Raw genomic sequence first — 72,089 nt, 5'->3', positions numbered from 1 at the left:
TTTAGGTGGACGTGGACCTAATGAGCTAGACATTGTCTATCATCTATACCATAAACGCTAAGCCTCCTAAGGTTCAATTGTGAAGGCTATCTCGACTGTAACATGAGGAATAATGGGGCAGATGTATTAAGCCTTAACAAGAGATAAATGCAAGTGTGATAAGGAGAGATAAACATCCAGCCAATCACCTGCTAACGGCCATGTTACAGGCTGTGTTTTAAAAAAGTCAGTAAGGAGCTGATTGGCTGGTCGATTATCTCTCCTTATCACCCTTGCATTTTTTATTGTTAATACATCTTCCCCAATGAACCTATAGTCCATAGTACTCACCATAGATGTTCAGCTGAATCTGTTGTGTGTAACTCTGGGTAAATTCGGCATTTTGAGCAGTCAGGGTGTACGTCCTCTGATCAGTGTATGTGATATCATCCAGTCTCAGGCTTCCATTCCTATACAGCTCACATCTTCCCACATACTGACCATAACACCGAGGATCTCCATTAGGAACCAGGTTAGCTACTAGGACATTGCCTCCAGCAGCACTGACAGTATTCCATATTATTGTATATGGTTGGAATGGTATAATCACATGAAAGATAACCGATCCCCCAAGCTCTCCATCCACCACCTGAGCAGCGGCAGCACCTGCAGGAGATAATGCAGCACATCAGCATCACTGCACTTACACAAATAAATCAAATGACTGTGTCCATATGATTGTCACAAGCTCACAGAACATATTCATTTGCTGATGTTTGTTTAGTTCCCAATAAAACACTGACAGAACCATGTCACATATACTGTAAGACAATTATAGGTTAACACAGGAGATCTACATGAATGTTACCTGTGATTACTCTCCCCAGCAGCAGCAGCATACAGGGGAGGATACACGTATAGAGACCCATTGGCGATGCCTCCTGTCTGGGTCTGGTGCTGCTGTCTCTGCCTCTGTGCCCCAAACTGGAACCTTTCACCAGGTCTGGATCTCTTCTTCTGAAGGGAATTCTTAGAGATATTAATTAAAAAGCAGATTACAGGGATAATGCAGTGTAATATTATACACAGCTTCCTGGTAGCTCTGCCAATAACTCACATCTTATGTACATAACACTATCCAATGTGTACTGAGGAAGTAGGACACTATCAGAGCATACCTCCCAACTTTGTAGCTGCAGAAATAAGGACACTCGCGGGTCCGGCCGCGGGTGGGACAGCGGGACAGGACCCGGTAATCGGATCTGTCCCGCTGAAATCGTGAGTGTTGGGAGGTATGTCAGAGGCAAATGACCAAACAACCATGGCCAGTGCTACAGAACAACCTATGTCTGTGATTCGCTGTGAAAGATGCAGAATTGCTTCCTATCCCTTCCGGATCTCCTGTTTATTCATAAAGTCACACTTTATATCTTTACTGCCATAAAAGCAGCTCATCAAATCAGATGAATATACTCCCAGGTTATCACCCCCATGTTCTTACCTCTTGTCTTGGTCAAACGTCCACCATTGGCCATGAATGAGAAAGGTTTGTATCCTTCACTACACCCCATACACCTTTCTTTCCTCCACCTGCACCTCTCACTTCCTCTCCTTTCCCTATCACCCTTGCACCTCTCACTTCCTGTGCTCTACACCTCAAACACCTCTCCTTCCCCCTATCACCCTGCACCTCTCACTTCCTCTGCTCTACATCTCAAACACCTCTCCTTCCCCCTATCACCCTGCACCTCTCACTTCATGTGCTCTACACCTCATACACCTCTCCTTTCCCCTATCACCCCTGCACCTCTCACTTCCTCTGCTCTACACCTCAAACACCTCTCCTTCCCCCTATCACCCTGCACCTCTCACTTCCTCTGCTCTACACCTCTCCTTCCCCCTATCACTCTGCACCTCTCACTTCCTCTGCTCTACACCTCATACACCTCTCCTTCCCCCTATCACCCCTGCAACTCTCACTTCCTCTGCTCTACACCTCATACTCCTCTCCTTACCCCTATCACCCTGAACATCTCACTTCCTGTGCTCTACACCTCTCCTTAACCCTATCACCCCTGCACCTCTCTCTTCCTCTGCTCTACACCTCATACACCTCTCCTTCCCCCGATCACCCCTGCACCTCTCTCTTCCTCTGCTGTACACCTCATACACCTCTCCTTACCCCTATCATCCTTAACATCTCACTTCCTGTGCTCTACACCTTATACACCTCTCTTTCCCCCTATCACTCCTGCACTTCTCACTTCCTGTGCTCTACACGTCTCCTTCCCCCTATCACCCCTGCACCTCTCTCTTCCTCTGCTGTACACCTCATAAACCTCTCCTTCCCCCTATCACCCTGAACATATTACTTCCTGTGCTCTACACCTCATACACCCCTCCTTACCCCTATCACCCCTGCACCTCTCTCTTCCTCTGCTGTACACCTCATACACCTCTCCTTACCCCTATCATCCTTAACATCTCACTTCCTGTGCTCTACACCTCATACACCTCTCTTTCCCCCTATCACCCCTGCACCTCTCACTTCCTGTGCGCTACACCTCTCCTTCCCCCTATCACCCCTGCACCTCTCACTTCCTCTACTCTACACCTCTTCATCCCCCTATCACCCTGCACCTCTCCCTTCCTCTGCTCTATACCTCATACACCTCTTCTTCCCCCTATCACCCTACACCTCTCCCTTCCTCTGCGCTACACCCCATCCACCTCTCCTTCCCCATATCACACCTGTACCCCTCACGTGCTCTACACCTCATAAACCTTTCCTTTCCCCTTGGGCAAATTATATGAACAAGCCACCTAGCCATTGTCAAGGCTTCTCTGTGTATTCGGTGTCCCTATAGCTATATCTATTCGCTAGGTGCAGTAATCAAGATCTCTGTAGTTTATTACCATGTACTGTAGTCTTTACATCTGGGCCCTGATGTAATTTTGTGTGCTGGGGGAAACCAGGTGTTTTTCCCTTACTCAGTATCAACCCCCCCCCCCCTTTCATACACCTGAGTGATATCACTAAACTAACTGAGTGTCTGCCAGTCTATATATATGACTATGGGGATTGGCGCAACTGGTGACCTGGCACTGATAACAAACATAAAGCCCCAGGAGTGACTGCGCTTGAGACTGGAGACTCACCTGCTGCTGCCCTGCTGCTGGTGTGCTCTTGCCCCGGCAGTGCAGGGCATGGTTGCTGCTTGGGGTACCAGCTGCCAGCGGTGAAGGTGCAAGATGGCTTCTGCCCAGGGTCCTAGCTGCCGGCGGTGAAGGTGCGGGATGGCTACTGCCCAAGGTCCCAGCTGCCACTGGTGAAGGAGTGGAATGGGGTTGCTGCCTGGTATTCTGGCTGCCGGAGGTGAAGGTGCAGGCGCGGCTGCTAATGGTGCCGATGCCTGTGTGCACCATTGGAGGACACTGAACATTACCATACTGCTCAAACTGGCACTTCAACCACTGGTGTCAGTTACAGTTGAAAAAAAAAAACTTCAAGAGGGTGCGGGGGATGGGATTGAGCCACCGGGCTAAGGTTCCTCTGTAAATAAAGTAATCGGTTGTAGTTTTTAGAAACAAAGGGACACAATTTATGCTGTTGGAGGTATAAACAATGTATCCCTTTGTTTCTAAAAACAAAAATGCTCTTTACACTTCCCAGTTGGAGTCCACGAGAATATTAACCCCTTCCCGACATTTGACGTACATTTACGTCATGGTCGGGATGTACTTCCCGACGCATGGCATAAATGTACGTCATGACTTTAAAGTGTCACCGCGTCTATAGACGCGGTGACAGAGGGACGATGGCTGCTGTCCCTGACAGCAGACATCTTCCCTCGTGGCCCAGGGGGGGCAGCGATGCCCCCCCCATCGGCGATCGCTGCGATTGGCTGTTCAAATGTGAACAGCCAATTGCAGCGTTTTCTGTGTTCTGTGTATAATTTTGTCTCTGCTGCCCCCTAGTGTCCAAAAAAATTAAAAGGAGGTTGAAATAATGATGGTAAAATAAAGTAGACATATGGTCTTTGTTAGTTATTAACTATTTTGAGTGGTATGATTATTTGTCTCACAAGCAGAAAATTTAACATTTTGCAAATTGCAAAATTTTCAATTTTTTTACGACATTTTGGTATTTTACACAAAAAAAACAGACTGTATCGACCAAAATTTACCACTAACTTAAAGTACAATGTGTCACGAGAAAACAATCTCAAAATCACTGGGATAAGTAAAAGCAATAAAAAGTTATCCCCACATAAAGTGATACATGTCAGATTTGAAAAAAAGGGCTCTGTCAGGAAGGCAAAAACAGGCTGCGGCGGTAAGGGGTTAAAGAATGAAAAAGTCCAAACAAGTGGAAAAAAATCTCTGATATATTTAGCCACATCTGTCATTCATCCCCTGTGTAGGTAACGATCCCGCCCAGCGGGATACACAAACCCCCCCCCCCCCCTTGGGGATGTGTAGAACGTTTTCATGTGTATAACGTTTCACCCCCTTAACATCACCTTACCCCGCCCAGCCAGGGCTACAGTACAAGCCCACCATCCACCATTATTCCACAGCCACCATCCACCATTACTCCTGCACCTCCCCTCTGCCATCACCCCCCCTGCGATCCCCCTCCCGCGATTCGCGGGACCCCCGCGACCCCCCCTCCCGCGATTCGCGGGACCCCCGCGACCCCCCCTCCCGCGATTTGCGGGACCCCCGCGACCCCCCCTCCCGCAATTCGCGGGACCCCCGTGACCCCCCTACCGCGATTGGCGAGATCCCCGCGACCTCCCCCCTCTGCCGATTCGTGGGACACCCGCGACCCCCCCCCTCCCTCGATTTGCAGACCCCCGCCCCCTCCCGCAATTCACAAAACCCCCCGTAGCGCCCCCCTCCCGCGATTTGCGGACCCCCTCGGCACCACCTGCACCCCCCGCGATTCACACCCCCCCTCCCGCAATTTGCAGACCCCCTCCTGCGATTCACGGACCCCTCCTCCCGCGATTCACGCCCCCCCCCCTCACGCAATTCACGGCACCCCTGCACCCCCCTCCTGCGATTCGCAGCCCCCCACAACCCCCCTCCCGCGATTCGCAGGACCCTGTGACCCCTCCCGCGATTTGTGGATCCCCGCGCCCCCCTTCCCGGGATTTGCGGACCACAGCCCCCTCTTGCGATTCACGGCACCCCCCTTCCTGCAATTTGTGACCCCCCCTCCCGCAATTAGCGCCCCCCTCCCGTGATTCCACACCCCCCCGCGCGATTTGCAGACCCCCGCCCCCTTCCGCGATTCACAGAACCCCCCGCAGAGCCCCATCCCGCGATTTGCGGACTCCCTCGGCACCTCCTGCGCCCCCCCTCCCACGATTCGTGGACCTCCACGTCATTCACACACCCCCCGCCCGTGCCCCCTCATGCAATTCGCAGACCCCCTCCTTGATTCGCGGACCCCCCCTCCCGCAATTCACGCCTCCCCTCACACAATTCACAGCACCCCCCCTCCTGTGATTCACAGCCGCCCACGACCCCCCCTCCTGCGATTTATGCCCCCTCCCACGATTTACGGACCCCCATGCCACCCCCCCTGTGCCCCCCCCTCCCTTGATTCACGGCACTCCCCGCTCCCCTCCTGCCATTTACGGACCTCCACAACCCCCCCTCCCACAATTCACTGACCCCGACAACCCCCCTCCCGCAATTCAAGCCCCCCCCGCGCCCCCTCCTACGATTTGCGGACCCCCTCCCGCTAATCGCAGATCCCCGTACACCCCCCCTCCCGCAATTTGCATACCCCCCTGACCCCCTTCCGGCAATTCCACCCCCCAGCGGACCAACTCAAGTTGCAATATAGGCATCTTACATACAATTCTAACCATATTTCTCACAATACAAACGTTCACAAATTAAGGGGGCGCAGCCCCTTAAGCCGGTGTGAAGAGCGCCCGTAGGGCGCGATGAATCACCTAGTATATATATATATATATATATATATATATATGGAAAAATTTGTATGTATGAGCAGCGCTATGATACAATAAAGTCCACAATTGGTCCAGCAAAGTAGAATAACCTTATAACAAGGTATCTTTCAAAGTCACCAAAGTCTGTTGTTAAAAGACTGCAGCTCCCTTTAGGCACAGAGACAGCATCCAGGGTCAGGATGAAATGGACATCTAAAATACACAGAAGAGAGAAAAGGGGCGCTCTATGGTGCATGTAAACGATATTTATTTTGAGGAAAGCACTCAAATATCAGATAAAAGCTAGTGCTCGTACCAAGATAAAAACGGCTGTGGGCTGGTTACCACAAGATACAATCATAAATACCCGGGGCACACCGCTCCTGGAGTGAAGTCCGCTTGCACAGGGATGAGGAGAACCGAGGGCGCTGGTTTGCACCGCCGGGAAACCAGACCAGGGCTTGGGGATACACGCCAGTCGGGGCAGCCGGGATCAGCAAGACGCGGGTATCACAGGCCACGCCCTAACGCGTTTCGTCAGAGACTTCGTCAGAGGGCGTGGCTCTGTGAATACCCGAGTAGAATATAACAGCGTTCTCCTCCAATGAGGAGGCCGCGTGTCATATGACAAATCCAGGGCAGTGTGCCTCAGGCTTACACTGATTAATGCTAAAATTACATACAAATATAATCCAAAGGATACTATCCTGATACAATTCAATACAGTGCTACTATTCATTATGTAGCTAAAAAATAAAACCATACCTATGTACTAAATACGCAATAAAACAATCGGAGGCACACAATTATAAATTTTCAGAAATATGCAGCTTAGACCATGATTACATCGGAAAGAATTTTCGCCAGTGTCAAATGCATCAAAGCAACACTCATAGTGAATTCAGTATCATTTCAGTATCACTTATATGCGGATGATACTCAAATCTATCTATCAACCCCAGAGTTGTCACCAGTGGTTTTGGGCCGAGTCTCTGAATGTCTCTCTGCCATCTCACTTTGGATGTCTTCTCGCCAACTCAAACTCAATATTTCCAAAACTGAATTACTTATATTCCCGCCAACTAAGAACAGTTACCATCCTGATATCTCCATCACTGTTGACAACTCGACAATCTACCCTACCCAACAAGCTCGTTGCTTAGGGGTCACCCTCGACTCTGACCTGTCCTTTGTTCCCCACATTCAATCTGTCTCCAAATCATGTTACATGCATCTAAAAAACATATCCAAAATACGACCGTATCTCACACAAGACACTACTAAATCTCTTATCCATGCACTCATTATATCCCGCATTGATTATTGCAATAGTCTCCTAACTGGACTTCCCAAGAACAGACTCTCACCACTGCAATCCATTTTAAATGCTGCTGCTAGGCTGATCTTCCTTGCAAGACGCTCATCGTCTGCTGATCCGCTCTGCCAGTCCCTCCATTGGTTGCCTGTATATTACCGTATTCAATATAAAACACTTCTACTTGCATATAAAGCTATTAACCATACTGCACCAGCATATATCTCTGCACTTATCACACAATATCTCCCATCTCGACCACTCCGCTCTGCACAAGATTTGCGTCTCTCATCTGAGCGGATCACTAGCTCCCATTCACTATTACAGGACTTTCATCGGGCTGCTCCCATCCTATGGAATGCCCTTCCATGCACAATTAGACTCTCCGCTAGCCTCCAAACTTTCAAGCGTTCCCTGAAAACTCACCTCTTCAGGCAAGCCTATCATATTTAAGTTCTACATGCATAACCCTCTGAGGCACTTATGTATTATATAGCTTCCCTTCTGGACTTGTAACTTGTTGGGACTGCTATGCTATTACTGGTGCCTGTCCTTGTGTTTCCCTCCTATATCCCTATAGATTGTAAGCTTGCAGCAGGGCCCTCCTACCTCCATGTCTGTCTGTTGTTACCCAGTTTGTTTTATCACTGTTTACTATTGTAAAGCGCAACGGAATCTGCTGCGCTATATAAGAAACTGCAAATAAATAAATAAATAAATAATAAATTCATAAAATATATATAAAAGTATAAATACAAATCCATTAAAAAACATACATAAAAAATGTACAAAACATGTAAGAAACATATTTGACATATAAAGCAGAAATTGAGAACCAAGCAAAATGAGCAAAATGAGACAGATGTATACATAATCATTGGTTAATGAACGGTGTCACCTCATAACCTTCGTTCATTCCATGTGGTACCAATGTATTTAGGGTAAGTATCCAGTACGTCTCACGTCGTATAAGTAATTTATCCCTGTCTCCCCCACGTACTGGTGGTGGTATATGCTCAATGGCTCTAATCAGAACTCCACTGGGGTCTTTATTATGAAATTCATTAAAGTGTCTCGGAACACTATGATTAATAACCCCGTTCTTGATATTGCGTAAATGCTCCAAAGCCCTGATCTTAAAGGGTCTTTTTGTCTTACCTACGTAATGCATATCACAAGTACAAGAAAGTACATACACAACGTAGGTGGAGTTACAATTCAAGAAATGATTAGTTTTAATTTTGAGTAACTTAGGATTAAGTAAGTCAGAGCCACGTGGGATATGTTTGCAAACCTTGCAGTGACTGCATGGAAAGCAGCCCTTTAATTCCATAAAGGTAGCAGATGGTGGTTTTACCTTTATGTCCTGTAATTGACTTTTGGATATAAGGTTCTTGAGAGTCTTGGCTTTTTTAAAAACAACATGCGGATTGGTGGGGAGCCAATCCTTCATTATCGGATCCAATTGTAGGATATGCCAGTTTTTCTCAAGTATCTGCTTAATCTCTCGGTCACTGTCATTATATTGGGTAACAAAAAGACAATCCCCACTGAATTTCTTATTAGCCACAGAGTCAGGTTGTTTATATTCCAAGAGATTGGAGCGATCTAGTGCTCTAGCTCTAGCCCTAATCACAACATTATCAGGGTACCCTCTTTCATTAAACCTCTGAGTATATACAGTGGCTTGGGAGTCAAAAAGGGAAACATCGGAACAATTACGTCTTAAACGGACAAATTGTGAAAATGGTATGTTCTGTTTCCAATTCTTCAAATGACAGCTTTCAAACTGCAAGTAACTATTGCAATCAACAGGTTTAAAAAATGTTGAAGTTTCAATACACTTTTTCTCGGGGTAATTCTCCACACTCAAAAAAAGGTCAAGGAACTCAATATGCTTTTCATTAAAATTTGACGTAAACTTTAAATTATAAGAGTTACTATTTATATCCGACACAAAGGTATTAAATGATGATACATCACCCCTCCACACCATGATGATATCGTCGATATATCTTTTAAACATGACGATGTTACTCATAACATCGGGGGTGAGGGTGCTACTTTCCCAATCCCCAATGTAAAGGTTAGCCAGACTTGGGGCACAGATCGTCCCCATCGCCGTGCCCCAAGTCTGGAGGTACCAGGTACCCAAGAATTCAAAATAATTGTGCTTGAGCACAAACATCAAAACATCGCAAATAAAAATAATTTTTGATTCTGAAAGTGTACTATTGGCTCTCAGTACCTTCTCTACAACCTCCACACCCTCTTTGTGTGGGATGGCTGTATAAAGCGATGAGACATCAATAGTGCCAAAGCACAAACCATCGTCCCATTCCACATATATATATATATACACACACACACACACACACTATATACTCACACACACACACAAACAGTCACACATACATGCATCATACCTCCCAACTGTCCTGCTTTTTGCACGAATGTCACATTTTTTGGGGGGACGTTCCGGCTTCCCAGTCTGGGGCCAGCAGTGTCCTGCAGTGTGGGGGGCAGTTGGGAGTCCCCCCTGTCACCCGTGAATAGACGCTGGGGGGCTTGGGACACAGCCAGAAGCTCATGCCCCCACAGTGGCAAAAACAGGGGCGTGACTTTGCAGGAATAGGCCATGCTCCCTTGCCGCTAGGCCACGTCCCAAAAATGTAGTCTTGCGAAGTGTCCCTCTTAATGGCAGTCAAATGTTAGGAGGAATGTATACAGTCACCATACCTCCCAACTGTCCCGCTTTCTGCGGGAACCGCCCAGTATTTGGGGATGTTCCCGCATCCCGCCCGGGGCCACCAGTGTCCCGCAGTGGGGGGCAATGCAGAGGGGTGCAAAATGGGTGTGTGGCCTGATGATGCCTTCTTTCCATAAGCCATGTCCCAATTAACGATACAGATAGATTTTGGGAGGTATGATTCATGCATACATACATACATACACTTAAACCATACCTCCCAACATGACCCTCTCCAGGAGGGACACAATGCTCTGCTTCTGGACTTTTCTCTAATGTATGATTATCATCACCTGTGTTGAACATGTTAATTGATAAGAAAGGCGCGCGCTTCAACAAAGGTGATGGCAATCATACATTACCAGGGAAGTCCAGAAACAGCATTGTGTCCCTCCTGGAGAGGATCATGTTGGGAGGTATGCTTAAACAAATACATACACATACAGTCACACATACATACACGTATACACATACAGTCACACATACATGCAGTCATACACATACAGTGATGAAAGTAACCAGAAAGATCCATAACAGTTCTGTAAGGATTATCAGTAAGAACAATATTGGCGTATATCATGTGACATCAGCAAAACTGAAATACTGAAAATAAGCCCATGGCAACTGGAGTTGGCTGCAAACTTGGTCACATTTTATTTAATTAACTTTCTTATAAAATAAACTAATTTGTATTGCATTGAATAATTGAAACACTTTACACAATAAGCAAACAGTGATAATTCCCCGACACTGTCCAATCCTGTAGATTTTGGATATCTTTGTGAGAAGTCTCTTTGTTTCTCAGCCGGTGAGGGAAAAGAAAATCAAAGGATTAATCTTCACTGTTCACCTTTCATGCTCTTTTTTGGAAGTAGAACAGTGAAGATTAAACATGCTGGAGGGTTCTGTATTTAGGGCCTTATTCAGATTATTCAGATCTGATTGCAGTACAAAATTGTTCTCAAAATGGGCAAAATCATGTGTACTGCAGGTGGGGCAGATCTAACATGTACAGATGGAGCATGTTTCATCTTTGGCCGGCGCTTGCCAGACCCCTTGCGCTGGCGAGCGCCGGCGAGAGAGACTGGGACGCGCGTGCGTCTCACATGCACGTGCGTCCCAGTCTCTCGACGGTGGCGATGCGGGTCCCTGCCCGTCTCCGCTTCAGGGAGATGGGCAGGGTTAGGGGGGGCCGGCGGGGCGGCGAGGGGCACCGGGGGGAGGCGACAGGGGAGGTGGCGGGGACCCGGGACAAGGTCCGTTGCCACAGGGCGTGCGACCGTCTCACGCGCCCCTCGCGGGAGCCGGCCGCTGGCGGGGCTGGCGACAGAAACGCCAGCCCTGCAAAGTTAAGGCCGGCTCCATCTGTATAGGGAGTGTTACATTTGGGTGGGGTGTGTTGAAACTGAAATCTAATTGCAGTGCAAAAATAATGCAGACAGTTTTTACCCTGCAAAGAAACAAAATAACGAACACAAATCTAACTCTCTCTACACGTTACATCTGCCCCACCTGCAGTGCACATGGTTTTGCCCATTTTCAAAACAAATTTGTACTGCGATCAGATCTGAATAAGGCCCTTAGCTTATTCTGAATATCCATTTCTGCCATAGCCCTGTACCAATGCTGATTTTCAGAGTGTGACATACTGGGGAAAATTTACTAAGATGTGTATTCTTCTTCACATGTGATGTTGCTATGGGCAACCAATCAGATCCTGGCCCTTATTCTGATCGGTGCGTACATTCCCGAATTCTTACGGAGCGGGCCGCACACAACGCTATGCGGACATCGTCCGTAGAAACGCCCATTGAGCCTCCGCATTCGGACGGACTCACTCTTTAAGAATTGGGCGTGTGTACGGACGACCTACAAACCTTGCGTGTGCGGTGGACACGTACAGATTCTGCACGGTCTTACAGCGTAAGCACGGTCTTACCGCGTTAGAACGTGCGGGAACCTGGCCGTAGGCACCGATGCGGAGTATTTACGCTAAATACAACACTATTTTTCTGAGCACACACAGCGAACACATGACCCACTTATGCAATTAGGCAACCTCATTAAAAAGGGATTGTTGTCTATTTGAATAAATTAAATTCTAATTTAAAATGAAACACATTACTACTATATTCATTACACACATTAACCCTTACAGCATAACATATTCTATATGGAATGGGATTATATGGTCGACGAGTATTAGATGTAGACGGGAGGCTGTGTGACTTTGGGGAGTCTGGATTTAGTCAGGTATAGGGGTGCTTAGGGGTGACGTCTTTATTGGGTGCAGCTAGGGAGATGGATGGATCCCAGGGGTGGAGCCCTTCATGGGTGACAGTGTAATGGGTGTTTGCAGCGCTGCACAGTGCCAGGTCATTCTGGCACTTGTAGTGCCACAGTAATAACAGAGCCCGGCAAAGCGCTATCAACTAGCGTGGAATGAGCTTCTAAATGTAGACGGGAGGCTGTGTGACTCTATGGGGAGACTTGGGGAGTCTGCATTTAGCCGGCAATAGGTGTGCCGTATTTAATGGGTGAAGCTAGGGAGATGGAGGGATCCCAGGGGTGGAGAGCTTCATGGGTGACGGTGTAATGGGGGTGTGCAGCGCTAAGCAGTGCCAGGTCATTGTGGCACTTGTGGTGCCACGTCAGAATACTGCTGTACAACGTGGTTTATGTGTCAACCTATTAACGGTGAACCTTGTGTAAGGCGTCCTAAATGTGCTCAAATCATAAACAGTTGACTTTGCACTTGTTGACCTTATAGCGGGCCACCTATTGTTGATCGACCTTGTAATTTTCGACCTTGAAACGGTCGACATATTTACCGGTCAACCTAATAGCGGACGACCTAGCGATTAACGACCTCGTACTTGTCGATCAAAATGCGGTCGACCTAGATACAGGTCGACCTAATAGCGGTCTACCTTTCTGCCGTAAGACCTTGCATATTTCGATCTAACTATGATGGACCATATGCTACTGTCTATCTATACACTTTCGATAAAACCGTACAGTCTGACTAACGGCTTTGTCCAAAACACCGTCGATCTAATACTCGTCGACCATATAATCCCATTCCGTATTTGTATTATTACTATTAAGTTGTGTTAATTATTTGCAGTGTAAAAGTGTGTGAAAAGTGCAGCATATATGTGTGTGTTTAGTAATGTTCCATTTAAGCTGCAATGGTTCCAATTGAAGCAGTGACAAGCGTGTAATTAACAAGGAATGAGTAAAGGAGTGGATTGTATTGTGTTCACCTGACATTGGTTGTAGTGATTAGGCGTTCCGATTGCCTAGCGCATGGCCGAGTGGTGTCCGCAAAGCAATACTTGCTTATGGACACCGCATATTTCTTGCCTTTTTGGTCGCGTGCATTCGGTGTGCTATCCGAATGCACGCCTACCAAAATAAGTGCACTCCCCCGTGTCCGCCCATGTTTCCTCCCAGTTTAGCCCACTTTGAAAGTACGCCCCTGTGTCATTCCGAATGACGCCCATATTTCACGAGTGATTGCGGTGCACATTTCTGTGCGGCATTAGTGAGTACAAGTACGTAGACCATGCGTGGCACATGCGCATAGCGTTCCCCACGCATGCGCAGACGGCTAAAAAACGCCATCCGAAAGTATACGGAAATGTACGCACCAACCAGAATAAGGCCCCCTGTTTCCTATCTTCTAGAGCCTGCATGTCCAAACTATGGCCCTCCAGCTGTTGTGAAACTACAAGTCCCCTCATGCCCTGCCACAATTTTGCTTCTAGGGAATGCTAAAGCTATGGCAATATGGCAATGCATGCTGGGATGTGTAGTTTTTCAACAGCTGGAGGGCCACAGTTTGGACATGCCTGTTCTAGAGGGTGCTAAATAAATAAGTAGACTTTGATTGGTTGCCCAAAGCAACATCCCATGTAAAGTAGAATACGCATCTTAGTAAATTTCCCACACTGTATTTTGTAGAATTATTCATTTATTTATTTTTTTAATTGTTATTTTGAAAGATCATGAGTGCTGTGTTAATTTATCTTATGTTTCCTTTATTCACTTGCATTTTCTATTTTTATTAGATTTTGGGGGGTATTCAATCCCGGATTCCAACTGTCAGGACATCCTAAATTGTTGGAAACGGCCAATGGATTGTCAGAAAACGTCAGTGAATTCGACAATCTGTTGCTGTTTCCGACAAAACAGATCTGACTTAAAAATTTTTTTTTTAAAAAGTCGGATCTGACAGCCATCAATGCTGTTGGTAACGGCAGCATTGAATAGGCGAGTACTGATATTTCCCATGTTGGGATATATGTCGGTGCAGAGTTTACACCCCCCCCCCCCTTTGTCTTAAAAGTTAAATTTAATGAAGAATGTCCAACACAGAGTTCCCTTCATTGTCCTCCTTGTAATTAAGGAAAAAAGTAACTTATGTAACTTACTTAAAATTGATTTGCACCTACAGTAATTATTGAAAAAAAATCTATAGTAAAACAAGGAGAAGGGGAAGGATGGGTTTGAACACTGGAAGCTGCTGAGTCCAACAGATGTTAAGAAATCTATTGGAAAATAGTTTTGGAAGAGAAATCAGAGTTACTACAATGCTGCCAGTCCTTATAGACAGTCACCCATCACAGTAAGTACAACCGGGGAGAAGGACGCCAGGACAGTGTAGTGAATCTGGTGGCAGTACAGAAACAATATTAAACAATGATATATATATATATATTGACTACAGAAAATTCTATATTAAAAATATAAATTATTTATTGATACATTAGAAAACCCGTATAAGTCCCATATAGGGAACATAACAAACATACACATATTACCTACAGAGTATGGGCCATTATTTTGATTCACTCGCAGAGGCAAATTTGTTCTCAAATGGACAAAACCATGTGCACTGCAGGTGGGGCAGATGTAATGTGCAGAGAGAATTAGATTTGGGTGGGGTTTTACTTCAAAGTGAGATCTTTATTGCAGTGTAGAAATAAAGCAGCTAGTATTTTCCCTGCACAGAAACAAAATGACTCACCCAAATCTAATTCTCTCTGCACAAGTTACATCTGCCCCCCTGCAGTGCACATGGTTTTGTCCATTTGAGAAGGAATTTGCCTCTGCGAGTGAATTAGAATAAGGGCCAAGGTCCTATCCTTAAAAATTAAACCATAGATATAAACCATAGATATAAAATAGTGCAAATATCACTCTTAAATGAAGAATAACCGGGCACCTAAATTAAATACAAACTCCAGAGGGAAGAGTCTCTGCAAATCCTTGGTATTTTCAGGTCCAATGCCGGGAAAAGTTCCTTCGTAAATGTTATGAAGTGGCACAGTGGAAATATGTGGATTAGTGGTGGCCTTCTCACTGCCGCGCGTGTAGACCCGTCTGAGAGCAGGCGTCTTGTTACAGATGCTGGGTTCCAAAGTTCTTGCTGAATCAATATTCATTGTGGTGATTTAACAAGGATTTTCGGATCTGGGCGATACCAAAAACAATTCCCAGATGTTTTCATCCCAGATTCAGCGCATTATCTTCCAAACACAGAAATGTGGTAAATGAGTAGTCCTGCGTGTTAAGGCCTGAGAATACCTCCCTTTATCACACCTGTGAAATGAACAGGTCTAATGGAATTCCCTCATAAAGCATTAGAATGCTTTATAATTATATATTGTTGTTTATACAATGGATATTACATCACTGTCTGTTTTTTTAAAAGTTGTTTATAACTAATTATTTTACCAAAGTTTTCAGAGATGCCACCCATATTTAATTGGATAATTCCTCGAAAACACAACCTACAGGGGATATCGAGGGGAGCTAATAAGAGAATATTCGGTACATACTGCTGCCATTGTTATCTTGAGGGAACATTGATCTTGTTGCTGTATATGTTTCTGTCCGTGTGTATCACAGTCTGCAGATAAAACAGAAACAGTAATTACATACCAATATACTCAGATCATAAACAGTAGTGAGAGGTTATGTGACTGATGTGTAGTTTGTTATTACATTTTTAACATTATGGGCTATTAAAATACTGCTTTAGTGATAGCGGAACGATGAGCCGCTATCCTTTCTTTAAATGTTCTCTCAGTGTTTCCGATGTAACTAAGCCTGCATGGGCTTGATATTTTCTTGTGTCTATCTAATAGTAGCGTTACTATAATGATGCCATCTGTAGGCGCTGCCCGGCTGGGCGTGCACGCCGGCTGTGTGGAGCGATGACTGTAATTTAAACCGCTGCCGTTGTGAGATCTGTAGCCTGACGATAATACAGTACTTCATTGTATTGAAACGTTGCTGCTGTGTCTACATTAAAATCCTCTGAAAATTGGCTGGAGTGCTGCACGTCTGTGAAACTATGTATATATATATATATATATATATATATATATATATATATATATATATATATATATATATATAGATTTCAATGTAGGTGATGGCACTCGCGGATAATAAACCACTCAGACGAAGATAGAAGCTTAACGTTTCAATTCAGCAACGAATTTTCCTCAGAAGCATTAGACAATACAACATAGACATACTTAAATACCTTAAACCCGGAGAGTGATCAGCTGCACGTTCGTTGTTCCCGCCTACGCCTCCCGCAGCGTCATCCGGAGCGCTGTGGCGCCTTTCAGATGACATCACTGGGTGACGGCCGGTTGCTAAGCAACCAGAAACACAATCCACGGCTGACGCGTCAGGCTCCCGTGTGTACGCCCTTCTGTATAGGGCTTCCGTCAGTGTCAATATACTGATAGCCATACTCACAGTCTCAAGGATGACGTTGAAGGCGTCTGCCGGTTGCTAGGAAACCGCACGCTGAGGAAAGAAAAAATTCATATATCAAAAAAAGAGGGGCCAAGCTATAAAACATCCAATGCGATTTAGGGGATGCAGACCAAATGGCAGTGCATAGAAAATATACATAATAAATACATAATCTAAAGAGTGAAGAATGAATATTGAAAAAATATGGGACAATTAATATATTGTAACCAAGCAGACTCAATAGGGCAAAGGATGGGGGAGTTATCATGAAGAAAGGGAAAAAATATTTTTAAAAAAAAAGCAATTGAAATTTAATTGTTCGTTCAGACCATGTGGATTGACCGTGTCAAGAATATAAATCCAGCGAGCCTCTTTCTGTAGGAGGATCCTGCCACGATCCCCACCACGGATGTTGATAGGAACGCTGTCAATGATTTTATATCTGATAGTTGAAGGACCATGTTTCATCTGTCGGAAATGTCTGGCTACAGGCTGCTCGGTGTCTTTGCCTTCGATTGCCAATCGTATCGCACTCCTGTGTTGTGCCATGCGCTCCTTAAATTTACAGGTAGTCTTGCCAATGTAGGCAAGACCACAGGGGAATTTAATTAAATAGATTACGTAAGATGAATTACATGTATAGATGTTCTTAATTTTATATATCTTGCCAGTTCGTGGGTGGGTGAAGGTATCGCCAGTCTCTAGGAAATTGCACGTAGTGCATCCAAGACACCGGTAATTGCCCGTTTTTTTTGTTAAAAAATGTGTTGGCACATCCTTTTTGCTGTTAGTAGGATTAATTCTAACCACCCAATCACGAATACTGCGGTTTCTTCTGTAACAGGGTACTAATTGCGATCTGTGTAGGAGTGGTAACTCAGGGTCAGAATTGACTACTGGCCAAAGTCTCTTTGCCTTGCCCATCAATTTTCGACTTGTTGCAGAGAATTCAGTCACAAATATGGACTTATCGGCTGTGGCTTTTTTTGGTTTAACGATACGGAATTGTTCTTTAGGTATTGACATGACCCTATCAACTGCTTGTTGGATGGTGCTAGGTGTATAACCCCGTTCTAGGAATTTGGTAGTCATATTTTTAATCTGCAGAGCCTCCTCCACCGGCTCACTACAGATTCTGCGCACCCTACACAGTTGGGAGAAAGGAAGAGTTTTAATCGATCCTATACAAGAAGAGCGGGACAATGCCGCCGCATTGCGAAAACTGAAAGCAAAAAACAAAGACAAAAAGTGATCTACAATTTATCATCGTTCACACTTACACAGGATGAACAAACAGTACTTAGCCGTGGGTTGGGCTTTGTACCTACTAGCCCCTACAACCCGTTTCAAAGCAGGGTGGATCTCAGCCGTTTCAACCGACAACTGCGTCTCAAAGAATTTTATGGTAACCATGAATACAAAGAACCTGTTGACCTCAATACACCCAAACCAAAGCTAAAATCTAAAATTTTGTTCGATCCCCCATCAATTAATCCCTCCATCCGAGCTTTCACCACTTCAATGGTGGATTCTATTGAAAACGTGCCACGAAGAGAACCCAGTACATATAACAATATGTCTCCAAAAGAAAGATTAGCCTTGAAAAATTTATCTAAGAGAGATGAAATCACTATCCGCCCTGCCGACAAGGGGGGCGGAATAGTGGTTTTAAATACAAGTGACTATCTCGTAGAGGCTTTCAAGCAGTTGGATGATCCACTGGTGTACCGTAAATTAGATTCGGACCCCACACAACAATTTATTACAGAACTTGATGGCATTTTGAAAACAGCATTGGAGGGAGGTGATATCGACAGAAAAACATATTATGCATTGGTCAACAGAACACCACTAATACCTGTCATGTATCTGCTCCCGAAGATACACAAAGACATAAAAAAAAACCCCGGAAGACCCATCATCTCCGGGAGGGGGTCTATTATGTATGAGGTATCGAAGTTTTTAGACACCTTCTTGCAGCCTGTTATTCAGGTAGAGAGTTCATATCTCCGAGACACCACAATGTTCCTTAATGACCTGGCAACGGTTGAATTCGGCGACGATCTCCTTCTCTGTACAATCGATATTGTAAGCTTGTACACTAGCATACCCCACGACAGAGGGTTACAAGCAACTAAAAGACTTATTACTAACAATATCAACTACAAGGGTCCAAAAATTGACTTATTCTTGACATTGCTTGAACTAGTATTGACTAGGAACTATTTTTTATTTCAAGAGAAATTCTACATCCAAGTAAAAGGCTGTGCTATGGGTGCTTGTGTGGCACCGACATACGCGAATTCGTTCATGTACCAGATTGAGAAATCTTTATTTTTTGACAACCCAGCGTTTGTGGAGAAGTGTGTTTTCTTTAAGAGATTCATTGATGACGTCTTTGTGGTCTGGAGGGGGACCACAGAAGAATTTATAGAGACAATGCAGATCATCAATACCCAAGATGACCATATTAAGTTCACATTCCAATCCAGCTCGAGTGAAATCTCATTTCTAGACGTCAAAATTAAACTGGAGAATGGAACTGTCTCTACCACTTTGCACAACAAACCAACGGATGGTAATTCGTTACTATTAGCATCAAGTGCACACCCAGAACCTCTTAAAAAATCTCTTCCTTTCTCCCAACTGTGTAGGGTGCGCAGAATCTGTAGTGAGCCGGTGGAGGAGGCTCTGCAGATTAAAAATATGACTACCAAATTCCTAGAACGGGGTTATACACCTAGCACCATCCAACAAGCAGTTGATAGGGTCATGTCAATACCTAAAGAACAATTCCGTATCGTTAAACCGAAAAAAGCCACAGCCGATAAGTCCATATTTGTGACTGAATTCTCTGCAACAAGTCGAAAATTGATGGGCAAGGCAAAGAGACTTTGGCCAGTAGTCAATTCTGACCCTGAGTTACCACTCCTACACAGATCGCAATTAGTACCCTGTTACAGAAGAAACCGCAGTATTTGTGATTGGGTGGTTAGAATTAATCCTACTAACAGCAAAAAGGATGTGCCAACACATTTTTTAACAAAAAAAACGGGCAATTTCCTAGAGACTGGCGATACCTTCACCCACCCACGAACTGGCAAGATATATAAAATTAAGAACATCTATACATGTAATTAGTCTTACGTAATCTATTTAATTAAATGCCCCTGTGGTCTTGCCTACATTGGCAAGACTACCTGTAAATTTAAGGAGCGCATGGCACAACACAGGAGTGCGATACGATTGGCAATCGAAGGCAAAGACACCGAGCAGCCTGTAGCCAGACATTTCCGACAGATGAAACATGGTCCTTCAACTATCAGATATAAAATCATTGACAGCGTTCCTATCAACATCCGTGGTGGGGATCGTGGCAGGATCCTCCTACAGAAAGAGGCTCGCTGGATTTATATTATTGACACGGTCAATCCACATGGTCTGAACGAACAATTAAATTTCAATTGCTTTTTTTTAAAAAATATTTTTTCCCTTTCTTCATGATAACTCCCCCATCCTTTGCCCTATTGAGTCTGCTTGGTTACAATATATTAATTGTCCCATATTTTTTCAATATTCATTCTTCACTCTTTAGATTATGTATTTATTATGTATATTTTCTATGCACTGCCATTTGGTCTGCATCCCCTAAATCGCATTGGATGTTTTATAGCTTGGCCCCTCTTTTTTTGATATATGAATTTTTTCTTTCCTCAGCGTGCGGTTTCCTAGCAACCGGCAGACGCCTTCAACGTCATCTTTGAGACTGTGAGTATGGCTATCAGTATATTGACACTGACGGAAGCCCTATACAGAAGGGCGTACACACGGGAGCCTGACGCGTCAGCCGTGGATTGTGTTTCTGGTTGCTTAGCAACCGGCCGTCACCCAGTGATGTCATCTGAAAGGCGCCACAGCGCTCCGGATGACGCTGCGGGAGGCGTAGGCGGGAACAACGAACGTGCAGCTGATCACTCTCCGGGTTTAAGGTATTTAAGTATGTCTATGTTGTATTGTCTAATGTTTCTGAGGAAAATTCGTTGCTGAATTGAAACGTTAAGCTTCTATCTTGCGTCTGAGTGGTTTATTATCCGCGAGTGCCATCACCTACATTGAAATCTACACATTGCATCTGCAGAGTGGCACCCGGAGCAGCAATTTATTTAGTGAGAGTGCCGATATTACTGGACTTTATATATATATATATATATATATATATTTATTAGCATCTTGCACCTACAGTATATTATCAGCATCATCCCAGTAGATGTATTTTTTTCATACCTCATAATGCGGATTTTGATTTGCAGAATCTGTTCCCTCCGTCTGTATAAGACATAATAAACTTTTTTGGCAAGCAAAACATAAAAGTATCAATATTAATGAATCATACCGCTACAGAAACAACAATGAGAATAATAACTGAGTGAGTGGCCAGTACAGGTTAACAAATCAGTGGGAGGAGTACAGACATACTGTAGTTAGCCAATCAAAAATTTAAATACATAAATAAATCAGGTGCATCCAGAAAAGGCTGCCATTCGTCATCATAGTTATCTACATTCAGGACTCAGAGAAACGTACTGTACTTGCTGAGTGTAATTAAATTGAAATGTTCTACTTGTACTTGGCTGATGCTTATATAATCTTAATGATATTTTTTTTAGAAAAACTGTGGTAGCACAAGAAGTTGTGCAAGAAAGGATGTTACACTGTGTGAGTGCACACTATAAGACAATTTCTGTTTTCGTTCAATGTATTGAAATGATGTATTTAATAAAATTTACTTTTTAATAAACTTTTCTTTAAAAAAATTCCCCTATGTCTTGATTCCTTTTAATTTTTATGGAAACAAAAGAGGATTGATTCTTTATAGGTGAAATAAAGAGTTTAAAATCATATACATATAGACATGGTGCTCATACAAGGAAATGAGAGAGTGTAAAGGATAAAGTGTTAAAAAGATGTCAGAGCCCGTTGTCTGCTGCGTTGTATTTGATTATTTTTAAGGTGTCTGTTAGGTCTGTTGTGTTCATACACTATTGCCTAAATTGGCTTACAGACCAAATTTCCACCTTTAGGTATACTTTATACAGGGATAAGTGCTAGTTAGCAATTTTCAATTTTTTAATATTCAATTTTCAATAGTTGGCATCCAACTTAGCATTATCCTCTTTTTGAGGAGAGGTGTGTTTTGGATTCTAATTTCAGTTTTAGCTCTGCCAGAGCTTGAGATTGTGTTGCCCCTGTTGGTAATTTTTAGGGGGGGAGATTCCGTGAATTAATAATTTCTGTGTGTGGTTCTTGTTAGCATAGGTCACTCTAAGAATTCCTTTGTGTTTATTTCAAAGGTTTCTTATTAATAGTGACTTGCACTTCCCCGTCCGGGTGGGTGCTGGTGTCAGCCTTTGTTTGGGTACTTAGGTTGCAAGTTTTATATATGACAACCTATATTGTTGGATATTTTCCCTTATTTATTTTTGGGATTATTTCTCCTTTAAGCATCAATCTGCACTTTCCTGTCTGGATATATGGAGAGTTGTACTTCCTTGTTTAAATAGGCAGGGATTTGTATTTCCCTGTCTAAACAGGTGCGGACACCAATCTTCTATGTGTACACATTGGTTTATACCTTCATCATATTTTGAAAGTATGTTTATTTTCAGTGCTTCAAATAGCTTTTATTGCAAGCTTATTTCTATGTGGTTCGTATATTTGAACTTGTGCAGCTGGGTGTATTTACCCTGTTAATTTTATTTCCCCAGCAAGGGTTAATATTCCAGTGATTTTATTCCCCCAGCAAGGGTTAGGAGAAGCGCTTTCACTATTCCCTTTGTGTTCCCCAGCAAGGGTTAGTATTCCCCCTTTGGGTAAGCACTGTCGCTGATTCCCTATATATACACACAGATTCAATTTTTACTTAGTAACATACTGGTTCATATGTGCTTTCACTGGTAGAGTCTTCCAGCTTAAGTCAATATTAACACTGTTTTTCCTTCACACACACTTTAAAGTATTCTCCTAATTTACATTGTATACATTTATATCATTTTTAGTAGCTGAAGGACAGGTTCTGGTAGCTCTGTGGTTCATATATTTGAACTTGTGCAGCTGGGTATATTTGCCCTGTCAATTTTATTTCCCCAGCAAGGGTTAATATTTCAGTGATTTTTCCAGCAAAAGTTGGGAAAAGCGCTTTCCCTGTTCCCTTTGTATTCCCCAGCAAGGGTTAATGTTCCCCCTTTGGGTAAGCGCTGTCACTGATTCCCTGTATATACACACAGATTCAATTTTTACTCAGTAACACACTAATATGTGCTTTCACTGATAGAGTCTCCCAGCTTAAGTCAATATTAACACTGTTTTCCTTCACACACACTTGAAAGTATTCTCCTGATTTACATTGTATACATTTGTATCATTTTTAGCAGCTAGAGGACGGGCTCTGATAGCTCGACGCGCGTTTCACCTAATGAGGCTTTTTCAAGACCAACCGATTGTCTCACTTGGATTGTATTTATTGATTTGACTCCTCCAATCATATCGCGTGCCAGTGGTCACGTGTTTTGTTGTGAGCCAATCCTGCGTTTGTGGTTCACTCTCCTGTTAAGACGGCATCTCCGTCTGTTTTGCCCTATTTCCGGGTCACGTGGTTTGCGTCACGCGTCATCTGTATGTCACATGGTCCGGACTGACCAATCCGTGTCTTAGAATCTCGATCTCAGGTTTAGTCTCGCCCGGGACTCTGTATATCGTAGTTAGAGTTTTGATATTGATTTATTAATGTTGTTAAATCTCATTCCTGTATCGCTGTACTGCTGTATCTATGTTCTTGGGGCGGTTCTTATATCTTGGTAAGATGTTTGATACTTTTATTTCACAAATTCCTAATAGTACTGGTGGTTATGTTATTATTCTATGCTATATATTTGAGGATCCGGAATCTGTATGGAGGAATATCATTTTTCGTTTCACATTCTTTCCGTTATTATCTTGGATATTTATTTGGCGATTGACTACCTTTTCATTCTTTATGTGATGTTTTAATTATTCAGTTGGTAGTTGCCCTTTATAAATGTTTTGGTGTTTCATATTTAGCGATTGTGTTATACTTAATTCAGATTCCCCATCCATTATTCTTATGATATTTATGGGTGAGATGGGAAAAAGAGAGAGGAGGGGGGGAGGGGGGAAGGGGTTTGTGGAACAAAGTGAGAAAAAAAGTTTTTTGGTTGTGTGAAAAAACGTGAAAAACTCATAATACAGGTGGTGACATTTTTAGTGATTATTAATTTTTTATTTTGCGTGAAAAAAGAGAAGGGGTTTTACTATGTTATGTGGTTTCCCATTCATGGTGTGATAATAATCTTTTCAATTCTTAATGTGATGATATTAGGTGAAGATATTTCGTGATAAACTCAATTCTGGTGATATGTGAGCTGGTGTGGTTATTGTCCAAACTGATCATGTGTCAAATAGATCGTTGAATCATATTCGTCATCTCTCTCTTTATTTTTTCTCTCTTTTTTTCTCTATTTTTATTTTCATCCTATCCTCCTGATATTCTTGGTTTTATATTTTTATTTTTTATTTTTTATTTATCATTGGTTTTCTTGATCTTGTTTATTAAGAGTTTGGGTTATTATTATTTGTCAATTTTGGTTTGATGTATTGGGCTGTCTCATTTGTTTCAACGATTCATGGTGTATTCCTTCCAGGTCTCTTCAAGGGTATTTCTCCATCCATCCGGCAGTCCCTCAAGCATTCTCTTCAGGTAAGTCTTTCTTTGTTTTGTTTTCTAATCCTTATTTTTCTATTTTTATTTTTATTATTATTGTTCTATATCATCTTGTATTATTTTTATGTTTTTCTTTTATTTTATGTTTTTTGGATGGTTGTATTCTTTATATATTTTTGTGTATATATTATTTATGTGTATATATACGGGGGGCAGAGGGGAGACAGGAAGGTAGGGAAGTGGGGAGAGAGGAGGAGAGGGATTCTCCTTTTCTTCGTATCATTAATGTTCAACCTTCAACATTTGCTGGTTCTTCCTGTATGTTTGTATCATAGGCTATGAGATTTTTAAAGATATGCCGTGTAAGTGTTGTTTTCATTCAAGCCCGTCGGATGCAGGCTGTCCATCATGAAAATCATTCTGGTTTCTTGTTTCAGCAGTTCTCTATCGAGATCTCCCCCTCTTATTCCCAGGCGAATTTGTTTCATTCCGAATGCTTTTAAGGCTTCTGGTTTACAGTTGTGGTGTCTTAGAAAATGTTTCGCCACGGGGGTGAGTGTTTTGAAATTATCCTTGTCCTTTTGTGCGTTACGTATTGTTCCTGCATGTTCAAGTATTCGTATCTTAAGAGGTCTGATGGTTTTGCCGATATATATTTTATTGCAGGGGCATTGTAAGTGATATATGACTCCCATGGTAGTACATGTGATGTTCTCATGTATCTTCCATTCTTTCCCCCATTTATCTGTATATGTTGTTTGGGGGGTCATATACTGGCAGGCTTTGCATTTTCCGCATTTCCTAGAGCCCGGTCTTTTATCGGGAGTTGATGGTTTCGCAAGATGACTTTTTACGATACGGTCTTTAATGTTTCTAGCCCTTCTCCAACTTGTTTGTACTTGTGTTGGTAATATCCTTTTCAGGTCTTCGTCAGTCTTAAGGATTTGCCAGTGATTTTGTAGGATAGTTGTTATTTCCTTCCAGTCTTTATTGAAACTGCCTATAAATCTAACTGGTTCTTCTTTATCCTCACGTGTCTTGGGTTGGAGTAGAGATTCTCTTGATATTGCATCAACTTCCTTTTTTGATCTTTTAATCAGTCTTTGACTGTATCCACTGTCTCGGAGTCTTTTGCTCAGTTCTAATTCTCTCTTCTCGTATGTTTCTGGATCTGAGCAATTGCGTTTAGTACGTATCAGTTCTCCTTTGGGTATGGCTCTAATTGTTGCAGGTAAATGAGCACTTGTGGAATGTAGGATACTGTTTGTTGCTGTGATTTTTCTATGGATGTCTGTTGTTATTATCCCTTCTTCTTGGATGTTAATTGTAAGGTCAAGAAAATTGATGGACGTCTTGCTTGCTTCATGGGTAAGTCTCAGGTTTAAATCATTGGTGTTGAGCATGGAGATGAATTTTTCCAGGTCAATCCTACTTCCTTCCCACAGGATAAATATGTCGTCTATGTACCTCTGATACATTAAGATATTGTCTGTGTATTCTTCATGATTTTCTTGGAACAGAATTTCCCTCTCCCACCACCCCAGGTAGAGGTTGGCATAAGTAGGGGCACAGGCCGTCCCCATCGCTGTGCCCCTCACCTGGAGGTAGTGGGATTCGTTACAGGTGAAGAAGTTTTTAGTGAGGATAAATTCTAGTGCTTCCAGTAAAAAGTTGTTGAATTCCTGATTTGCTTCCATATTTAGGAAGTATTTTGTTGCAGCAATTCCTTTTTCATGATTGATGCTTGTATATAAGCTCTCGATGTCACATGTCACTAGCCAGGTGTTTTCATTCACAGTTATATTTTCAAGTTTCTTTAAAATATCCATCGTATCTCTTGTATACGAGGGAAGGGCTGTGACATGTTTTCGGAGGAATTGGTCAACATAAATACTCATTTTTTCGGTTAAGCTTCCTATCCCAGATAGTATTGGCCTCCCTGGGGGCTTCTTTTCGTTTTTGTGCACTTTTAGTAATAGGTACATGGTTGGTGTTTTTGGTTTTTCTACTTTTAGATACTGGAAGTCACTTTTGCTTATTATTTTCCTATCATAGGCTTCTTGTATCATTTTTTGGTACATTAGAGTATATTTCTGGCTCGGGTTGAATGTGAGTTTTTTGTAACATTGTTCGTCCCGTAGTTGTCTCTCCATTTCCTGTAGGTATGAGTCGAGGGGCCATAAAACGATATTCCCCCCCTTGTCCGAGGGCTTGACCACTGTATCTTCCCATTTCTCTATCTCTTTTAGGGCTTTTTTCTCTCCTTTGTTGATGTTATCTTGTTGTTTGTTTCTTTTTGAGAAGAGGCAGTCGAGATCTTTTGATACCATACTCTGGTATACTTGTACTTGAGGGCATATCTTAGGGTCTGGTTGGAAGGTTGATTTTTTCTTAATTTTACTCTTATCAAATGGTTCATTGGATGGGCTTTTGGGATTACTTTCCTCTTCTAATTCTGTTAGGATTTGAAGCATTGTTAGATCGTCTTCTTCGAAATTGTTAGAGTTTTCTTCAGCAGTTCTCCTGGTTATTTCGTTCTTACGCAATTCAGATTGATTGGCGAAGAATTTTTTGAGTAAGATCTTCCTTGTAAAAAGGTTTAGATCCTTTTCACACTCAAAGCGATCAGGATTTTGTGTGGGTGAAAATGATAAGCCTCTTTTTAGGATGGACTCTTGTTCAGGTGTTAGAATTTTGTCTGTTAGGTTTATGATTCTTAAATTATCATTCATGTTTTCTTGTGCTTCGTTTGGGGCTAGAATTGTTGCCTGAATCTCCTCCTCTCTCGAGGTTCGTCCCTCCAGTCCAATGATTCTCTCTTCCGTCTTCCTCCTTTTGCTCCTCCTTGTCTTTCTCCTGGGTCTTGTGTGTCTCTCCGACCACGGCCTAAAAAATTCCTCTGATGATATGATCTATGTTCAGAATTGTCACTTTCTGACATCTCTGTTTCAGAAGTTGTATAATTAGATGCGCTGCTTGGTCTTCTTTGGAATTGTTGTGATGTTCTGGTATTCCATTTAAAAATTTTGTTTGTAGCAAAGTCAGTCCGGTCCCTTTGGAATTTACGTCTCTTTCTTTCTATAATTTCGTTTTCATAATTTTCTATTTCTTTTTTATATTTCTCATATCTTGTTTGGAAGAGTTCAAGATTTTCAAAGTTCTTCAATTTCTCGCTCAGTCTTGCTATTTCCTGAGATTGTTGTGCCAGTATTATTTCATCATGTTTTATCAATATTTTGATCAATTCGTTTGAACATTGGATCAGTATGGCTTCCCATTCTTTTTGCAGTTCTTCAGTTGCTAGGTCATAAGCAGGGAATATTTTTGCTCTTAGGCCCCTGGGGATCAGTTTTTGCTTCAGATAATTATCGAATGTCATCCGGTTCCATGTTGTTTTGCTGTGTTTCATAAGAGCAATTTTTAAGGAGAAGAGGTCCTCTGACCAATTCGCATTGTTCCTATCCCCTGCCTCTGGGTTTTGTAGGAAAATGGAGTTCATATCCGTTCTCAATTTCTCTTTTCTGTTTTCTAGATCTTTTGCAAGACTAAAGCTCGACATAGTGAGTTGGTTGGTTTTTAATGATTTTTGTTAAGAAAATTTGTGGAGGTAATTCCTCCTTTATTCGGGAGGAGGTGCTAGACGTTAGAGAAGCTGAGTTTACAGCGAGAGTCAAGTCAACAATAAGGAAAGGACGGGTAGGGATATTGTCTGCACACTCTAAGTGGGTCGCTAATGTTATTTGGACCCGTATTGCCCGCTATTTAAATATCACTGGCGGGGGTGCCACTCAAGGTAACTGGATGTACAGAAAAACTGTGGTAGCACAAGAAGTTGTGCAAGAAAGGATGTTACACTGTGTGAGTGCACACTATAAGACAATTTCTGTTTTCGTTCAATGTATTGAAATGATGTATTTAATAAAATTTACTTTTTAATAAACTTTTCTTTAAAAAAATTCCCCTATGTCTTGATTCCTTTTAATTTTTATGGAAACAAAAGAGGATTGATTCTTTATAGGTGAAATAAAGAGTTTAAAATCATATACATATAGACATGGTGCTCATACAAGGAAATGAGAGAGTGTAAAGGATAAAGTGTTAAAAAGATGTCAGAGCCCGTTGTCTGCTGCGTTGTATTTGATTATTTTTAAGGTGTCTGTTAGGTCTGTTGTGTTCATACACTATTGCCTAAATTGGCTTACAGACCAAATTTCCACCTTTAGGTATACTTTATACAGGGATAAGTGCTAGTTAGCAATTTTCAATTTTTTAATATTCAATTTTCAATAGTTGGCATCCAACTTAGCATTATCCTCTTTTTGAGGAGAGGTGTGTTTTGGATTCTAATTTCAGTTTTAGCTCTGCCAGAGCTTGAGATTGTGTTGCCCCTGTTGGTAATTTTTAGGGGGGGAGATTCCGTGAATTAATAATTTCTGTGTGTGGTTCTTGTTAGCATAGGTCACTCTAAGAATTCCTTTGTGTTTATTTCAAAGGTTTCTTATTAATAGTGACTTGCACTTCCCCGTCCGGGTGGGTGCTGATGTCAGCCTTTGTTTGGGTACTTAGGTTGCAAATTGCTAACTAGCACTTATCCCTGTATAAAGTATACCTAAAGGTGGAAATTTGGTCTGTAAGCCAATTTAGGCAATAGTGTATGAACACAACAGACCTAACAGACACCTTAAAAATAATCAAATACAACGCAGCAGACAACGGGCTCTGACATCTTTTTAACACTTTATCCTTTACACTCTCTCATTTCCTTGTATGAGCACCATGTCTATATGTATATGATTTTAAACTCTTTATTTCACCTATAAAGAATCAATCCTCTTTTGTTTCCATAAAAATTAAAAGGAATCAAGACATAGGGGAATTTTTTTAAAGAAAAGTTTATTAAAAAGTAAATTTTATTAAATACATCATTTCAATACATTGAACGAAAACAGAAATTGTCTTATAGTGTGCACTCACACAGTGTAACATCCTTTCTTGCACAACTTCTTGTGCTACCACAGTTTTTCTGTACATCCAGTTACCTTGAGTGGCACCCCCGCCAGTGATATTTAAATAGCGGGCAATACGGGTCCAAATAACATTAGCGACCCACTTAGAGTGTGCAGACAATATCCCTACCCGTCCTTTCCTTATTGTTGACTTGACTCTCGCTGTAAACTCAGCTTCTCTAACGTCTAGCACCTCCTCCCAAATAAAGGAGGAATTACCTCCACAAATTTTCTTAACAAAAATCATTAAAAACCAACCAACTCACTATGTCGAGCTTTAGTCTTGCAAAAGATCTAGAAAACAGAAAAGAGAAATTGAGAACGGATATGAACTCCATTTTCCTACAAAACCCAGAGGCAGGGGATAGGAACAATGCGAATTGGTCAGAGGACCTCTTCTCCTTAAAAATTGCTCTTATGAAACACAGCAAAACAACATGGAACCGGATGACATTCGATAATTATCTGAAGCAAAAACTGATCCCCAGGGGCCTAAGAGCAAAAATATTCCCTGCTTATGACCTAGCAACTGAAGAACTGCAAAAAGAATGGGAAGCCATACTGATCCAATGTTCAAACGAATTGATCAAAATATTGATAAAACATGATGAAATAATACTGGCACAACAATCTCAGGAAATAGCAAGACTGAGCGAGAAATTGAAGAACTTTGAAAATCTTGAACTCTTCCAAACAAGATATGAGAAATATAAAAAAGAAATAGAAAATTATGAAAACGAAATTATAGAAAGAAAGAGACGTAAATTCCAAAGGGACCGGACTGACTTTGCTACAAACAAAATTTTTAAATGGAATACCAGAACATCACAACAATTCCAAAGAAGACCAAGCAGCGCATCTAATTATACAACTTCTGAAACAGAGATGTCAGAAAGTGACAATTCTGAACATAGATCATATCATCAGAGGAATTTTTTAGGCCGTGGTCGGAGAGACACACAAGACCCAGGAGAAAGACAAGGAGGAGCAAAAGGAGGAAGACGGAAGAGAGAATCATTGGACTGGAGGGACGAACCTCGAGAGAGGAGGAGATTCAGGCAACAATTCTAGCCCCAAACGAAGCACAAGAAAACATGAATGATAATTTAAGAATCATAAACCTAACAGACAAAATTCTAACACCTGAACAAGAGTCCATCCTAAAAAGAGGCTTATCATTTTCACCCACACAAAATCCTGATCGCTTTGAGTGTGAAAAGGATCTAAACCTTTTTACAAGGAAGATCTTACTAAAAAAATTCTTCGCCAATCAATCTGAATTGCGTAAGAACGAAATAACCAGGAGAACTGCTGAAGAAAACTCTAACAATTTCGAAGAAGACGATCTAACAATGCTTCAAATCCTAACAGAATTAGAAGAGGAAAGTAATCCCAAAAGCCCATCCAATGAACCATTTGATAAGAGTAAAATTAAGAAAAAATCAACCTTCCAACCAGACCCTAAGATATGCCCTCAAGTACAAGTATACCAGAGTATGGTATCAAAAGATCTCGACTGCCTCTTCTCAAAAAGAAACAAACAACAAGATAACATCAACAAAGGAGAGAAAAAAGCCCTAAAAGAGATAGAGAAATGGGAAGATACAGTGGTCAAGCCCTCGGACAAGGGGGGGAATATCGTTTTATGGCCCCTCGACTCATACCTACAGGAAATGGAGAGACAACTACGGGACGAACAATGTTACAAAAAACTCACATTCAACCCGAGCCAGAAATATACTCTAATGTACCAAAAAATGATACAAGAAGCCTATGATAGGAAAATAATAAGCAAAAGTGACTTCCAGTATCTAAAAGTAGAAAAACCAAAAACACCAACCATGTACCTATTACCCAAAGTGCACAAAAACGAAAAGAAGCCCCCAGGGAGGCCAATACTATCTGGGATAGGAAGCTTAACTGAAAAAATGAGTATTTATGTTGACCAATTCCTCCGAAAACATGTCACAGCCCTTCCCTCGTATACAAGAGATACGATGGATATTTTAAAGAAACTTGAAAATATAACTGTGAATGAAAACACCTGGCTAGTGACATGTGACATCGAGAGCTTATATACAAGCATCAATCATGAAAAAGGAATTGCTGCAACAAAATACTTCCTAAATATGGAAGCAAATCAGGAATTCAACAACTTTTTACTGGAAGCACTAGAATTTATCCTCACTAAAAACTTCTTCACCTGTAACGAATCCCACTACCTCCAGGTGAGGGGCACAGCGATGGGGACGGCCTGTGCCCCTACTTATGCCAACCTCTACCTGGGGTGGTGGGAGAGGGAAATTCTGTTCCAAGAAAATCATGAAGAATACACAGACAATATCTTAATGTATCAGAGGTACATAGACGACATATTTATCCTGTGGGAAGGAAGTAGGATTGACCTGGAAAAATTCATCTCCATGCTCAACACCAATGATTTAAACCTGAGACTTACCCATGAAGCAAGCAAGACGTCCATCAATTTTCTTGACCTTACAATTAACATCCAAGAAGAAGGGATAATAACAACAGACATCCATAGAAAAATCACAGCAACAAACAGTATCCTACATTCCACAAGTGCTCATTTACCTGCAACAATTAGAGCCATACCCAAAGGAGAACTGATACGTACTAAACGCAATTGCTCAGATCCAGAAACATACGAGAAGAGAGAATTAGAACTGAGCAAAAGACTCCGAGACAGTGGATACAGTCAAAGACTGATTAAAAGATCAAAAAAGGAAGTTGATGCAATATCAAGAGAATCTCTACTCCAACCCAAGACACGTGAGGATAAAGAAGAACCAGTTAGATTTATAGGCAGTTTCAATAAAGACTGGAAGGAAATAACAACTATCCTACAAAATCACTGGCAAATCCTTAAGACTGACGAAGACCTGAAAAGGATATTACCAACACAAGTACAAACAAGTTGGAGAAGGGCTAGAAACATTAAAGACCGTATCGTAAAAAGTCATCTTGCGAAACCATCAACTCCCGATAAAAGACCGGGCTCTAGGAAATGCGGAAAATGCAAAGCCTGCCAGTATATGACCCCCCAAACAACATATACAGATAAATGGGGGAAAGAATGGAAGATACATGAGAACATCACATGTACTACCATGGGAGTCATATATCACTTACAATGCCCCTGCAATAAAATATATATCGGCAAAACCATCAGACCTCTTAAGATACGAATACTTGAACATGCAGGAACAATACGTAACGCACAAAAGGACAAGGATAATTTCAAAACACTCACCCCCGTGGCGAAACATTTTCTAAGACACCACAACTGTAAACCAGAAGCCTTAAAAGCATTCGGAATGAAACAAATTCGCCTGGGAATAAGAGGGGGAGATCTCGATAGAGAACTGCTGAAACAAGAAACCAGAATGATTTTCATGATGGACAGCCTGCATCCGACGGGCTTGAATGAAAACAACACTTACACGGCATATCTTTAAAAATCTCATAGCCTATGATACAAACATACAGGAAGAACCAGCAAATGTTGAAGGTTGAACATTAATGATACGAAGAAAAGGAGAATCCCTCTCCTCCTCTCTCCCCACTTCCCTACCTTCCTGTCTCCCCTCTGCCCCCCGTATATATACACATAAATAATATATACACAAAAATATATAAAGAATACAACCATCCAAAAAACATAAAATAAAAGAAAAACATAAAAATAATACAAGATGATATAGAACAATAATAATAAAAATAAAAATAGAAAAATAAGGATTAGAAAACAAAACAAAGAAAGACTTACCTGAAGAGAATGCTTGAGGGACTGCCGGATGGATGGAGAAATACCCTTGAAGAGACCTGGAAGGAATACACCATGAATCGTTGAAACAAATGAGACAGCCCAATACATCAAACCAAAATTGACAAATAATAATAACCCAAACTCTTAATAAACAAGATCAAGAAAACCAATGATAAATAAAAAATAAAAAATAAAAATATAAAACCAAGAATATCAGGAGGATAGGATGAAAATAAAAATAGAGAAAAAAAGAGAGAAAAAATAAAGAGAGAGATGACGAATATGATTCAACGATCTATTTGACACATGATCAGTTTGGACAATAACCACACCAGCTCACATATCACCAGAATTGAGTTTATCACGAAATATCTTCACCTAATATCATCACATTAAGAATTGAAAAGATTATTATCACACCATGAATGGGAAACCACATAACATAGTAAAACCCCTTCTCTTTTTTCACGCAAAATAAAAAATTAATAATCACTAAAAATGTCACCACCTGTATTATGAGTTTTTCACGTTTTTTCACACAACCAAAAAACTTTTTTTCTCACTTTGTTCCACAAACCCCTTCCCCCCTCCCCCCCTCCTCTCTCTTTTTCCCATCTCACCCATAAATATCATAAGAATAATGGATGGGGAATCTGAATTAAGTATAACACAATCGCTAAATATGAAACACCAAAACATTTATAAAGGGCAACTACCAACTGAATAATTAAAACATCACATAAAGAATGAAAAGGTAGTCAATCGCCAAATAAATATCCAAGATAATAACGGAAAGAATGTGAAACGAAAAATGATATTCCTCCATACAGATTCCGGATCCTCAAATATATAGCATAGAATAATAACATAACCACCAGTACTATTAGGAATTTGTGAAATAAAAGTATCAAACATCTTACCAAGATATAAGAACCGCCCCAAGAACATAGATACAGCAGTACAGCGATACAGGAATGAGATTTAACAACATTAATAAATCAATATCAAAACTCTAACTACGATATACAGAGTCCCGGGCGAGACTAAACCTGAGATCGAGATTCTAAGACACGGATTGGTCAGTCCGGACCATGTGACATACAGATGACGCGTGACGCAAACCACGTGACCCGGAAATAGGGCAAAACAGACGGAGATGCCGTCTTAACAGGAGAGTGAACCACAAACGCAGGATTGGCTCACAACAAAACACGTGACCACTGGCACGCGATATGATTGGAGGAGTCAAATCAATAAATACAATCCAAGTGAGACAATCGGTTGGTCTTGAAAAAGCCTCATTAGGTGAAACGCGCGTCGAGCTATCAGAGCCCGTCCTCTAGCTGCTAAAAATGATACAAATGTATACAATGTAAATCAGGAGAATACTTTCAAGTGTGTGTGAAGGAAAACAGTGTTAATATTGACTTAAGCTGGGAGACTCTATCAGTGAAAGCACATATTAGTGTGTTACTGAGTAAAAATTGAATCTGTGTGTATATACAGGGAATCAGTGACAGCGCTTACCCAAAGGGGGAACATTAACCCTTGCTGGGGAATACAAAGGGAACAGGGAAAGCGCTTTTCCCAACTTTTGCTGGAAAAATCACTGAAATATTAACCCTTGCTGGGGAAATAAAATTGACAGGGCAAATATACCCAGCTGCACAAGTTCAAATATATGAACCACAGAGCTACCAGAACCTGTCCTTCAGCTACTAAAAATGATATAAATGTATACAATGTAAATTAGGAGAATACTTTAAAGTGTGTGTGAAGGAAAAACAGTGTTAATATTGACTTAAGCTGGAAGACTCTACCAGTGAAAGCACATATGAACCAGTATGTTACTAAGTAAAAATTGAATCTGTGTGTATATATAGGGAATCAGCGACAGTGCTTACCCAAAGGGGGAATACTAACCCTTGCTGGGGAACACAAAGGGAATAGTGAAAGCGCTTCTCCTAACCCTTGCTGGGGGAATAAAATCACTGGAATATTAACCCTTGCTGGGGAAATAAAATTAACAGGGTAAATACACCCAGCTGCACAAGTTCAAATATACGAACCACATAGAAATAAGCTTGCAATAAAAGCTATTTGAAGCACTGAAAATAAACATACTTTCAAAATATGATGAAGGTATAAACCAATGTGTACACATAGAAGATTGGTGTCCGCACCTGTTTAGACAGGGAAATACAAATCCCTGCCTATTTAAACAAGGAAGTACAACTCTCCATATATCCAGACAGGAAAGTGCAGATTGATGCTTAAAGGAGAAATAATCCCAAAAATAAATAAGGGAAAATATCCAACAATATAGGTTGTCATATATAAAACTTGCAACCTAAGTACCCAAACAAAGGCTGACACCAGCACCCACCCGGACGGGGAAGTGCAAGTCACTATTAATAAGAAACCTTTGAAATAAACACAAAGGAATTCTTAGAGTGACCTATGCTAACAAGAACCACACACAGAAATTATTAATTCACGGAATCTCCCCCCCTAAAAATTACCAACAGGGGCAACACAATCTCAAGCTCTGGCAGAGCTAAAACTGAAATTAGAATCCAAAACACACCTCTCCTCAAAAAGAGGATAATGCTAAGTTGGATGCCAACTATTGAAAATTGAATATTAAAAAATTGAAAATTGCTAACTAGCACTTATCCCTGTATAAAGTATACCTAAAGGTGGAAATTTGGTCTGTAAGCCAATTTAGGCAATAGTGTATGAACACAACAGACCTAACAGACACCTTAAAAATAATCAAATACAACGCAGCAGACAACGGGCTCTGACATCTTTTTAACACTTTATCCTTTACACTCTCTCATTTCCTTGTATGAGCACCATGTCTATATGTATATGATTTTAAACTCTTTATTTCACCTATAAAGAATCAATCCTCTTTTGTTTCCATAAAAATTAAAAGGAATCAAGACATAGGGGAATTTTTTTAAAGAAAAGTTTATTAAAAAGTAAATTTTATTAAATACATCATTTCAATACATTGAACGAAAACAGAAATTGTCTTATAGTGTGCACTCACACAGTGTAACATCCTTTCTTGCACAACTTCTTGTGCTACCACAGTTTTCCTGTACATCCAGTTACCTTGAGTGGCACCCCCGCCAGTGATATTTAAATAGCGGGCAATACGGGTCCAAATAACATTAGCGACCCACTTAGAGTGTGCAGACAATATCCCTACCCGTCCTTTCCTTATTGTTGACTTGATATTTTTTTTAACAAAGTGGTAAATATGACATACTGTATCTTAATAAAGAGGTCAATTATAATGAATTTCTAAGGGGCAAGCAGATAATTTTTATCAATATATGGACCAATATATGGACAACGCTGATAATCTTTTATATGGCGTTCTACCCATTATTTCAGTTCTACAGTATCTTGTAGTGTATGATATGTTACAAGTTCAAGAATACACTGATACACCAATGCATTCTGACCCCTGTGATATCACACAATTACATTTATTATACGGACCCCGGTATCTCTGCACTGGGGTATCGAGAATGTCCCAGTGCCCATTGCCCTGAGCCAGAACACTTTAGGTGAATGTGGTTTCAGTGTTTGTAGCCCACCTTAAATTACAAACAGATTCAGTTTTAAAACATAAACCACAAAACCCCACAAATATAAATGATTATCTCTATGTTACACCCGCACTGCACACAATGTACCTTTGCTTTTCTCGGTATATTTTCATAAATGGGTCCTGATGGAATATTTGTATTCTCATAAACAGGAATATTTGGAGGGAAATCTAGAAAAAAGCAAATTATAAATATTTATAAAAATAATTATGGAACTGTATGTATGTCATAGATCTCTCTCTCTCTCTCTCTCTCTCTCTCTCTCTCTCTGTACATACACAAAGAAGATGGCACTCCAAATAATCCTCAAACTGTCAGATACCGGGTGCGACACTCTATGGGAATAGAAATCTGGATGTCAGTGGCGATCACTCGGACTTCCAATAAGCGACACAACACTGTCAGTGCTGCCGACATTTCGTATTTTACTACATCGCCTTTGTCTTGTAGGAAAATTCGAAACATCCCAGTAATTGCCACTGGCATCCAGCTATCTATATATCATACCCTGCTGCATTCTGCAGGAGACTCCCTGAAATAGTAGGAATCTCCCTCTCTCCCTGAAAGGTCTAGCAATGTCCCTGATGTCACCTAACCCACATTGTGCAGCTGTTACATTTTGGGGAAAAAAATAAATCAGAAATACAGTATATACATTCAAATGGGAGCATCCGTGGCATTTCCATACATTGGTTATTATAAGGCACAATGGTCCTTATGGCTACATACATTTTAAAGGTTTCTCTTGGCCACTTATATGGAACCACGTGTAATACACAATACACGAGCAACCCTGACACATATCGCTGGGAAATCGGAGCAATGGTATGTTTTTACCTCACAGAACAGACTCTTGCAAAGCTGACCCAAACTTTCCTTTAAAAAGGGAAATATTGAGAAGCCTGCACAAGGCTTGCCTGTCATCTGAGACCTGCATCTTAAATCTGAAGCAAGCAATGAGTTAGAACTGGAGTTTGGACTGGATTTGGACATAAACCGCAACACTGCCACATTTTATTTTTGCTTTTTCCCAAATTACCATCTGTTTCAGCCTCTGAGCTGAGGAAAGCTGTTTTACTCTTTGTTCTTCTGTTTCTTTACCATGAACTTCATCATGTACCCCTGCCCCCACTGGAGGCAAAGCCTGTATGCGGTACCTTCACTGGTTGCACACCCTGCCAGCAGTGGTGCAAGTAGAATTTTTTTCTTGGTGGTACTGATGGCCTCCACCAAAAATGGGCATGGCCATGTGTCATGAGGGGGCGTGGCCAGACAAAGATAGAGGAGTGACTAAATGACAATAGTGGCATGGCATCAGGAGACAGGGAATGAGAAACAGGGAATGACTGGGGGTGGGTTGGCTCTTGGGGGAGAGCCGGGCAGCTTGTGCTTACAGTTGTGGAGTCTGCTCTTCAGTGTGACAGGCTAAATCAGCAGTAGCCAGTAGCTGCATACAGCACCAATCATAACGCTGGGTGGGCTGCGGATGCATTATATTTAGACTTAAAATAAAAATAGAATTGACAGTGGGTCAGGGGGTAAGTGGTACTGCGTACCTGCAACATATTTCTTACAGGTACTCCGTACCACGCCGTACCCCCTTACTTGCAACACTGCCTGCCAGCAACAATCTGCGCAGTGTACCTCAGATATTTACCTCTGTGCGCAGGATGTAATGTCCATTCTTGCACCCGCCATTTTTTGGGGGCCTGTGCTGTTCCTCTGTTGCTCTCTGCCTTTGTGCTTCTGGTGCTCCTTGGTCTATATCTCAGCACTGAGTTGCAGGCCGGGCAGCACTGGAGGTGCTATGGCGGAGAGCGGCACCCTGAGTGAGGGGGAGGGGCTGGGTTATGGGAGTTGCAGGGTGCTAGAGTGAACACAGAGAATGGAAAAAAAGGGGAAGAGACTGCGCTAGTACCCAATATTTAGTGAGATTAATGATTAAACATTTCAAGTACCCCTAAAATCATTTTTAATCTTAAAATTGAAAAAATATAAACTCCACAGTAATGAAGGTCAAAATTTGTCCATTGAAAAAACCTTAAAAATAAGGGGGGGGGGGGGAGAGAGAATCAGATTGAGTATTGTGACTGAACTGATGATAGTTCTACCGTATTTTGATGAAACAGCTCTGGTTACTCTGAGCTCTAGTTTGCAGATATAGAGTCCATTTCTGGATTATCCTCACTGGTATTGTTGTAAGAGGGACAAAAGCAATAGAGCCCCACTGGCAGTTCCGTATAGGGGATCCAAATACCTCTTCAGTATATCCGCCAGAGAGATGTTAGGGGTTGCCTCTGGGTGATGGTGTTGACCCAGGAAAAAGGTTTCCTCAATGGTCAAATCTTCAGAGGTTCAAGATGGGATTCTCTGCTGTGTTTCATGACTATATTTGGGTTCAGTCAGTCACTTAAACCACCAACGCGTTTCACTACACTGGGGAGTGAAACACCTTCACACCTTGAAAAAGCTCCCCAGTGGAGTGAAACGCGTTGGTGGTTTAAGTGACTGACTGAACCCAAATATAGTCCTGAAACACAGCAGAGAATCCCATGCGTGGGGGTGCATTTAACATTGTAAGCACCCTATAGGGTGGTTATACAAGTTATAATCGCATCCCATCGCATTGTATGCCATATACAATGCCATACAATAAAAAAATTGTATGCATTGCGCGATATCGCATCGCATGCCTTATGGTCTGCGATGCGATGGGCGCCGTGATACTATACAAGTACCGTTTAATCATTAATCTCACTAAATATTTGATACTAGCGCAGTCTCTTCCCCTTTTTTTCCCATATCTATTTTGGGGATTGACACCCCCACCATTGTACTGCAGCTTGACAGAGCCACTCACACCTCTGCGCCTCCAACAGGTAACCCAGTTACCTAAACCTTTCTTTTGTACACAGAGAATGTACTACTTGTGGCTCTATTAATACAGAGTTTATCATACTATTATACAGATCGGTTTTCCCATATGTGAATTGCGTCCATGTGTTTCTTATCTCCTACAGCAGTGGTTCCCAACCTTTTTTCTCTCCCGTGCCCCTTGATTAGGCTTTTCATTGATAAGTACCCCCTCCTCTCATTTTGAAATATGGACAGTACTTAGCGGTATGCGGATCCTTATGTATGTCCTTATATTAAGGAGGAGCGGAGGAGTAGTATACAGCAAGGAATCATGCCCTTCTGTGTCTAGACACTGGTTGTGTATTATCTCCAGGATTCCCGCTAACACCGGAAGGATTAATGCCGCTGCTTCCTCCACCTTTGTCAGTGCTGGGCAGATGACTGCTGATGTCTGAGGGCAGCATGGGAAGCTCCCAGTGGATTGCTGGTCAGGCATATGACACAACATGGTTTGTCTCCATGGCAATGGGACTTCTTCAGCCATCAAAAGACCTTGTCATTGTCCGCCATTACCAATATTATTTTCAAGTACCCCCAACTGGTCTGCAGAGTACCCCCAGTGGTACTAGTACCCCAGGTTGGGAACCACTGTCCTACAGCATAACCATCGTAGTGCGCCCAAAATGGCTGCCTTATTTGGTATGCCTGCGGATAGGATGAAAAACACATGGACCTGATGGTTATGGTGGGACACTAGCACTAGGGCGCTGAAACCACCCATTTTGTGTGATCTCTTCTGGGAGTGATCTATTTATCCAGAGGTAATCCTACGTTGTGCGCCCAAGATGGCTGCCGCACCTGGTACCTTTTATGGTTGGAATATATAACCCACAGAAGTTATTACCCAAAATGTCTGCACCAACCCAGCAGTATGCTTAATGTGCTCTCTACATTAAAGGAGCCCATACACGCTCCGTTCTGGGCGTCCGTTTTGTACTTTTAAAGTACACATCGTATCGCATCGCATGCCTTGTGCATGAATTGTGCATGCAATGCGATGCAATACGATGTAAAGCTAGTACAAAAAGTATGTGCAGCACATACTTTTTGTACTGTACGATGAGATGCGCAGGAGCGCGCATCTCAGAGTACAAAACAGACGGAGCAGGAACGGAGCGTGTATGGGCTCCTTAAATCCTTAATTCTTTCTGTTGTCCAACTTCATGCAATTCTAATGCCGTTGTTCAATATTCCATGTTTTATTTTAAGTGACTCCTATGGGAGAAAAGCGCTATATAAATAAAATTATTATTATTATTGTATACAGTATTACATCTATGTTCGTATAAGCATGAAGAAATAAGGTATATTAAAAATATAAATACGGTATATTATAAATAAGCCATAAGTACATACTTTTCTTTACTATGAAGAACACAATGAGTGCAATTAGGGTCACCCCAGTGAGCACGCCGATCACGATACCGGCTATCTCCCCGCCATTCAGTCCACCAGGAGCAGCTACAGGATAAATAATAGAAATGTACATCAGGAATTTTTTTTTTATTTTACTTTAAAAGATAACAGAAAACGATGTTCAGTTGAGTTTTATAGGGGAGGGGCTGGCATGCAGCCGAGTGCAGATATAGTGGGCACCGCCCCCAGGCTCTTCCGCCCAGTGCAGCTGCCCCGCCCACTCTTTACACCGCTGGTAGCGCCTTTCTCCCTAGCCTATCCTCACTATACAGATCCCATACAGCCCAAAGTGATTGCCTTGTATCCTGGCACTAATACTGTATAATATGTGCAAATTGTGTTGCACAGGAGGAAAACCCCACAGATCGCTCTTGCTTGGACTTTGCCTTGATAAAGCAGCAGTGATACCCATTACAGATAAGACTGGAGAGGAAGTTGTTACATTATTACACTTACCTGTGACACATTGTATTCACTGCAGCCTCACAAATGTAAGAGTTTAGGAATGGTCAGATCCTGCAGCCATGACTGGGATGGCGTACGATGCATCGTGTGCAAAAGGACCGCATCCGGTGTATCATATGCTGTCCTGCTACCGGGTGAGTTGGCGGGGTATCGCATGAGAGGTGATACCTTTACATTAATGTATGGGGGCCCAACGTATTTAATGAAGATAAAGGGGGGATGCTCTACCATCCATGCCCCCTTACCGCCACCCATCGCCGCAGATCGCATACATAATTATCGCATATGCTCTAACATATGCGATAATTATGGCAAAGGATAGCTCTTGCGTTAAGAGCTGTCCTTTGCGGTGGGAGACAGCTGGCCCCATTGGGACCCGGCGGCTTCCCCCTCCCTGAAGAGGATCAGTGCAGGGAGGAGGTCACAGGTCCGGGTAGCACAGCTCTGTGCTGCCCGGACACAGGTGAGGGATGGGGGGGTCGATGTGGGCGGCGGGGGTCGGTGCGGGGCCACGGTAGAAGCCCATAGGGGGATGCTTAACCCGGTGGGGGATGCTTAGAGCATCCCAAAATGCTGTAAAAACCCAGATAACAGGGTTTTTACAGCATTTTTAGTTTAGAGAATCTCCATCTAGGTCCCAACCAGCTCCCAACTGTCATTTCTCAAACACAGTCTATTCCATGGCAGTTTTCGAGCTCATTGGTTAGTAGTTAACTCCACTTTCTCACTGTCCATGGCTTAGTAAATCTCCCTTAAAGTTTGGATTTCAGACGTTACTATATAAATCTAGGCTGAATACTATTTACAATAAATGCCTGGTACTGGTGGACTTCTGTACATGATAATGTTTCTTTCATTTATATAAAGAATATCACTTACCCTTTGCTGTCACATTGAGTGTAAAGATGAAGGTGGCGTTTCCAATAAAATTGTTGGCTCTGCATTCGTATTTCCCACTTTCTCCTACAGTCACATCAGATATCCGGAGACTGGATGTGTAGTCAGTAGAGATCACTGAGAATTTACCTCCATTTGGTACAGGAGTGTGATTTGCAAAGTACCAGAAGAACTTAGCAGGGAGGACCTTCGGTGTAGGATCGCTGGTTCGGGATTGGGGTCTAGCTGTCAGAGTCACTGTCATTACTGCCGGCTGCCCCTCTTCCACTGCAGTGTTTGCATAATTGTCATGTTCTGGAGCCTTTGGGGGATCTGATGGAATACAATCAGAAGAACTAGGCTAAGTCACTTCATAGCGTTCCCTCATCCTGACCATCAATGTTCAATTCTACCCAGGGCTATTTTTCTGCAGGCTCCAGCAGGAACTGAGGCCCTTATTCTAGCTCACTCTTTCTGACAAAATATTTCTTAGATGGAACAAAACCATGTGCACTGCAGGTGAGGCAGGTGTAAAACCCCACCCAAATCTAATTATCTCTGCACAAGTAACACCTGCCTCACCTGCAGTGCACATGGTTTTGTCCATCTAAGAAATATTTTGTCAGAAAGAGTGAACTAGAATAAGGGCCTCAGTTCCTGCTGGAGCCTGCTGAAAAATAGCCCTGGTTCTACCTGTAGCTTCATCTTGGCCCAAACATGTGGGAGGAGCTTCCGCTCTCTACAGGAGAATGGGTCATTGAATCGACACATATTAGGGTGACATGCATTGGGTCAACCACTGAAGGTCGACACATGAAATTAGTCAACATGGCTAAGGTTGACACAAGCATTAGGTCGACAATGGGAAGGTTGACAGTCAAAAGGTCAACATTTTTCAAATTTTTTTGTCCCGTATGTCGACCTGGTTGGCATGGACACCATCAAAAATGTACCGCATCCCCTCGCATGGCTCTCTGTGCCATGCGAGGGGATGCTAACAATTGGTCGGATACTAGATCCTGTAATCCACAACCTTCAAACGGCTATTAGGTATGGTTGCCATCGATGGCAATAGTGCAATTGGCCACCGATAGTGTTAAACTAGGCAATGAATGGCCATCCATATTTTTACCTTTATATTTATTGATTGGCATCCATTTTGTTTGACTGATTGGCCTGTGTTCCAATAAAACATGGGGGGTGGGGCTTCATGGGTATTGGGGGTGGAGCTATCATGTGTGTCCTGTGTCAATGCCTAATTTTTCCCAGCATATAATTTCCATAATTATAATTATAACCATGCCCATAATGTCATGTTTAGTCTCTAAATGTGCGAAATTATAATAGCTGTCAGATGACAGTTATTAGAATTTCATATCATGTTGCACTCACATGTTATAACAAATTATAAGTTAGTCACAGAAAAACCAGCATTAGAGATGAAGTCATTAACATTCCCTTACACCAGTGAACCATACAGGATACAGCAAACAAAGGGGCGTGTCTATAGGCTAGTGAAACCAGGTGAATGAATGGATTCTCCCCTCCCCCGAGAGTTATCTTGGGAAGCAAGAGAAAACCAAACAGCCACTTGCTGTTCGAGGGTGACACAGAGAGGATGGGTCTGGCTTCACCGGGAGGCTCCTTCCATAACATATGGATTTGGATGTGATAAGTAAATATGTATCATCAAACTGAATTGTGTGCCAGGACTAGGATATGATTAATGGACTGGATGTTTAGGATGAGTAGTATGTGTTTCACGGTGGCTACGTATAGCAGCGGTTGGTAGAAAGAGGATAGACATGCTTAAATTGGTAGATATAGCCGTGTACGTTTACATGTGGACAAAGTGAGGCCTAAGCCTGCTGCTGCCATGTGGCAAAGCAGAGGCCTAGTTCCTGGATCTTTTGTATGCAAGGAGTGTAAATAGCTTGCTTTTCTCTGCTATGTGTCTGGATATTTAAACTAGCCACTGTGTGTCTAAGTGTGGTTGTAAAACTGAAAGCTTTTAAAGTATATTGTCCGGCTAGAGTATCTAGATAATCGGATGTAACTGTAAGAAACATGTGCTGTGAGGGTAGTCCACTATTGTCTGGATTCTAGGTATTTGAATGCATGTGTAAGGCTATGCGTGAACATGTATGGACTCTTTGTATTGGAGAGTGTGAATGCTTTGTGTAATATCCAGTGAGAATATCTAGATAAACCAGCGGAATAAAACCAACTTATATGAAACAAATGTTGTTAGCATGTGATGCTCGGATTGAGTGTGTAATGGCATGTGATGTGATCAGGGTATGATTAGTCCTTAGATTGTATAGTGCTATTTAGGTGTTCTGTACAGAAGTACATGGTAGATTAATGATATATTAATTGTGTATGCAACAGGTTTAATGTGTTTGATGGATGTGCAAGTTATAGTCAGGATTGTGAGTATCGCATGATGCAAGTTAGAGGTTAATTCGGAGTAAATGTTGTGAATAGAAATTATGAACGTACAGGCAGTTTATGTTTGATTGCCAGGCGGAAGTTATTAGTCTTTTGTTAAGGTTTCCTTTGTGTGCCATGTAGTGGAATCTAAGATGGCGGAATGCCATGCGGCATCTTGAGGCCCAGTGTTTTGTGTTACCTTTGTGATGCATAGGCTTGGGCTAAGATGCCTGACAATTAGTTATCAGGCTTTTTCATGCTGCCTCATAGCCACGCCCCCCCACAGCAATGTATTCAATTCACATTCATATAAATATACATCACTGAGGTTAGATTTATTTAAGGATGCTGGAACAATAATCGTTATTTTGTATACTACCTGTATTGTTATATTTATTATCCATGGTACAGTTTCATCTGGTTACACTTATAAATAATATTCATTGATTATAAATCTGGACATTCAATTATTGGTTGTGTACGAAATGAATAAATTAGATAGACTTTGCATATATAAATAAATGGACTTCCTTACCTGGCACAAAACAAAAGCAGAACATCAGTTTTGCTGTGTCATCGATGGAGGAAAACCATCTGGTTCTCCCCCATAGGTTGCAAAAGTATTCCACATCGGCCATAAACCATCAATGATTTCAAATCATCGATGATCGATGATCATCCCATGGCTGTATTCATCAATTAATATTCAGTTACAGACTGGTGAGATCTGTTCACTATGAACATAAAGCAAAATTATTAAGGGGATGTTTAGGGACCCAAAAGGAAAGTTTATTTTATAGGAACCGTGTCCTATTGGTGCAGTCCCTGAGCCCTGTCAACCTTTAGTAGTCGACCCAGTGCATGTCAACCTAATGAACGTATACCATATACAGCGACCTGTTATTACCCCTATATTACACTATAATGTACGTTACCTCCATAGATCATATACACTTGGAGGTTTAGTTAAAATTTGGATAAGAATATTGAATAGAACAATGGATGACATCACTCTTACATCTTGGACTATGACATCACAGCCATCGGTGATGGAACAGTTATATAAAAGTGCAGTAACAGATTCACAATACAGCTTATTATTATGATATCCATGTTTATCTCACCAAGCAGCAGTATACAGCTGTTGGTTCTCCCCATCTGATCCCCCAGGCAGGTCAGATTAGATCCTTGGACATTACTCTCTAAAGTCAAGTTCCTGCTCACTTGGTTTCGACTGGTCTCTGTTGTGTTACTAAATATCATGGTCACGTTGGCTGGAGGTTCCCCTCCTGGCCAGGAGCAGGTGAGCTGGAGACTCTGACTGTAAGGTTGTGTGAGACATTGAATGCCCTCTGCTGGGCGCCCTGCGAGAAGAAATGAAGGAGAGTAATTAGTATACTGAGATTTAAATACAGTTATTTGACCTTCTGCATTATTAGATATCTGTGCCCGGGCTCGGGGTGCACATTGTACATTATTATTACTAACTGAGCCTCTAGCTCAGGCATGTCCAACCTGTGGCCCTCCAGCTGTTGTGAAACTACACATCCCAGCATGCCTTGCCATAGTTCTAGCATTCCCTAATAGTAAAACTGTGGCAAGGCATGATGGGACGTGTAGTTTCACAACAGCTGGAGGGCCATAGTTTGGACATACCCGCTCTTTATGATATCTGCTGTCATCTATATGTTCCATGGTAGTGTCTTGCTCACATGGTGCACATGTGCACTTTGGCTGGGAGATAAGAGGAATGAGAGTAAGCAACAAGTGTACTGAGATTTAACCACACACAATTGATACATAGCGGTGTTATACAGCTGTGCTGTGATAGGGCCTAGGGAGGTCACATGCACAGCAGGATTGTATCCATTGGGGTTTTGAACATTGGGACGCCGATGTCAGCAATGTCACCATCAGCATTTCAACCACTGGGATACTGACCGCATCTTTGCAAGCACCAGAAGCCTTACAGATTAATGAGCTCGCTGTGCGGATGGATGTGCACATAGATTTGCACATGTGCAAATTAGTTCAAATCCTGTCGCAAGCCGCTCACCATCGAATGATTTGTACACTGGCCACAGCTCATCGCAGGTGCCGCATAGCCCAGGACTTACTTGGTGGTGCCAATCCGGGCTGTAGCTGATGTCACACACCCTCCTCTAACCGGCTTTACTACATCTAGCGTTTTTTACTGACACGCCTGCGTTTTTTCTGGGACTCCCACTAAAAAACAGTTTAAAACATTGGGAAGCCCTCTAACTGGCTGAGAGAGCTCACAGCCAATCAGAGGCCTCACACTAAGAGGCCCCTGATTGGCTGAGAAAGCTCTCTCAGCCAATCAGAGGGCCACCAACTGTTTTAAACTGTTTTTTTTTTTTCTGCCGCCGATTCCCGCCGCCTGCCAGCTCTCCTTCACAGCACTAAGCTACAGCGATGGCCGCCACCAGTGCTCCTGCCTCCTGCTCCCTGGACCCGCTCCCGCACCCCAGCGCTGCTGCTGCCAATCGTTAAAGACCACATGTGATTGCTCATGCAATTCGTCAGATATTATGTGCAGAACATAAGATCGGTCGACGCGATATTCGACTGGTGGGCCCGCACATGATTCGACATGCATACAATCATCTGATTTATTGCACAGATGTGGTAGACGTCAAAGGATTGTATGCAATATCACCCTGCCTAGTGTATGGGATGGGAACCATATCACTATCACTGCTGCTGCTGACTGTTATAATGTCTGGAATCAGGGCCCAAGTCAAAGTTGTAGCTCATGCACTTTTCCTAATACCCCAAATATAACTCATGTATTACCACAACAACCAATGACAGACTAGAAATGTTTTACAACACACAGCAATACTCACAAGCCAGGTCCAATCTCACTGCAGGACTGGTCTCATTGTTTGCCAAGTTAGATCCTGTACAAGTGAATTGTCCACTGTCCTTCCTGGAGACAGGGCTGATGGTGAGATTGGAGTTAGGGGGAGAGCCGCTCTGTGTAATGGTATATGATGGATGCTGGGTCCCACCCAATAGTTCTCCATTCTGTCGCCAGGAGAATGTGACGGCTGAGCCTTGGGCGGAACAATGCAGAGACACAGAATCCTCTCCCTCCCAGAGCAATACTGATGTGTTACTGCGCAGCGTCACCGCGGAGACCGCAGCTGCAATCCAGAGACAGAATAAGGTGGCAGAACAAAGTAGGAAACTAATAGGTAAATAATAAAAACATAATATGTACTTTATTCAGTACATGAGTGGAGTATATGCCCTGATTCTGGTTAGCACACAAAAGCAAATTCTCTCTCTAATGCAGTCTTTTTCAACCGGTGTGCCGCGGCCAGTTCACAGGTGTGCCGCCAGGCCGTGGTTCACGGCGACTCACCAATTAGTCGCCGGCAGCGCTGGAGCCTGTCACTGTAAATAGTGACATGCAGGGCGTAGGTGGCTCGGGCTTGTGTGCGTGTGCGGCGCCGCTGTCTGGAGCCGATGCTGGGACGTGCCTGTGCGCAGCAGGTGCCAGGCACGTCAGATCAGCCTGTGCGCTCTGCAGGCGCATCCCGGCACATGCACAAAAGGCTCCCACGGCGGTGTGGTTCTGTCGGCATCATCTATGGGACAGGTGCGTGGAATAACTAATGAGGGGCATTTGTGTGTGGAATTACTAAGGGGGAGCTGGTGCTTGGAATATCTAAGGGGGTTTATGTGTGTGTGGAATTTCTATTGGGAAATGGTGCTTTTAATATCTAAGGAGGGGCATTTGTGTGTGGAATATCTAAGGGGGGGGAGGGCATAATTTGATATTATATGTATTATATTTGATTAAAAACGGTTGGTGTGCCTTGGCAATTTTAAAGTCTTGCCCGGTGTGCCGTGAGCTGAAAAAGGTTGAAAATCACTGATCTAATGGACAAAATGATGTGAACTGCAGGTGGGGCAGATGTAACGTGCAGAGAGAGTTAGGTTTGGGTGGGGTTTGTACTTCAAACTGATAGCTATATTGCAGGCTAAAAAAAACAGCCAGTATTTACCCTGCACAGAAACAATATAACTCACCCAAATCTAACTCTCTCTGCACATGTTACATCAGCCCCACCTGCAGTGCACATGGTTTTGTCCATTAGAGAGAGAATTTGCTTTTGCGAGTGAACCAGAATCAGGCCCGTAATGTATCCTGTTTTACATAGGAGACAAAACCCACGTTTCAGGACTGTCCCACTGTGCAGATTAGTGTAATGCAGCTATCAAACAGCAAACACTGTAGTAACAAAGCAGAGAGACAGCATACATTAATATTATATATTGCAGGGGTGGCCAAACCTGTCCTCAAGATCTACTAACAGTGCATGTGTCTCAGGCAACCTGGGGATCTATAGTCGGAATGAATGCAGCATGTTTGAAATGTGACAGTTAGTAATGACTGCACCTGTGCACCAGCTAGGGAGTCTGGGGAATGTGACAGTTAGTAATGATTGCACCTGTGCACCAGCTAGTTGATTAAAAAACGTGGTAGATCTCGGGGACCGGATTTGCCAGCCCTGCTCTATTTACTAACATTCTCTATTTCCATGTATTACTCACCGGCCAGGCTGAGCTGCACGCCATTGCTGGTAATGTTGTTTGCAGGGTTTGTAGCTGTGCAGGTGAAGGCTCCATTATCATTGGCCGAGACGGGGCTGATAATCAGGGTGGAGTTATCCTCAGTGATATGGTATCGGGGGTCCTGAGGCAGTGCTGCCCCCTTAAGGCTCCAGGAGAAGCTGACATTTGTACCGGCACTAGAACAGTGCAGCGAAGTTGAATTAATTCCTGGCCAGACCAGCGAGTCTGATGTGTTACTGGTCAGGTTCACCCCGGAGATTGGCTCTGGTGATGACATCACAAAGGTCAGATTGCACAAGACCAGCATACCCAAAATTCTTACATCATGCAGAAATAAAGCCTAATTATATCAAATTTCACAATAGCTGTGCTTTCCCAGGTTGGCTTGGCCTTTTAAATTTTGCCCATACAGGTGTGGGAACCCGCTTGCACTCACAGAATTATTTATATGTTGCGACAAGATGCATAAAAAACTATTTGCAAGAATTAAGGATTACTGACACACTGTGGTTGACACCCCCTGACATCACAGACTCCGCAGCTGGTGCCTTAAGATGCATACACACTGAGCGATTTTTTGCCCGTCCAAGCGATTTTCCTGGGGGTGGCCGACTTTTCATAGCACATCGCTAAGGAAAGCCATCCGCCCTTTCCAGGGCTGGATTAAGCGTTCGGGGGACCTGGGTCACTTTAGACAGGGGGTCCCCCTCCCACTTGTCATTACTGGCCACAAACTGCACAGGAGAATATTACACTGTCAAAACACAGAGTAAAGGCAGTATAAACTTGGTCAATGGGTAACTGCAGGGAGGGGGATTAATATAAACACATATATATATATATATATATTACCACATGAAAAGCCAGTGTTTGTCCCTCTGTACTTTACTCTGTAGGAGCCCTGACAGGCTCAGCACTGTCTCTGATTGAAAACCCTCCCATGACGAGGCAGCCGCTGCTGTCCTCCATGGACGCTGCTGCTGTTCTCCACGGGTCTGAGAAGTATATGATGAGCTCCAACAAGCAGAGCTCAGCACAAGCTGCAGAACTACCCCATGCCCATGCACAAAACTTTTGGCTTAAAAAAAAAAAAAATACTATAGATTTTTTTATACATGCCAACCATAGTGGGCCCCTAGATAGAGGGGATCCAGGGGTACTGACCCCCTGAGCCCCCTTAATCTGGCCCTGACCCCATCGCTAATCTGGCAAAACGGGGCTGCTTTCAGATCAAAATCACCCAGTGTGTATGGGCCTTTAGAGGTCGTATTAATTTCTTCTTTTATCTTCATCATCTGCACCAATCAGAAGACAGGTAGGGCTGATGAAGTAGCAGGGGAGTCTCTGTGCTAACCACAGTCTGGACTGGCAGTCCTGGGGGAGAAACCACCACCCGCTGGTACTGGCTGTTCAGCATGTGATAAGCAGAGAGTGCTTCCAATGGGTAGGCAACGGTATTCATGTATTGGGGACTGGGAGCCTGGTGTGTTGGATTTCCATTGGGCCCTGCAGCTGCTTGGTCAAAATGAGCCACTGAGTCACTTTAATGAAAAGATACAATGATCACTAGTATATGAGTCAGCTCATGTCTATGTCACTGCTTGATGTCTATTATTTTACTAAAGTGATAGTAACGTTTAGTTATAAATGTGTGACTGGTCGTTGGACTGCGGGCCACCAATAACGCAATTTTACAATGAGTCACCCTTTGGCGTTGTCTACAATCTGAATATATCTTCAAACTGTCAACAAGCTCACAATGCTAACATTTGAAATGTCACCATGTGAAATGCCGACATTATTAGGATGCCCACTTTTATGATTAGGCTTCACCTAAGGTTTAGGCACTTGGGGGATTGGGGTTAAGGATAGTGGTAGAAATACTCGCTGGAATGCTGCAACATCACTGTCCTTACCAGAAGGTTAGGCCCGAAGGGGAAGGTTAGGGGTATGCTAAGGGGGGAAGGGGGGAGGGTCAGGTTTGGGCACTAGGAGGATTGAGATAAGGGTTATGGATAATGGTAAAAATACTCTTCGGAATGCTGCAGCATCACAGGTCATTACCGGAACCCCCTATTGAAGAACCACTGGAACCAGGAAGAAGATACAGGAGACTCCACTGCTGCTGGGAGTAGGTAAGAGACAACTAGATCACCAGGGACGGTTTGTCAACAATTCTTCATGTGGATATATCATGCAGGTAAGCATGATTAATGTCGACATGTGCTTTATTGACATACATGATCCAAGTGGACAGTTTGAATTTGTAGATTACTGTCAACACGATAAAGGCAACAAGTCTAACCACACCTGTTATTATGTGCCGCAGATTACATGGAACAATGATTAGAACCCACCAGGCCTGTTGAGTCAGGTCTTCTGCCAGTTTGCAGGCTCTGTACATTATGACCATACGAGAAACTTACAAACACATCAGTCGGTCTCATATTTCTTAAAAAAAACCCTTCACTGCCAAAAGTTCTGTGTCCCAGCAATAACATAAACTAGCTCAGTAGGAAGTACTGTAATAAGAAAAAGGCACAGGGATAGATGTCTGTGTGACATTGCACCAATGCCTAATTCTGGGGCAGCAATTCCAGTGTTGGCTTTGACTAAAACTGGATGGAAAATGAAATCCTTTTCATAGTGAAGGCATGTTCTACCGCTGGGTACAAGTACCCCAGTCTATGCTATGACTGGGTAAATTTACTAAGATGGGAGTTCTATTGAAGATGCAACCAATGATGTTCTCTCAAGTATTGAGAAAACAAAAAAGTTGACCTTTAAGAAATTTAAGCAGACGCAGAATGAGGACAAAGAGGTGTATCTTGTTAGACAGAAGGAGCAGTGGCGTAGCTTTGTTTGGGGCGCCCCCCCCCCCCCGCCGTTAATGCCCGCCCGTCCGTCCGTGCCCAGCCCCCCGACTGCCCGTGCCCCCTCCCCCCATTGCCGCATGCTTACCTGTCCGCGCATCCCGGCTCCCCTCCTGGCTTCAATTAATTCTATGAAGATGGACCACAATATAATGGCCGCCCCCATACCGCAGACATTTTCAGAGAACAGTCTGCTTTTCTGCTTTATGGGGCGGCCATTTTATCGTGGTCCGTCTCCATAGCATTGATTGAAGCCAGGAGGGGAGCCGGGACGCGCGGACAGGTAAGCCGTCGGGGGGATTACTATAGCACCGCAGCCCTCCCAGTGCCCCCATATGCACAGCGCCCCCCCACGCGACCACGGGGGCTGCGGTGCTATAGCTACGCCACTGAGAAGGAGGCTAAGAAGGTAATCAGATGTGCAAAAGCACAGGCTGAGGGGAAATTGTCCCAGTCAGTGGGTAAAGGGGGGGGGGACTTTTTTTAGGTATATAAGTGAAAGGAGAGAAACAAAAAGTGGAATAATTAGACTGAAGACAGAGAGTGGAAGTTTTCTTGAGGGGGACAATGTAATAGCAGATAATATTAATAATTATTTCTGCTCAGTATTCACTGCTGAAAGAGAGGGGAAGGGGCCACAGTTAAGTTGCAAGTATAGTCAGAAAACTGAGGGAGAAAGTCGTCACAGAACTATCAAAACTGAAAGTGGATAAATCAATGTGGCCAGATGGGATACATCCAAGGATACTAAAAAAGCTTAAAGGTGTTAGGAGTCATCACCTATGACTCCTATCTTTCTTACCTGTCATGGGTTTATTGCAGCCTGTGTTGGTATCGACTCTCTGGTGACCTCCAGTGGTAAGTCTGTGCCATTTCAGTCCACTCCTCTGTGCATCAATTATGCACAAGTGTGTGTTGATTAAACCTTGCTAGCCTGGAGTTCACAGCTGCTCTAATCACCTGATGCCTTCATGAGGCAGCCTCACCTGTTCAGCCCTGCCAGTCATAGCCCTCAGTCAGCCGTGTGCAAGGCTCACAGTCTGAGCCCATTGTCCTGTGCTCTTGCATGTTTGGAAGTCATAACTTCTTGAACTCCTGTCTTGTTGTGTTCCTGCCGGTCTGTCATAGCCTCTTCTATCCAGAGTGTTCCCGGTTCCCGGTGGTTAACCCTCACCTGTACAGCCTGTTTGGCGTGCCGTGTATCCAGAGTGTCATCCCTGCAATCCAGTGTACCTGTTCTGGGTTTTCCTGCCAGTCTATGCTGTGGCGTCCCTACTTCCCTGCTGTGTACATCTTACAGATGAGTTGGGGATTACCCACCAGATCATTGTTTGGCATTGTTTTAGATGCTTATTATACCTCAGTGTATTGTTACACCTGCACCCTGTATTGGCACTATAGTACCAGTGCATTCATTTTTATAGTGTCTCATCTCCTGAGCACTGTTGCTCCCCTGGGGTTTCTGGGAGTTCCCCGTTTCTTGTGGGCAGTAGTTAGTTTGTCCCCTTGCTCTCTCCTGGCCTTGGTGGGCGCGTTGTCACTCTTAAGGCCTGGTGGCATCGGGGTTGGTGCTAGACTAACTGGCTCCTTCGAACGCGGCTATTAAAGGCGAAGCCTAGCTCTGCACGCGTCTGCCAACCCTAGTCTAAGGCAACGGAGGTAGGTTTGGCGGGGAGCTGGTAAAACCAATAACAGAATTATTCAACCAGTCACTAGCTACTGGAGTAGTCCCAGAGGACTGGAAAACAGCAAATGTAGTCCCACTACACAAAAGTGGAAGCAAGGAAGAGGTAAGCAACTATCAACCAGTGAGCCTTAAATCAGTAGTAGGGAAATTGATGGAAACACTCTTAAAACAAAGAGTTGTAGAATATCTTAAAACCAGCAATTTACAGGATCCAAAACAGCATGGGTTTACTGAGGGAAGATCATGTCAAACAAATCTTATTGACTTTTTTGACTGGGTGACTAAAGTAATAGATCAAGGTGGGGCTGTAGATGTAGCTTATCTAGACTTTAGTAAGGCTTTTGACACTGTCCCACATCGCAGACTGTTAAATAAACTTGAAAGCTTGTGATTGGATTTTAAGATAGTTGAATGGATAAGAGCATGGTTGCAGGACAGAAAACAGAGAGTTGTAGTAAACGGAGTACAGTCAAAGAAGGGAAAGGTTACAAGTGGGGTACCCCAGGGATCTGTACTTGGACCAGTGCTTTTTAATATCTTTATTGGTGATATTGCAAATGGAATTGAGGGTAAAATGTGCCTTTTTGCAGATGACACAAAGGTATGCAACAGGGTTGACACACCAGGAGGGGTAAAACAAATGATTGATGATATAGGTAGATTAGAGGAATGGTCAAGAGGATGGCATTGGCAACTACAGTTTAATGCCAAAAAATGCTAAATCATGCACTTGGGTTGCAAAAATCCAAAGACTAAATATAGTATAAATGGCACTATAATGGAAACTACTGAGGAAAGAGAGGGATCTAGGTGTCACTATTTCAGGGGACTTGAAGGCAGGTAGGCAATGTAACAAAGCAATGAAGAAGGCAAGTCAGATGCTTGGTTGCATAGGGAGAGGTATCAGCAGTAGAAAGAAAGAAGTAATAATGCCACTGTATAGGTCATTGGTATGACCTCATCTAGAGTACTGTGTTCAGTTCTGGAGGCCATATCTCCAGAAGGATACAAATACATTAGAGACTGTACAAAGAAGGGCAACTAAAATGGTGCATGGCCTACATCACAAAACGTACCAGGAAAGACTAAAAGATCTTAATATGTATAGTTTAGAGCAGAGAAGGGAAAGGGGGGACATGATAGAAACTTTCAAATATATCAAGGGTTTTAACAAGGTACAGGTGGAGACATTCTTCACAGGAAGAGGAGCAGCAGAACACGAGGACATGCACTGAAACTAGAGGGAGGAAGATTCAGGGGAAATGTGAGGAAGAATTACTTCACAGAAAGAGTAGTAGATAAGTGGAATAGCCTCCCATCAGAGGTGGTATCCTTACAAAAAAATAAGGATCAAACATGGTTTGAGGTAACATGTTTAAAAAAGGGGCAGACTAGATGGGCCAAGTGGTTCTTATCTGCTGTCAAATTCTATGTTTCTATGTAATTATCTTCTAGAATGTGCTAAATAAATAAATAAATAGTATAATCTGATTGGTTGTCCATAGAACCATCACATCTTCAATAGAACTCCCATCATAGTAAATGAACCCATCATCTTTTACCTTTCCTTCATGTAAATGTGCTTAAGCTTCCTACTGTATATACCTGGTAGGTAGTTTGGATAACTGGGGAAGAACGCTGCATCTTAGCTTTGCTCCCTGAGTTTTTGGCTTCATGATTTTTACATTCAGTTCCTCATTCACCAGACTCTTACCTATTACATACAAATACACAGAGTTACTGCTCCTGGTGCTGAATGGGTTCTGGATGGTGCAGGTGTAGGTACCAGTGTCACTCCCTGTGATTGGCTGGAAGTACAGGAATGCCCCCCTGCAGGTCACATGGGGCTTAGAGCAGACGTCCTCCTTGTCCCTATGGAAAGTGTAGCTGGTTGCATTCTGACTGCCAGCATCGCAGTGGAGGGTCACGTTCCTGTCGGCAATAAGACCACCTGATGCATTGACCCTGAGATCTGGATCAGTGAGGGCAGCTGGAACACAACAGAACATTAGTGGTGGTTGCTGAAGCCTCTGATCTGTTCTTCTGGGGTACAAGAAAACCTGGTTCTCCTGTCTGACATTACATTTACTGATGATATCAGCCAAAATGTTATGCTAATTGATAATTAATTCTGAATTAATTTCCACAGAAAACATTTAAACCACTACATATTAAATCAAAAAGTATTTAATAATATACCAAAAGAGTTTGTGTACCAGTAATGGTGGTGTGTAAGCTGCAATCAATATTGCCTTTATTAGGTCATAAAACTCAATTCACACTTATGTCATTTAAAATCTACTCTACATATTCTGTAACAGGAAAGTGATCTGTGCAGCCTCAGCTCATTAATCACTATAGATATTGCAGTCTCTCCACCTACTGTACCTAACCGGTGTGGACATGTCCCGGGACCTGCAAGGCGTCTATTGCTTTATTTTGATGAACTCAAACACCAGTTTAAACTACTGTAGATTAACAACTAAAATAATGACATGGACAACCACTGCCTAAGTTTAAAGGTCATTGATATTTATTAATATGGAATGACCCTGTTGGTAAGGGTTGGCAGCAACTGGAGTGCGTCAACTTGAAATGGCGGCGACTAAAATGCCCCAACTCATGTAAAATGGCGGCGACTTAAACAGCCCATCTGGCAACAGGCATAAACTGTGTTGAGAAGGTCACCTCACCCTTTACTCTGGCATAGCGTGGACATCTCAGATAGAGATGCCCATTGCTCCCCCACAAGGGCAGAACTCACCAGCTATCCTTAGAAAGGGCAGGTGCCCCCAACCACCACTTATGCCCCATGTCCCTGTTTATCAGCTCCTTCCCACCACTAATTGAATAATTAATTCAAGAGTTAAGGCAAAAGAAAAATAAGGAGTCTGGGTGGGCTTCCGATTAATTTTAAAAGGAAGTAGGAATATTCAAATTAGCTTTAAATACCCAAAGCCAATGGCGGCTCCTGCTATTGGGCTGCAGCCCCTCCAGTTAAAATCACAGCACCAGAGACACAGACAGACAGAACCAGAGCTCCACAACAACAAGATAAAACAGAAAAGTCCCAAGGCGCAGTCTTAGATTCCCTGCAGCCACAATATTGATGGAGAATCACTGGGTTGTCTCCCTTGCATAATTTGCAGAAAAGAACAATATCGATGGCGCTTGACTCCGTAGAGTGATTATTAGGTTCAATGTTGATCAGGTGTGTTGAAATAAAAATATATGAAACATCGTGTGAGATATCTCAAATTAATAAAAGTTCTAGAAGACAGTAAGGGATCTAGATAAGCCGCATACCAGACTCACATAGAGATAGAGGGGATCACGTATATAAAGGTTTCTTTTTATGAGGAAAACCTTAAAATCTGAATTTTTTTTGGCGCATCTGCTGGTTCAGTGCTCCCAAAGAAATATCCCTCAATGTAGGCCAGCTATCTATCTGTCCCCGTGGTATGTCCATCGGCTCTGCTGCAGCCAGACTCTTGTTGTAGGCCAGCTATCTATCTGCCCTGTCCCCGTAGTGTGTCCATCTGCTCTGCTGCAGCCAGACTCTGCTCTGGTCTCTGTCCGAGACCAGAGCAGAGTCTGGCTGCAGCAGAGTCGATGGACATACCACGGGGACAGGGCAGATAGATAGCTGGCCTACAACGAGGGATATTTCTTTGGGAGCACTGAAGCAGCAGACGTGCCAAAAAGAAACCTTTATAGGAGTTAACATACCCCTCCAATTGTGAGTATGGGTGTATCCCTACCATTCTCATACTCTGAAAATTCAGGTTTTAAGGTGTTCCTCATAAAAATAAATGGTACTTGTGTAGTTTCACGGCACCGCCGCGCGCACAGTCTGTCTCAGAAACTTGGCAGCTTGCCAGACGCTCTGTTTAACTCTGCGCGTGCCGCTCTAGCTGTTCTCAGCGTAGCGCGTGGCTGCTTTCCATATGTAAGCTACGTTATCAGCGTAGCACCGGGCAGCAGCGCGCTGCCCAGGCGCTGCCAGGTCACTGTGGTACTTGTAGTTCCACAGTGAACTAGGCAGTCCTGCGCACCGCTGACAACTGGGGCATGTAAAGTCGACACCCCGGCACACCGCTGACGTGCCGGGGCTTCTAAAGTACACACCCGGCATACCGATATCAAAGGGGGTGTCCCCTAAGTAGACGCTAAAATTTAGGTGCTAAAGCGTCTAAATCCAGACTGCCTGCAAGCCGCTAAGAAGGGGGAGTCTGGATTTAGACGCTAAAGCATTTAGATTTAGTAGGGTGTAGGGGTACATAGGGGTGCACTGTGCAAAACACTGTTAAACCTGTTCACAATGACACTAGTCAACGTAACAGCTGTCGACCATGTTAATTCCCCTATCCATAACTTCACAGGTATACGCGTCCCCTCGCGGGGCTCACTGCGCAGCCACGCTTCGGGATCGGTGGCTCGCTGCGCTCGCAACACTTTATAAAATCAACTCCATGCCGACGTGGATAGTGGGGGTATGAAAAGGTCATAGGACGCGTACCGCCACCCCTCGCGGGCTCGCTGCGCTCGCCACGCTTCTGGTTGGCGTGGATAGTGGAATTAACATGGTCGACAGCTGTTACATCGACTAGTGTCATTGTGAACAGGTTTAACAGTGTTTTGCACAGTGTACCCCTACACCCTACTAAATCTAGACGCTTTAGCGTCTAAATCCAGATACCCCCCTTCTTAGCGGCTTGCAGGGAGTCTGGATTTAGACGCTAAAGCGTCTAAATTGTAGCGTCTACATTTCGGACACCCCCTTTGTTAGCGGTGTGCCAAGGTGTCGCAGGGAGTCTGGATTTAGACGGATTTAGACGCTACGCTACGCTGATAACATAGCGCTGCGCTGAGAACAGCTAGAGTGGCACGCGCACAGAGTCTGGCAAGCTGCCAAGTTTCAAACAGACTGTGCGCGCGGTTGCGCCGTGAAACTACACAAGTTCCAAAGAAACCTATATATACGTGATCCCCTCTATCTCTATGTGAGTCTGGTATGCGGCTTATCTAGATCCCTTACTGTCTTCTAGAACCTTTATTAATTTGAGATATCTACACAATGTTTCATATATTTTTATTTCAACACACCTGGTCAACATAGAACCTAATAATCACACTACGGAGTCAAACCATCGATACGAAGTCAAGCCATCGATATTGTTCTTTTCTGCAAGAACCAGAGCTCCGATGATGCAGGCTACCTCTAGTGCTGGCTGTCTGTGTCCCTGACACACTGGTAACCTCCTCTCACCTGGCTTCATGAAGCAGCATGGCAGACACAGCAACAGCCCAACCCTGCATGTGGTAGCTTCCTATTGGAAGCTGCTCCTGCTCATCATACACAGAGCCATGGGCGCTGATTCTGTGGGTGCTGAAGGGCCCGAGCACCCACAGAAATTGATGAACACCCACGGGCCCGAATCTCGCTGCTGGGCCGCCATATTAACTTGCTAATTTGCAGATGCAGCACCTGCATCGACGGACCCACCGCCTGGGAAACAGTATGCTGGGAAGGCGGGTAGAGTGTAATATGCGGACGTGGGGCGGGCAAGCCTGTGAATGCTGTGCGTTACCGCCGTCAGATACCGTACAGCATGCATAGCGCGCACTGACTGATTAGCTCAGCAGCGGCCCACCCGCCTGAGTCCCACTGCACTCCCCCTCCCTACTCGTTGGCACAGGTTCTGTGGGGGCATTTGTGTATTTGGCACTGTGGAGGGTATTTATGTACCTGGCACTGTGGAGGCATTTATGTACCTGGCACTGTGGGGGTGTTTATGTACCTGCACTGTGGGGGGCATTTATGTATTTGACACTGTGGGGGCATTTATGTACCTGGCACTATGGGGGGTATTTATGTACCTGGCACTGTGGGGGGCATTTATGTATTTGACACTGTGGGGGCATTTATGTACCTGGCACTATGGGGGTATTTATGTACCTGGCACTGTGGGGGGCATTTATGTACCTGGCACTGTGGGGGCATTTATGTACCTGGCACTGTGGGGGGCATTTATGTATTTGACACTGTGAGGGCATTTATGTACCTGGCACCGTGGGGGGCATTTATGTACCTGCACTGTGGGGGGCATTTATGTATTCGGCCCTGCTGATGTAGTTTGAATATTGGAGACAACTGTGCTGTGTAATATAAATTGTCATTATTTTGTGGCCACGCCCCTTTCCCATGAAGCCACTCCTTTATATTTTTTTGGGGCTTGAGCACCCACCAGCAAAAATATAAATCGGCACCTATGCACAGAGCTGGATACTCCTTCCCCTCTTGGGCTGCCAGTACATGGAGCGATGACAGCAATAGCTTCCAGCAGGAAGCCATTCTGTGCACATCACCAGAGCTACAGTGCTTCTATGGGCTGCTGTCTGTGCAGCCCAGCAGAAGCAATTCTCTGCAGTGAGCATGCCCAGACTTCAGTGAGTCACTCAGGGCCTTATTCTGGTCGATGCGGTCCGTTCCGTATTCTTTCGGATGGCGTTTTTTAGCCGTCTGCGCATGCGTAGGCAACGCTATGCGCATGTGCCACGCACGGTCTCCGTACATGTTCTCACTAATACCGTACAGAAATGTGCACCGCATTCACTCGGGAAATATGGGCGTAATATGGGCATCATTCGGAAGTACACAAGGGCGTAGTTTCAAAGTGGGCTAAACTGGGCATAAACATGGGCGTACACGAGGGAGTGCACTAATTCTGGTAGGCGTGCATTCGGACAGAACACCAACTGCAAATGAACCAACAGGCAGGAAATATGCGGTCTTCATAAGCAAGTATTACTTTGCGGACACCACTCGGTCATGCGCTAGGCATTCGGTTCGCCCAATTAGTACGCCAGCACCTGAACCAATGTCAGCTGAACACAATACAATCCACTCCTCTACTCATTACTCATTAATTACACTCTTTTCATTGCTTCAATTGGAACCATTGCAGCCTAAATGGACCATTACAAAACACACAAATATATGCTGAAAGCACGGCTGCATTTTTTACACACATTTACACTGCAAGCAATGGCCAGAACTTGGTATCACTAATATAAATATACATGTCACTTTTACATTCAGCAATAACAGCACACATTTGGGGATCAAATGAAAAATTTATTACAGTTAGGGAAAGCATAAGATTTTAATAGCATGTTATTTGGCACATGCCAAAAAATAAAGCTACCATAACATGAATTTACAAAACAAACAAAAATGTACAAAAATTTCTTCTTTTCATACATAGCCACAGCAGAATCATTAGGAACACATCAGGTGGCTTCACAACAAAAGTATAGCACCAACACTTCAAGTACAGCAGACAGTAATGGTAGCAGAAAGAGGGCAACAGGGGAACCAAACAAAACATTCGAAACGAGGGCAAATGTGGGTACCCTGTGCACGGTATTGGGTTGCACACATGAAGCTGACACACACAGCAAAATGAAAGATTTGGGAATACATAAGGGTGGAGATTAATGCGGAGCCAAGTTCACTTTTGGGACCGTTTGGCCCTGGTAGGGTCCTTGCCACGTGCAGCAGCTCCTCGGCCACGTTGGGATGGTGGGGCAGGTGGAGCAGATGATGTGGAAGGGGGGGATGGTCTTCCCCTTCTGCCAGCAGGGAGTGCTGGTGTTGGGAATGCACTAGAAACGACTGACAATAGGGCCCTATTGGTGTTAAGTAGCTCCACCACAAGCTCATTATGGCGGAGGAGGAGGTCATTTTGGCGCAGGGCTTGCTCTACCAACACCTGCAGGCTGCCAGCTATGGACTGCTGGGTGCTGACAATAGCCTACATGACCTCCTCGGTCCTACGCAGCCGCTCTGATGCTAACTCTCCCTGCTGGCGAATCTGCCCAAGCATCTGCACCCACCTGTCCAAATCCTGTGTGGCCGTTGGCTGCTGCTGCTGCACATGGCTGGCACGTGTGGCAGGTGGCACTGTCTCCTCCACCTCCTCAAGAGTATCACTCCCGCACGTTGGAGATGGTGCTGAAAGAGAAACGTACAATTACAACACATTCCTATAAAATTAGTACAAACTACTTATGCCATGCAAACAAATTACCTTCTAAGTCAGCAGCAAAAACTTCCACTGGGGCCTCACTGTCCATGTTGCTCACCCCCCCGGACCTCCTCAATTGCAATGCAGTCCAGAGCCAACTCCTCCAGGGGGGTGAGCTGCAGTCGGGCTGGCATGGGGCCAGCCCCTGTGGTGTGGCTGTGTGGTCATTTTCCTCTTGAGGTTGGAGTCATGCCACCTGCAAACAAAGTTTAAATATTATTACATGTTACCCCTGACGTTTGATTTAGCATGCATTTAAATCTGCTACAGATTTCAACGTGTGCTTCATTCAACATAACTTATGATAGGGTTCAGTTTTACTTATCAACCTTCCATGTCAGCCAGAGGATTCATCTTCTAAGTGATGGCCGGAGATCAGTTGAAATGACACACACACACACCAATGGAGTATGCTAGTCAGACAGTGATCTGACGTTTAATCTTAAGGTGGTCATAGTTATACCAAAAATGTGGAATGCAATCCACGTCATTGCTCATAAAATGTTTCTTTTGAAGTTTTGAGCTAAAACAATAAATTCACAGTTTTTAATAAGATGTCAAAACAAAAGTTTCTTTACAATAGAAATAATTGTATCAATGTCGATAAGAAGCAGTAACCTTGCCTCCTCCTTCTGATTCTCACAACATTCGAAAACGCTATCTTCATGTTGCAGGTGCGATATCTTCTGACCTTGGTAACAAGTTACAACTCTTACAATCGCCTCAAACTGTTCCATCTTATGCTGAAATTAAAATCTGTTCTGCTAGAAGCATTTTAAGGAAAATACATCTTAAAGGGACAGTGATAGTTCTGAATAACATATATAAAACTTAAACCTTATATGTATATAAAAGGTGAGAATCATATCTATACTCATTTCCTCCTGTTGATTCTACCTTTTACTGACTTAATATCACTATTGGTTATAATCCATTATAAAACTAAAGTATATATGCAAAATAGTTGCTTAATATAATGCGGCTTCTCTCAGTTCCTCCTGTTTGTGACAATCTATCTGTACAGTTGGCCTGCCTAACGAGGAGCACACAGTCCACCATAATGGTGCTAATGGCTATTTCTCCACGAGCAGATGCTGTCATCACTTCAGGTGGAGGGTAATGACCATTCACACATATCCATCATAGTAAACTGTCTACCGCTCTTCCCTCTGTAAAGTGTTTGTGTAGTGTTATAAAACCTGGAGGATTCAAACTGAGGTTTATAGCATCGCATCTATAGTTTCCATTATCTTTTTACATGTCATTTTCTGTCAGATTTCTCATCAGGGAATCTTGTGAGATTTACTTTCAGAATTAATTGTCCATTTATTAAGTCCATTTGCAATGTCCTTTCACTTATGATTTCCAACATGTTTAGTTCTTCTAGTACATTGTTGCCAATAGTAAAGAACATCTTGTCTATGTTGTGGCGACTTTATCTTGTAACACATCAATAATTAAAATTCATGCGATTGACCAAATCTTGTACATCTCAGGGTAGGATTCTTTTTTTTCTTGTGTCTGGAACAAAAACCAAGTGTGAGTATTTTACCTATCAGCCATAATACAAATTTTACCAGAACATAGGTAACTATAAATAAAACCTTTAAGCCAGGTTACTGGATTTTTCCCATGAGTTTAGCCATGTATTTTCACTATAAACTTTGGCAACTTGGCTTTTTAACTCTTTAACTTGGAATAGGTGGTTCTCAATGGCTTCAACAACTTTATATGTGTCATTAAAGTAATTAAAACAAGCTTCTTTTACACCAATGCACATTCCCACTTAGTATGTACAGTTCTGGCAATTGTCATACTGTACTACATTGGATTAATTATCAATGACCAAACAAGGGTCACAATAATCACCATTAATGCAGCAGAAGACATTATACATTCCAAAAGACCCTTATCAGATTTTGAACCTATTGAACTGTATTTATGCATGGTACAGTACAATGATTGGATAATACTTCCTTTGAGGCTTTCTTGTATCCCAGTGTCCTTATTTGCCACTTTTTGATACAATCGGTGCGATCAGTAGACATTGGCATAGACTTTCAAATCAGGGATCAAGAACTTTTCTGAAGTATTTCCTTTAGAGTCACTCAGTCTTCAAATTGCAGCTTGTAACTTATATCTACATTAGTATCTTGGATAGACAAAAAAACTTGACAATGGACATTTAGTCAAATCATCATATATACATTATAACTTCAAATATTCAAATTATGCCTTATATGATTTTAACTAGTATTTAATCTATTTTTCTTCATTTCTCCCATCATTAAATAACCTTTGAATATGTTTTTATACTGCAGCCTCAGTGTTTGCTGACTTGTAAAGCCATTTCTCCAGCCAGTGTATGTATGTCTGTATTCACACAAGGGCAAATTCATATCTTAAGACCCTGGGCAACTGGGTGAAGATCACTTGTTTCCATTAAAAGGGTGGGTACATTGTGTACTTTTACAACCTGTTCTCAGGTTCTATAATGCACACTTCAGCCTGTTGCAAAGGCCTGTGTGGACTCTAGGGGTTCTCTATTGTTTCCCACCTATAACTTTATATACATGCTGCCATGCATAATGTGGGCATTTGCCAGTGACTTGTTGTCAGACAGCGCTTTTTCCCAGACACCACTCGTCAAAGCCTTTCTCAGCTCCTTGTTTCTTACCTCTTTGCTCAGAGGCTTATTGTAGGAGCAACAAGTGTGTCTTCTTGCTTAGCACTTTTGGGCTCTATGTCCATCTGATGGTCGGGTGTATTCAATAACTGTAACACGGCTTACCTGCCTTGCAGGATATTAGCCATACTATTGCCCATAGTCATAAGTGTCTGCTCCTCAGTGTGCTGTGACCTTACACCACAACTGGCTTAGACAGGCAACTGAAAGACAGCATCCTTGTACTAGAGCCTTCAGCTCTGCTGTTTATGTAGACATACAGTATATAAGGGTAGAAATTCCCATTTTTATACATTATGTATAGGATACAGTGGCGCAACTAGATACATGAGGGACCCATAGCAAAAGTTTGGAAGGGCCCCTATTTATCACCTAATGCTGAAAAATGTATACAGCACATGTAACTTTAACAAGCAAAGTGGGCCCCTCTCAGCTCTGGGCCCCATAGCAGCTGCACCCCCTGCACCTATGGTAGTTACACCCTTGGATATCATTATCACAATGCCTTGGAAATCTCGGAAAATTTTAAAGGTGCATTTTTTCTTCTTTTTCCTTATGCTGAGATACTGTTACCACAGCATATTTTATACTTATTATGGAGCTCTGCAATTTCTCTGTAACTCCTCCCCCCTTTTGAGCACAGCGTACAATACCGCTGAGATCAATATGATGAAACATAAAACAAACACTATCTATCAGCAATATTATTTACAGTACACATTTCTTTTGTATCTCTTTGGCTGCTTCTAATGTAACAGTCAGTATGTGAGACATATGCAGCGTCCCCCGCTACACTCCCTTATTCTGACTTTAGTGTAACAGTCTGTATGTGTGACATATGCAGCGTCCCCCGCTACACTCCCTTATTCTGACTCGTGTAAATAATGAAGCTGGTTTCAGACTTGTACAGCACTTAAGGATTACATTGGAGGGCGTTAGGAGCGCTACTTCATATTTAGTTTGTTAAATGTTTATAAAAGTAAATTATTATTATACTAAAGTAATGCAGTATCCAGTACTGGAATTTTCTGATAACCAATATAAGCGTGTGTCATTACCTTTAAGTAGCTGATTTCTCTAAATACATGAAACAAACAAAACTTTTGTTAAATCAATTAGGATAAAATACACTTTGTTTTCTGCAGACAAATATCTTATTTGTAGTAACAAATCATCTGCATTGAAAATAATACAATGCACGGGGACTCATAGCCCCTCCCTACAAAGTGCACACCTGCTGACACTTTTGTACACTGTGATATGACTGAACACAGTTAAAGTAATCAAAATAAAATAGATTTTAGTTGATCTGTTCAGATTTTAACCAAATGTTCTGCTTTGCTCTATTAAATACACACCATACGTTGAGGTAGAAAACTATTAAGAGATATATACAAGAGTTTTTTACACATTTTCAGAATTAATTATGTATATTTTCAGACTTTAAACATCATATAAGCACCTTGGACAGACAAAAGAACAGCTCCTGCCGAATTCAGGGAACAGTCATTTGCATAATCTGAGATAACATGTAATATTATTTTGGGGAGTCACCTTTTTGACTGTTAAGGGCTTTTTATATTGGAGCTGAAACAAAAGCATTTCTTTAAATGACAGTACTAGTCAAGTGCTGATATGTGATATGCAAATCAGCTGTAAATGCAAAGAACTACATTTGCATCAATCTTTACAGAATATACAGATATCATTCAAATAGCTTTACAAATAACGTATATACTTAGCAAAAGAGTTTCATATCATTAAAGATAAATCTGAGGGTTAAAGTATTCAGCACTGATCTTACAGCTTGCATTTCACAGTTAAAGTTCTAGCAACATATATTATTTTGCAAAGACAGAAGCCAACCCCCCTTTTTTTTTTTTTTTTTAACTCATCCTTGGAATTCCTTTGGTTAGCATCAAAGACACATTTATTTAACAGTTTTTACTTAGGGTAGCCCGCTGCACCTTACAATTAAAACCAAAATAATATATCAAAACTGGGTCATAACAGACACACAAAGATTGGAAATCCATAATCAGTTGCAGGAATTATTTCATTTTATATTCAATGTGCCTTAAGCTCACATCACATGTACACTGTATTTTGAAGATTTCATTTAATTTTTTGCTAAGTGTTCAAGTGTGTTAACAAATATTCTGGAAAGCATACAATCAGTATCCACTTTAGTGGTGTGATACAATTCTGTGACAACACAACTTGTACACTCTTATCTTTTGAAGATGTTACCTGCTCCTTCTGATTATCTTTCCAAAATCTGTGCATATTCTCATGGGGGTCAAGGGTGCTAACTCTCGGTATGTTTCATACCTATATCTTTATGATGTAATTTTCCTTATAATTGATATATCTTGTCACTGTAACCTTGTGACACACCCTGTTTCTTCTAGCTGACAGTCAAATTAACCTTATGAACTACAACAATGTCTAGGGGAACTTAAAATTCGAGATCGAGAAATACTCTTCATTTAGACAAACATAAGAGTTATAATTATGGGCTTTTTACAAAAAATCAACCTAACGTTTCCAGTATATCTGCAATACATGTAACTGAAAAGCAGTTACTACAAATCTCTTATATACACAATACGGCTTTCCCCCCCCAAAAAAAATATATAGCATAGTTCTGTCTGATAATTCAATAACAAGATAATTAAGATTTGGACGCATTTTTAGAAAATAACTAAAATAAACAAAAACCTTATTTTGATAACTGCAATAGTATAAATGTTTAAACAATGAAATCACCAATCAGCAGTTCTCCCTATTTAAGAACACCAGACAAAAATATCAATCTACAATAGTTCTGCGAGTATATTATTTGTTTGCATAAACCTGTGTAATGATCTGTGTAAGTGCATGGACATAGGATGGTGGTGGAGATGATGCTGTTTCTATCTCTCTCATTGGTGCACCTAGAAGCGCTGCCTCTGGTATTATGGGCTGCACAGGGTGTATTAATTGTAATGGGTTGTCATTATCCAATTTTTCCTGATTTTCTGTCTCTATTTCTTTAGCTGCTGTTATCCAAATGGTCACCTGGTCACTGCATTTATGTTTTGCTATACAATTTTTATTACAGGAAGCACATTTTTCCCAACTGTCAACATGTAAACTGCCCTCTGGCGGAAAGCCAGCTCTTTAAAAAAACGTTTTTATTAATTTTAGTGCCTTCTCCCCCTCACGCTGCCTAATGACATCTATGGGTTTGTCTGGCCGTGACATCTTTCTAGACCGTGTTCCCATGACTTTATCCTCCCCTTATGGCCTCTTCTCCCCTCACACTGGTGTGAGTACCTTTATGGGAGACCTTATGGCCTTTTCTCCCCTCACACTGGTGTGAGTACCTTTATGGGAGACCTTATGGACTTTGCTCCCCTCACACTGGTGTGAGTACCTTTATGGGAGACCTTATGGACTTTTCTCCCCTCACACTGGTGTGAGTACCTTTATGGGAGACCTTATGGACTTTGCTCCCCTCACACTGGTGTGAGTACCTTTATGGGAGACCTTATGGACTTTTCTCCCCTCACTGAAGTGAGTACCTTTATGGGATACCTTATGGCCTTTTCTCCCCTCACTGAAGTGAGAATCCTTTATGGGAGATATTATGGAGGTTTATGGGCTGTATACACGGAACCCTACCTGATCTCCCCTCACACTGATGTGAGAATCCTTTATAGGAGATATTAGATGTATTAGTTTACAGTACCTTATGTGAGTACACTGTATGGGAGTATATGTATCCTTTAGTCCTCTCCTTGGGGACCTGTTCTGGTCAGTATCTCCTTCACCTTATGGAGGTACTGTATCTTTAAGTTTACAGGAGACCTGCTCTAGTCAGTACTCCTGTAATTCTTTCCCCAAGAGAAGTTTTAATGTCTGTCAGTGGGCAGAATAAAGGACCAGTGGGATCTTCTGCTTCCTCCTGTTCTAATAATTTTTGCCAGGTGTATCCTCCGTACAGCAGGAGTTTTAATGGGTTATTACTGTGGGTGCCTGTTAAAATGGTTATTTTGCTGTATGGGTTAGCAATTGTTTCTCCCACAAATATTCCTCCTTTTGCTTCTTTGCTAGAGATTCCTATTAATACGGGAATCCCACTTTTTTGTGTTTGCAACAGTATACTTGCTGTGCAGGCTGGACAATTAAATCTGGTTCTCCTGTCTATTTGTTCTTTTGCCTTACACCCTGTGCAGTCAGGCGGGCACATATGCCTGAATGGCCCCCCCTGATCCACCATGTAGTGTCGTAATGTTATCTTTACTTCTCTGGGGGAGGAGGTTTTCCTCTCCCTGTCTGAGTGTGCTGGTTGCTTTGCCTGGGTGATAGGAGTGATGTGTCTCTTATATTTGATATTGGACAAAAGAGTGAGGGTCTGGTATTTGTCCCGTTTTCCTGTGTAGTGGGATATGTCAGTACCTCATGCCAGGTTCTTCCTATTACTGCTAATAGGTCTCCTGCATTTGCACAATGTGTTCCCACAATTATAGTCAAATTACATCTAACATCAGGATTGGTAGCTGATACACCTCCTACATAAACACCATTTGTGGCAATATGATCAGCCATCCCAACTAGTATAGATATTCTAGTCCCTTGTGTTTTTTAATATTAGATTCCCAGTAACACAGACTTAACTTTTTCTAAAAAGTGTAGCATACTTCAAAAGAATAGTGATATAAATATCAACAATACATACAGTGAAAACAGCAGTGGTAGTGTGGAGCATATATCATTGATCAGACTTCATACAACTGTATATTTTCAGTTTCACCAAGAAGTTTCTTAATGCCCATAAATCCTTTTGCTAAAAAATATCCCACATATCCCAGGAAGATTAGAACCATAAACAATAACATACAGATAGTCATGATTTCAAACAGTTCAGTCATTTGAATTTTCTTTTATTGTTCTCAAGACAAAAATATGCTTTATACCCCTAAAACCTTCAGAAACCAAAGGCTACAAATATGAGGGATTTTTTACCATCTGCTGCTTGAGTATGTGGCAGCTTCTTAATACTATACTGACAAATGGGTTTTAAACCTGGGACTATATGATTCCTGGGCAAATAGATTATGATATTAGAGTAATCATCTTCAATGTATTGTTCCAACAATTCCCTTTTTAAATGATTAGCCTATTATACAGTATACTTCATTATAACTTTCTACATTACCAAATGATACTTTAGTACTTGTACTTGCTACTAAACTTGGTACCACAGATCTCCTATATTCTTAAAACAACAACACAGATACACTGTCTACATACACCCCTCTGATTATGTAATAATTCTAATTATTTACAAGCATCATAATCTACTTTATCCATATAACACTTTACAGTATTTACCTTAAAGAGAATTTCTTCTGAATGACATTGGGTTCTTTGAGATATTCTCTGATCCTCCCAACTGACATTCCACAGATACACACAAGAAGCGCTGAACCAAGTGAGCAGGTAGAAATCTACACATTTATTCTCACTTACCGGTTTTTTGTTCAGCGGTTCCTGAGAGATCAGAGGAGTTTGTTGTCAGGTGGAGAGATGATGGAATATCCCGGACGAGCCCCCAAAACTGATAGGGTTCAGTTTTACTTATCAACCTTCCATGTCAGCCAGAGGATTTATCTTCTAAGTGACGGCCGGAGATCAGTTGAAATGACACACACACACACCAATGGAGTATGCTAGTCAGACAGTGATCTGACGTTTAATCTTAAGGTGGTCATAGTTATACCAAAAATGTGGAATGCAATCCACGTCATTGCTCATAAAATGTTTCTTTTGAAGTTTTGAGCTAAAACAATAAATTCACAGTTTTTAATAAGATGTCAAAACAAAAGTTTCTTTACAATAGAAATAATTGTATCAATGTCGATAAGAAGCAGTAACCTTGCCTCCTCCTTCTGATTCTCACAACATTCGAAAACGCTATCTTCATGTTGCAGGTGCGATATCTTCTGACCTTGGTAACAAGTTACAACTCTTACAATCGCCTCAAACTGTTCCATCTTATGCTGAAATTAAAATCTGTTCTGCTAGAAGCATTTTAAGGAAAATACATCTTAAAGGGACAGTGATAGTTCTGAATAACATATATAAAACTTAAACCTTATATGTATATAAAAGGTGAGAATCATATCTATACTCTATCATTTACATTATGTTAAACTATAAAACCAAAACTTAGAACAAACATTCACACTCACCCTACAATAAATATAGAATAAGTGACATGGCAATCATGTCTGTTGCTCCTAGCAACGTGACCGGCCATTTACCAAATCCATCTAACATCTAATAAAAACATTAATGGTCTTGTTCTGTTTAAATTAACACACTTGAACTTGCCTCTTTTTCACGTGCTCCGCCTCACGAACTTGTGGAGCTACCGCATTAATCTCCACAGTTATGTCCTCCCCAAATCTTCCATCTCCTTGTGTGTGTCAACCTCTCCTGTGTCAACTCTATCCAATCCCATGCACGGGGTACCAGTATGGCAAGCTCCTGCGCTTCGAATGCCATGTTCCTGCTGCTTGGTTCCTCTGTTGGCCTCTTTCGGCCACGGCCACGGCTACCAGTCGCTGTACTTGAAGTGCTGGCCAGGCTACTCTCTTGTGAAGCCACCTGCTGTGTTCCCAATGACTCTGCTGAGGCAGAAGATGGCCCGGCAGAAGATGGCCCAGCTGTAGATGGCCCAGCTGTAGATGGCCCAGCTGTAGATGGGGCAGCTGTAGATGGCCCAGCTGTCTGCTCACCTCCCAATGGCTGGTCTCTGGTGAGGTGCACATTGGAGGTGATGGAGTCCAGCTGAGCTAGGAGGCGCTGATGCTCCTGTTCTCCTTCTGATTGTGAACCAGAAATGTTTGCAGCACAATGTTTATTTTCGTGCACTCCTATATATACACATTTAAGTAATTGGCGTACATCAGCCGCATCCTGCGTTCTGTGCGGCAGCGTACTGTATGGCGACGTACACCGTGGTGTTTGTGTGGCACTTAGGCCACGCCCATACCAGCGGGAAATCAAATGTACAAAACCAGGCGTTCATTCTAAG

General features: G+C 42.5%; 1 protein-coding gene and 1 long non-coding RNA gene across 2 annotated transcripts; both read right to left on the bottom strand.

Annotated features, from left to right (window-relative positions):
- Positions 1–15,085: 15,085 nt before the first annotated feature.
- On the bottom strand, positions 15,086–59,685 carry LOC146041500 (cell adhesion molecule CEACAM1-like). The gene is made up of 11 exons (XM_083161468.1): positions 59,637–59,685; positions 55,832–56,216; positions 51,977–52,062; positions 49,646–49,930; positions 47,929–48,228; positions 46,183–46,422; positions 42,629–42,958; positions 41,225–41,329; positions 37,040–37,122; positions 21,077–21,118; positions 15,086–15,929 (listed from the first exon to the last, which is right to left on the bottom strand). The coding sequence occupies exons 1-11, from the start codon at positions 59,683–59,685 to the stop codon at positions 15,870–15,872; spliced, it is 1,965 nt and encodes a 654-aa protein (XP_083017594.1). The 3' UTR covers positions 15,086–15,869.
- Positions 59,686–61,367: 1,682 nt separating this feature from the next.
- Positions 61,368–63,727, bottom strand: LOC146041756 (uncharacterized). Its single transcript, XR_014463577.1, has 3 exons — positions 62,646–63,727; positions 62,320–62,512; positions 61,368–62,243 (listed from the first exon to the last, which is right to left on the bottom strand). It is a non-coding gene; the product is annotated as an uncharacterized LOC146041756 (long non-coding RNA).
- Between the last annotated feature and the right edge of the window lie 8,362 nt (positions 63,728–72,089).

The sequence above is a fragment of the Crinia signifera genome, chromosome 19, assembly GCF_055691185.1.
Source record: "Crinia signifera chromosome 19, ASM5569118v1, whole genome shotgun sequence".
Classification (NCBI taxonomy): domain Eukaryota; kingdom Metazoa; phylum Chordata; class Amphibia; order Anura; family Myobatrachidae; genus Crinia; species Crinia signifera.
The sequence above is the reverse complement of the archived record's forward strand: the minus strand, read 5'-3'. Positions and strand labels throughout refer to the sequence as shown.

Coding starts and splice junctions, on each gene's coding strand:
- LOC146041500 (XM_083161468.1), bottom strand. CDS start 59,685: ATGGCGGCCCAGCAGCGAGATTCGGGCCCGTGGGTGTTCATCAATTTC. Junction 42,959..46,182: donor CAGCTGTATACTGCTGCTTG/GTGAGATAAACA, acceptor GTATTCCATCAG/ATCCCCCAAAGGCTCCAGAA. Junction 41,330..42,628: donor ACTCAATGTGACAGCAAAGG/GTAAGTGATATT, acceptor TTTATCCTGTAG/CTGCTCCTGGTGGACTGAAT.